At 43.9% G+C, this 72,089-nt stretch overlaps 5 protein-coding genes across 5 annotated transcripts in view; 3 read left to right on the top strand and 2 right to left on the bottom strand.

Moving 5' to 3' along the window:
• psmd14 (proteasome 26S subunit, non-ATPase 14) overlaps positions 1-10,692 on the top strand; it is a 10,950-nt gene extending 258 nt beyond the window's left edge. Inside the window, exons 2-11 of the mRNA XM_080526363.1 lie at positions 455-506; positions 5,467-5,538; positions 5,770-5,889; positions 6,024-6,094; positions 6,324-6,474; positions 9,133-9,240; positions 9,343-9,417; positions 9,676-9,801; positions 9,938-10,000; positions 10,179-10,692. Of these exons, the coding sequence (XP_080382489.1) occupies positions 459-506; positions 5,467-5,538; positions 5,770-5,889; positions 6,024-6,094; positions 6,324-6,474; positions 9,133-9,240; positions 9,343-9,417; positions 9,676-9,801; positions 9,938-10,000; positions 10,179-10,277 (933 nt within the window). The 5' untranslated portion in view covers positions 455-458 and the 3' untranslated portion in view covers positions 10,278-10,692. The remainder of the gene's footprint in view (positions 1-454; positions 507-5,466; positions 5,539-5,769; positions 5,890-6,023; positions 6,095-6,323; positions 6,475-9,132; positions 9,241-9,342; positions 9,418-9,675; positions 9,802-9,937; positions 10,001-10,178) is intronic.
• A 1,162-nt stretch (positions 10,693-11,854) lies between these two features.
• LOC308154163 (T-box brain protein 1-like) lies at positions 11,855-14,759 on the top strand (the record flags this gene model as incomplete). Its single annotated transcript, XM_080527338.1, has 6 exons — positions 11,855-12,354; positions 12,594-12,748; positions 12,844-12,965; positions 13,175-13,333; positions 13,427-13,488; positions 14,159-14,759. 6 exons carry the CDS (start codon positions 11,855-11,857, stop codon positions 14,757-14,759), a joined length of 1,599 nt encoding a protein of 532 aa, XP_080383464.1.
• A 1,837-nt stretch (positions 14,760-16,596) lies between these two features.
• slc4a10a (solute carrier family 4 member 10a) lies at positions 16,597-53,672 on the top strand (the record flags this gene model as incomplete). The annotated part of the gene is made up of 25 exons (XM_080526361.1): positions 16,597-16,644; positions 30,388-30,469; positions 33,791-33,934; positions 34,598-34,739; positions 35,017-35,177; positions 35,959-36,147; positions 38,187-38,269; positions 38,544-38,701; positions 41,563-41,650; positions 42,397-42,543; positions 43,245-43,345; positions 44,750-44,924; positions 45,066-45,199; positions 45,371-45,616; positions 46,119-46,224; positions 46,862-47,023; positions 47,967-48,080; positions 48,658-48,819; positions 49,713-49,964; positions 50,198-50,266; positions 50,924-51,097; positions 51,305-51,427; positions 51,957-52,024; positions 52,168-52,275; positions 53,603-53,672. 25 exons carry the CDS (start codon positions 16,597-16,599, stop codon positions 53,670-53,672), a joined length of 3,306 nt encoding a protein of 1,101 aa, XP_080382487.1.
• Positions 53,673-55,624: 1,952 nt separating this feature from the next.
• LOC308154162 (adenylate cyclase type 10-like) lies at positions 55,625-70,835 on the bottom strand (the record flags this gene model as incomplete). The annotated part of the gene is made up of 29 exons (XM_080527337.1): positions 55,625-55,846; positions 55,962-56,150; positions 57,726-57,921; positions 58,638-58,755; positions 58,862-58,977; positions 59,306-59,402; positions 59,734-59,938; positions 60,320-60,476; positions 61,229-61,395; positions 61,965-62,178; positions 62,400-62,442; positions 62,593-62,901; positions 63,212-63,499; positions 63,825-63,962; positions 64,360-64,565; positions 65,181-65,422; positions 66,237-66,429; positions 66,680-66,851; positions 67,109-67,164; positions 67,475-67,664; positions 67,877-67,953; positions 68,237-68,358; positions 68,673-68,864; positions 69,137-69,231; positions 69,338-69,428; positions 69,533-69,738; positions 69,829-69,972; positions 70,494-70,598; positions 70,688-70,835. The coding sequence occupies 29 exons, from the start codon at positions 70,833-70,835 to the stop codon at positions 55,625-55,627; spliced, it is 4,698 nt and encodes a 1,565-aa protein (XP_080383463.1).
• Positions 70,836-71,618: 783 nt separating this feature from the next.
• Positions 71,619-72,089, bottom strand: part of LOC308153278 (glucagon-1-like) — a gene marked incomplete at its 5' end in the record, with an annotated part of 2,155 nt that continues 1,684 nt past the window's right edge. The window contains 2 exons of the mRNA XM_080526365.1: positions 71,619-71,723; positions 71,881-72,027. Of these exons, the coding sequence (XP_080382491.1) occupies positions 71,699-71,723; positions 71,881-72,027 (172 nt within the window). The 3' untranslated portion in view covers positions 71,619-71,698. The remainder of the gene's footprint in view (positions 71,724-71,880; positions 72,028-72,089) is intronic.

The raw sequence follows: 72,089 nt of genomic DNA, 5'->3' as shown, positions 1-72,089 counted from the left end.
CACAGTACAGTTACGAGCTAGACACTTTCACCATGTTCACTAAACAGTTAAACAACGGAGAGGCTGAGCGGCTCAACGTCCTGTTTTCAGCCAGCTTGCTGTGTCGTTTTGTCAGGAATGACTGAGGTTGGCTGGACCAGCAAGCTACTAGCTATGGTTTCTGCTCGTAGGTTTTAGCTAGCTAGCTAATCTGCCTGACAATAATATAAACAATGTTATCTACTCTGTACTGATGACAATAAGCCTGTTATTTCGACTTGTGTTATCAGTCACTTGAACATACCAGTAGCTTTGTTCAAAAGTTTTTTGTTTTTTTTTTGGTCGTTATTTACTCGAGCTAGGTGGTGGTGGAAGGTGCCATGTCATTCCACTTCGGTGTGCGGTGGCTTTGAAAGGCACATTTTGTAGCTACCATAATTCTAGGTTTATTTTATGTTTTGTTATGTTTTCACAGAAACATGGACCGGCTGCTCAGGCTTGGAGGTGGGATGCCCGGACTTGGTCAGGTAGCTACGATTCTATACTGAATATACCTGCTTATGTTGCAAAGAATGACATTGCATGATTATGACTTGAGATCACTTTAACAAGTGACAGGGTACATTGATAATTATGTTTTGGGACTGTTTTAGGATCGTGATTCGTGATTGAAAATCGGGGTCTCCTGAGAAAATCAAACTAACCTGTAATTTGATGAATAAGAGACTTTTATTTTGCATGAGGACAAACAATGTATTGCATCTGTGGCCTATACTGCAGTGTTTTGCGTTTCAAATCCCACTTAGAGCATATTTTAGGCGATTTTAATACACTTGGACGTCATTATTATGTGTTGGCTTAGCCTCAATCAAGTTGTTGGGATATCTGGGCTATTGTGATTTTTTGGCGGCTCAATTGGCAACTCGTTGGCCTAGAGTAGGCCTATATGCAATTTTCTCAAGCTGCATCAGGGCTAGGGTCACAGGAAATTGTCAATGTCAATTTGGTGTCACAAAGGGGTTATGTAGATAAAACCTCTGTATGCTTTTGGTTATTTACCGTGACACACAATTTAGCAATCATTTTGGTTATTAAATATCATTGACAGTTGGAGGTGGAATTCTTTTGTAAACTATTATTAGGGATGCAAAGTTATGACAATTCTGGGGCAATACAGATATGACACAAACTGCCGATAGATACCAATATTTTGTTATTTATTTACCTTTTTGTACCCTAAAATACATCAATATTTAGCTTTTGATGGTGCTTTTGCAGTTAACACAAAATCATACAATTACAAAGTGATAGAACAACTTCTATTAGGTCTAATTATTCTATTAAAGACATTTGGGAAATTTGTCTGTGCCTTAACCTCTCTGACTCAGTGGAGGACTGAGTCAAAGTGTACAGCTCTCTCACTCAGAGCAGAGCGAGAGGAAAAACAAGACAAGTCACATGGTCACCCTCCCCTCCCTCACTGCAGCGCTACATAGAACTAATACATCTCATTCTCACTGGCATTTTTGGAGGAAGTAAAATCAAGGTAAAAATCAGACATCTCTTTGAAACCATCGTCTGATTACCGATTGTGTAATTTATTGCCGATAGCGATCGCTGCCCGATCGATCAGTGCATCCCTAACTATTCTAGCTATTCCTTATTTTAAAAAATATCTATCAGCCTATTTCAGAAAAAACAAGATTAGCCTACTTCAGAATGAAGGCGTCTTTTTAAAATGTTGATCATGTGTTTGTATTTAACATGTATTAGCATCCCAATGAAAAGGGGTTTGAGGTGTTTTCTATTGGTGAGAGAAATGCTTGTGAAAGCATAAGAGTATATTTTATAAGTGGCTATGGCTGCCCTGACGCAACCAATGAGATCTTGCACCTGACTTGTGTTGAATTAGCCAATTAACACCTCCAGTAACTGCCTTGACTACACACAGAGGTGTTAAAGACGGGGGGGGGGGGTTAGTCCCCTCTGCCGCTTCCCTTCTGACATCCTGGCTTCATATTCAGCATCAAAATGAGTTGCTAAATAAAGCATTGTGTATCTCGTCTATGTTATCCTGAAAGCATTACAATGAATGTCAATATTTGACAAAAAGAAAATATCTATCAGGTCATGATTGAGAGGGATTAGGGAGCAGTGGGAACTAGAACTATCTCTGGTAAACAATGTGAAGGAAAAAAGAATTTCTCTCATCAAGAAATAATTATTTCTAACAAAATCATGCGCCACAATTGCATTTAATACTTACACGTACAACCTCCCTTTGCCAATGAAACAGTCTTCTCCTGTAACATATAATAAGGTTGGAGAATACAGAGCAAGGAATCTGAGACCATTCCTCTTTACAGAATCTCTCCAGAGCATCCAGAGTCCTAGGTCCTCTTGTACTTTATGTGGTACACACATAAAGATAATCTGGCCGATTTTGGCCCGATTTCCCCCCTTTCGACCAAGGACGGCAAACGCCCGATTATCGGATGGCTCTAAAGATTATTCTACAAGATTATCCTGTGGTGAGAGGTGTGTTAAGAGTCAATTTCTCCCGACAATCTGCTCGGAAAATGGTCGGGGCCGAAGATCGTAAATATTAATATATATTAATGTTCAATATTTACAATCAATAGTCCTCTAGTGTGTGGGTGTAATTGACGACTCCCGAGTCCGATTGTGACGTCGAATGGAATGTAGCCAATCACGAAGCGAGCTGACTGACGGGTCTTCTTTTCGTTCTTCGGCACTTTATTTCCCCTGTCGCACATGGTTGCGTCGTACAGGTCAGTCTGGGTACTACTACCCTGATCACGCGAGATTTCTGGCTTGGGGGATGAGACTCTACACTGTCGTAGGACAGATCTTTATATATGTGGTGTGCTGTATTGGGAATATCGGAGCACACCACACACAATAGGATCAAAACTGTTCAATCCATGATTTTTTCAGCCAGATTCAGATTTCATGGAGTTCATGATGCCATGTACCCTAACAAGGTTCCCAGGGCCATTGGAGGAAAAACAGCCCACAGAACCGCCACCATACTTAACAGTGGGGATCAGGCTCTCTTTGGTATAGCCATCTTTCTTTTTACGACAAACCCACCGTGAGTGTTTGTTGCCAAAAAGCTACATTTTTGTTTCATCTGACCATAGAACACGGTTCCTGTCAAATTTCCAGTTTTGTTAGAAATAATTATTTCTTGAGACAGATTTCTTTTCTCAGAATAATTTTACTTCAATTAAAGGTTGGATGTTTCTCATTTTCTTCTGTGTGACATGAATCTACTCATCTTTACAAGGGGTGCCAATAATTATAGAGGGCACTGTATATATAGATTAGTTAGGCTATAGCATATAGATATATAGTTCACCAACACTTCACCCCCCATTTTAACAACATGATCCAGTCCCAGTGTGTCATCCCTAATCAGTTCCCAGGTTTTGCTATGAATGCAGTGTTGGGAAACCATCTGGTCTGGGGTGGAGAGGAGATGGGGACATGCTTTAGGACCTGCTCTCTCTCTCTCTCTCTGACTGACACCTTCACACTGAGGTCCTCGTTAGTGCTCCCTGTCATCCTACCAGTCTGCTTGTTGGCACTTGCCTTTGAATGGCAGATGGGGGGAGTATGTGTGATATTGCCTATATGTGGCTCTAAGTGTGATATATGGATTTGTCGCAAGGTTTTCATGGAAGGAATGGGTGATGTGGCTCTAAGGGAGTTTTGGATGGGCAATGTGTCAGAATCCTCGCTGGGCTTGACCACTTGCCTGCTGGCACTGTGAGGATTTACAAACCCTCCCTGTCTGTGAATACTCACAGCCAGTGGCCGGTGAAAAAAATAAAATAAATGTAAGAACAAATTATGAAAATACTATAATTCTTTGTCTAATAGCCCATATAAATTCTGAGACTCAGATACATACCCTAACCTGTTCGATCTCTGTCAAACCGTGGTTCCTAATTGTCACACCCTTCCACTGTTATCTCTCATCCTCACCTATGCTGCTGATTATTGAAAGTCAAATCAAGGCTGATTAGGCCACATATTATTTACCGTTGCTTACCATATCCCTGTTATAGTTATCCAATCATGCCCCAAAGATGTTTGCGTTCTGATAAGAGTTCCTGTTTCATTTAACCCGTTGTGAGTTCAGAGCATGTGGCTCTCCTTGGGTTCTGTATAGAGATGCTCCGATCAGGGTTTTTGGTGCCGATCACCGATCACTGGAATCAGTGATCTGCCGATCCGATATCACCGATCACCGATCACAGCGTCGAAAATGGCAATTGAAGCATTCTATTTATTGTGTAGCATTATTTATGTTTTTAATTATTCTTAACACCATTGACATTGTATATTAAGTATTTAAATGAAATTAGGAGATGAGAAAGTATCATGAATTGACGACCATCTGTTTTATGGAATTCACAACCACCTGTAGCTTACTTCAGGAAAAACAAATAAAATGTGAAAATAAAAATCATAATAAATAAAATGTACACTGCCACATCAAATGTGCAACATTCCACTCGAATGAGAGGAACTAGGGGCTCTTAGAGAACTTGGAGCTTATACTGTAACTGTAGCTTTCCTGAGGAACAATAAACATACCCAAACTAAACTGCAACATAAACAGGCTATAGCCAAATATAAAATACTGTTTCAAGTCAGTCAGTTTCAAGTCATATTTAGGAGGAGATAAGACAGCAAGTCAGCAATAATCAATAAAACAAAAAAACAAAACATTGCACCTAAGGAGATTTCAGACTCAAACCTTACTTCTGATTAAGCAGCATCACTGGCAGATTAGCCTTGAGAAATACAAGCATCTCAGCGTTTTTGGCACTCAGCCTGTTCCTCTTATCATCTAAAATATGTCCTGCTATGCTGAAAAGTCGCTCGCTATCTACACATGTGCAAGGTGCACAGAGGAAGACCTAAAACTCACGCGCTAATAGTTGTTGCTATGGGCCAAGTGACTTCCTGCTCGCGGGGTCACATGACGTCGCTGAACACTACCTACACTACGCTCGTGAAGTCGCGCTGGAACTCTGACCAGCACTCGTGGAACGCCTCTCGTCCAATCAAAGCACTCGGTCCCTTTATGACGTCGAGCCCAGTGTGCGCTTCGGCGCTCTCTGAGTGAATCGACGAACGCAGCAAATGCCATATGATATTCGTGGTATTGAAAGACCTTGCGTGCGTTCCTCCCCGAGATATTTCTTTTGAGCAGACATTACAAACGGCATATTTGTGTCTCTTTCCGACACTGTGTAATATTTCCAGACTGGCGACGCCATTTTGTCAACTGATCGGTCGTGTTTGATCGGCCGTTTTGAGAACTCCGATCAAAACCGATCAAGGCCATATCGGCCGATACCGATCGGCGCCGATCAGATCGGAGCATCACTAGTTCTGTATGAAACTCCTGAAATGGCCAACAACTGGAGCTTCTTTTTTTTTTTCCGCCAGGGTCCACCGACAGATGCCCCTGCTGTAGATACTGCTGAGCAGGTGTACATCTCCTCCCTGGCGCTGCTCAAGGTAAGAGCACCAAACTCCAGCCTGTGTCCTGCTTTTGGCCACACCTAGGCTTAGGCCACTCTCATTTGCCTTGGGTTGACTGCCGATCTCATCTTTGGTACTAGCTGAAACGAATTGAACAACTTGATGTGATTTGTGTAAATGAAATGGCGGTCCTCCCTTCCAGCTGTTGTCATGATGTCATTGCTGATGACACAACATTTCTCTCCATTGTACTTCACCTGGTTTTAGATGCTGAAGCACGGACGCGCCGGTGTGCCAATGGAAGTCATGGGTCTGATGCTGGGGGAATTTGTTGACGACTACACCGTGCGAGTGATCGATGTTTTCGCCATGCCCCAGTCGGGAACTGTACGTTTTCCTGCCGTTGACCCTTACTGTTGAGGCCTTGGTCTTGTACTTAGTTATTTTGTTATCCTCTTGTTCTGCATAGTTTTTGGTGATGTATTGTGTGTTTGGTTAATTTCTGTTATCTCTGTCCATAGGGTGTGAGTGTGGAGGCAGTGGACCCGGTCTTCCAAGCTAAAATGTTGGATATGCTAAAACAAACTGGCAGGTGAATATAGACATATCTGAATATAGACATATCTCTCTTAATTATTCAAAACACTTAAATCTTAAATTTGAGAGAATGCTAGAATGCTATTGAGTTTATTTTCTCCTTACGTATCGAAACCGTGACCCAAAAACCGAGGTTCATACTGAAATGGGCCAAGTGAACCGTTGCACTCCTAGAGTGTTTAGTGTCTTGGTGACATGTCCTGACCATCCCATGTGTGTGTCAGGCCTGAGATGGTGGTGGGCTGGTACCACAGTCACCCTGGCTTTGGCTGCTGGCTGTCGGGCGTGGACATCAACACCCAGCAGAGCTTCGAGGCTCTGTCAGAGAGAGCCGTGGCGGTGGTGGTGGACCCCATCCAGAGTGTCAAAGGAAAGGTAAGCTATGTGTATCCAACTGTGCTTGTAATTGTTCTTACACATGCCAGTTCTTCTTGAGGGAGTAGTCATATGGTTTTCTTTGTGTATAGCGGTAGTCTGTGTACTGCAAATACTGTGCCGGATTTGATGGTGAGGGGTTCTCTTCTCATGGGTGAGGGTTAGTCAACGTTGTTATGATGCCTCGGAATTTATTTTCGGAAGCAATGTTATAAATGGTGAAATGCCGAGTGGACGTTTCTACGGCATCTGTTTGGATTGAGATGTCTGTCTTTTGTCCAGAACTCTGGGCTGATCATCACCCTCGTCCTCCCTCCCTCCCTACTTCCCTCCCTCCCTCCTTCTCCCCGTTCTTTCTTTTCCTTGTTCCCGTCCTCCCGGGGCCCATATGGCACTTTCCCCATCTCCTCCCTGTGTGCAGCAGGGAGCGCCTCTCTATTAACACCTCTGTAGAGCTGTCTGTGAATGTGAGAGCCTGTTCCATCTCAATGTGTGATCCATGCCAAGAGAATAAGAGAGAGAGTGCACCGCAAGAAATTAAAGCTATCTAGCTTTCAGATGTTTGCTGTTAGAAATCGCTCCTAGGCACAACATGATCTATTTAAACCCCCATGAATTTCATTTTTATTAAATTGCCAAATTAAGATATGTTGTCCTGCTGTCCATGCTGTTTGACTATATGGGATATGTTTACAGATGATTATTTATAATACCTGCCAGACTCTAAATTATATTGTGCAAGCGATTTAAAAAAATATTTTCTGTTAAAGACGATAATTAAAACATCCAAGTGGCGGACCTGGCAAAACACATGCATTTTATTTGATGTACTCTACTTTTTTATTCCAATATCATAAGTTGTATTTACATCCTTTTAGTCTGTGTATGTACTTAGGATCTGGCATTTTTTACCTCCTCCGTTAGAGGTTGGGCAGTAAAACACTAATATGGTAACCCGTGGGATTTGAAAATGCCCACGGTGTGCTTTTCAATACCAACATTTCTGCTGTTATTTTTTCTTTTTATTCACAATATGTAACAGTGCCAATGCTAGCGCTCAGCATGGTTTTGTTTTTTCTCTAAGCCGAGAGAGTACGAGGGGGAAGGGGCTGGTGCCGTGTGCTCACTTTACACACACATACAATACTCATACGGTACTCAGGAAGAGATCTGTTTGTCTTTACCTGTTTCTTGGTAACGGCTGTTTATTTATTTTTTGCCAAGATGGCACCATTAAAAATTACTAGCTTTCCAGCTAACTTTGCTTTTTTCTAGCGTACATGGGCAGTGGGGAAAACTGTATAGCAGTCACCACATAAATAATTCCGCTTTTCAATGTATATTAAATATATGGAGCCAGCCCCCCTGCTACATTATGTATTATTTATAGCGCATATCCCAAGAACATTTTATATGAAAGGTGCGCTCACCGATAGTTTTACATTTCAGCCCAAACCCAACGGGACCCGATGGGCTTGGGCCGGCCGTCCCTGATTTAGACGGCCAGGCTCAGGTTTGTCGTGACAGAGCTGACATTTTTAATGACATTTTTAAGGTGCGATCTTGCATAGCTGTTTAATAACTCGCAGCCGCAGACTTTCAGCTCATTCTCCCTCTGCTCTAGTCTAGTATAGATGCGCAGCAGCATGTTACATAGTTGTGGGGTCACAACTCTGTTACAGAGGTTTGTTTTGCTCATATCCACTTTATTATTATTAAACTTGGTATTTATATCACAGTTTGTGTTTTTTTTATGTTCTATACATGATTCAACTGATTCCTATCAAATGAAAACAATTGATATTTTTGGTAATATTGAATCGCAATATACCGTAGTATGTAATCACAATGCTAAGAAAATGTCAATACATTGAGATATATAGAGATATGTATTGAATGCAGTCTAAGTATCAACATAATATCATCATGAGATCCCATGCAGTTCCCAGCCCTACTCTTTACTGTGTCTGCGTGCCACTGTGTTTCTCATTCTACGCGCCTTGTGCCCTGGTCCACTCAATGAGCACCTAATTTAACAGAACAGAACATAACAAAAAGTAGGTGGAAGAGAAACCTATGAAAGATGCAAAAATCGTCCGCTCACGCAGCCCGAATCGGTGGCTACAGGCAAATGCATTTTCACACTCATTTTCAGTCCTTTGTCATGAACAGATTTGATTTATGGATTCAGGTCCTGAGACGACAACTTGTAAACAACCCATGAATAAGTCAGAAGGCCACACTGTGGGGAAAAAGCACCATCCTTGTGAACATGTTTGCGTGGCTGCATTAGAAACCGCTCACCTGCCATGTCGGCTGTCTAGCCCGTACTCCTGCCTCGCTACGACAGAGCGATGTTTACTCACCCGACAGGGGAGGCTGAGATCTGGGTAATAGCATGTGACTGGGGTGCTGTAGTACACTCCGGTTGCGACGTGGTCTCGGTGTCATTCAGAGTGCCTCGGTCACATCGGTGTGACAGTAATGGCAGGTCAAAGCTGGAGATGCAGTGTTACAGTACCCTGAGCTGCTGACCTTCACTTTAACTCTCTCTCCCTCTCCCTCTCTCTCTTCCTCCTGAGACTACTAACCCGTCCTAAACGGCACTGTGCTTTTTTGAGACGGTTTTGACCCGGTGCGCCTCTTTTTCTTTTGCAGGTGGTTATTGATGCCTTCAGGCTGATCAATGCTAACATGATGGTTTTGGGACATGAACCTAGGCAAACAACCTCGAACCTGGGTCATCTCAACAAGCCCTCCATCCAGGTAAGACACTGGAGCCAGTGATGAAAAGAGACTCCTGAGCGTGCGTGTGTGTGTGTGTGTACAGCATCTGTTTCCTCATCTCTGGGTTGTTTTCATTTTCAGGCTCTGATTCACGGATTGAACAGGCATTACTACTCCATTACCATCAACTACAGGAAAAATGAACTAGAGCAAAAGGTTTGAACAATTTATAAAACCCCATAACACATTGATGCCTATTAGCCATTTTATTTGATTCTTCATAATTTTACTTCTTTAAAAGAAATAGATGAATATGCCCACAAAGCTATCATTTTGGGCCTGTATGTAGACAGGTACATTTAAAGGTTCCCTTTATGGCTCATGACTTAACATAATACACAGGGCATCCCTACCTTGTCTTGATGCCACTTGGCACATGTGACCCCTCTGCCCTGGCTGTGCCCATGCTCTCAGATGCTGTTGAACCTGCACAAGAAGAGCTGGATGGAGGGCCTGACCCTGCAGGACTACAGCGAGCACTGCAAGCTCAACGAGACCATCGTCAAGGAGATGCTGGAGCTGGCCAAGAACTATAACAAGGTATGTTGGAAGGAAGCCTTGAAGGATGGGCAGCTTCTCGGAAGTGGTCCAAAATGTCGATGTGTGGAGTTTGAAGTAGCTTTAATGTTGATCTGTGTGCAAGAGAGATTACAGTCTCCCTTTTTTTTCTCACCAGGCTGTAGAAGAGGAGGATAAGATGACCCCAGAGCAGCTGGCGATCAAAAATGTCGGAAAACAGGTAACTGAATTCACTGAATTGAAAACTGACACATAAAAAAATACATTTCGTGCCTAGTACTCGTGATCATTGGAGAGACCAGTAACGTGTAGCTTGAATATAACATTTGAGACTGGTTGCTCATGCCCGCCCCTCTGACCTCTGACCCTACCCGTCGTCTGTCTTTTGTCTCTGGCAGGATCCCAAGAGGCATCTGGAAGAACACGTAGACGTTCTGATGACGTCCAACATCGTTCAGTGCCTAGCTGCCATGCTGGATACAGTCGTCTTTCAGTGAAGACCCTCTGTTACATAACTGTTCATATTCCAACTCTTGTTTTCTTTTATAAAAAATAAATGTGTATGAAAGGTGAACCGTGGACTTTGTTATCCCTATTGTGTACATGTCATAACTAGGCAACACTACATATTGAGAACGTTTTGACTTGTCCATCTCACATTGCTGACTGAAGCAGAAGGAGAGCTTGCCTCCCATTGGAATGTTTGTATTTTATTTTTTGTTATTGTGAAAGGAAAGTGAGGAATAATAATTTTTAAAAAGCACATTTTTAAATCAACCTTTGATACAGCAATTTACCGTTGCTTTCTTGTTTTTCAATTTTACATTTTAATAGTGTGTGGACAATATCTTTATTAAACTAGTATTTGGTCATATTCGTGTTCTCATTACCTGTAGGATTAACATCTACATTTGAAAACTTAAACTGAAGTCAATAAAAAAAAAAAATATATATATATACATACCATGTTTTTGTTTGTAATGGGAGGTGAGGCATACAGGAAAGGTAAATCTGCAAGGTTCTTAAATCTGATATGCTAGGCTTGGTTATATGGTTTTGATTTGGTGAAAGGCAACATAAGCAGTATGCAAAGGCAAAACGTTCATTAAAATGCTCCTAGGTTATTAGCTTTACGAAGTGTTGATTGGTTTTGGCAGGAGAACTGGCTCGGGGAGGATCGTACTTTTGGGGCAGAAGGAGGTTAATCTAATGCTGTATATTGACATAAGGAGTGAAAGGTGGGTATCTTATCTAGTCAATGTTGGGTTGGGTAATGTATCTACTCAATAGCGATGTCTCACTATGGGCAGTCATATACAATGCTTCAAGGGGCAATTTGGGATTGGTACATTTTCATTGATTCTTGAAGAATATAAATGCCTTATGAGCTTAGTTCAATTGTTTTACCACTTCAGAACCTGAAATATAAACGTGTTTAACATTGTAGGTAATGTAATTGGAAAGGCCTATATCTTGAAAACTATCATTTTGATGACATGGATGGTTGCACCATAGTTCCTTTTATGAAATTCAGAGTAGTTACAAATCTGCAAACCTATGTTCACAAACAAGTGGCGGGGAGAAAGTTTGTTCGAATCCCAGATTTCCCTTTTAATGGGGTTCGCACACACATCAGTAGCCTATCAGTTTTTATCGTCCCCCTGCGACCGGGTTTGTTTGAATGCCCGGCCCCTCCTTATATGATTTATCTCCCGCTGTCTGAAAAGTGAAAATAATAGAATGCGAAAAGGAGGGTTGAACGCCAATGCCATTTAAAAACAACATTTAAAAAACTGGTGTCTCGCCTTAGAGGGTTTTTTGTAATTAGGGAAAGCAATTCAACACGCCTAGGCTAATTTACTCCGCGTACCAGGCGAGTATCTGAACGCTGCGCGGAGCGCGCCACTTCTAAAGCACCACAAGCTTCAGCAACATCGCGTCGCGCGTTTATCCAATGTTATGGCTTGGATTTTACTAGATCAGACAGGTGTGAACAGTTCACAGTGAACTTTATATAGGCTACAGCACCGCCGTTTCCTCTAGGACCCGAAACTCTTTTTGAATAAAAAGAGGGATGACCAATTCGATGGACGGAGACAATTTTACCGACTCCAAGGACTCATTTGGTGACTGCAAGAGAAGCAGGCACACTGCTCAGGAGACCGTCTCTGACATTCGTCACAACTTCGATGTATCTTCAGAGCGAATCTACCGCTCATCTCATCCCGTGTCTGTCTCGCCATCAGGAACTATGTTCCCACACCACACCCAGCATGGATCTACTCACCTGGCCCTTTCGCCAAACAACTCAAGTCGTCACTTGGCACACCACTCGGTGCAGGGCGCATATGACAGCCTCTTGACCACCACCTCACACCAAGGTTTCCCAACCCCTGCAGGTTACTTTTACGCACAGCCGTACGGGCATGCACACCAAGCGGCTGGTCTCCATCAGACCCCGGTCGCTCAGACACGGATGTTTTTTGGTAAACCCCAAGTTTATCTTTGCAACAGGGCACTGTGGCTTACGTTTCACAGGCATCAAACAGAAATGATTATCACTAAACAAGGACGGTGAGTATCATGCTCCCATTGAGGGGGTTACATAATTTCAATTTACATAAAATAGTTAATTATTAGTATAATAAGTATAATTAAGTAGTCATTATTTAGGTATAATAACCAAATAACGAACAGGGCGCTGTGGGTTCGTAAATATAATTTGGGCGTGATCTCATGATTGCGCTCTGTATTCTGTGGCACTTTGTCTAACTTGAAAATATATGTTGCCACATCATTGTTTCTTCTCTTAGACGAATGTTTCCGTTTTTAAGCTTTAATATATCGGGCCTTAATCCAGTGGCGCATTATAATATCTTCGTCGATGTCAGTCTTGCGGACCCCAACCACTGGCGCTTCCAAGGAGGGCAGTGGATACCAAGTGGCAAAGCAGACACAAATACGACAGGTATAGGCCTAAATCTTTCCCCCATCTCAATTCTGTTTTAACAGTGAGAACAATGATTTACAACTGCTTCTGTTGTTCAAATGTTGTCTCTATAGGGAACAAGGTGTACATGCATCCCGACTCTCCAAACACCGGCGCGCATTGGATGCGTCAGGAAATATCGTTTGGAAAACTTAAGTTAGCCAATAATAAAGGTGCCTTGGAAAATGCAGGTCAGGTAGGTTGTCTGTTCACATTTATTCTTCAAGCTACATAATCTCAAATGGAGAAATACGTTTTGAAAATATATCGCCTATATAACCCTAACCCTATCACTCGAAACGTAGGCCTTTAGCCTTATTATGCATTGCCTTTGTGTATGATGCGCACTGTGTGAACAAGTCTGCTTTGCTTCCTTGCATAAGAGCATTCATGTAATCTTTTCAGATGGTTGTTGTGCAGTCCCTCCATAAGTACCAACCGCGGCTGAATGTGATTGAGGTGAACGAAGATGGGAAGGAGGACACGCGACAATCCAGACACCTTCAAACCTTTACTTTCCCAGAGACGCAATTCACCGCTGTCACAGCTTACCAGAATACGGATGTAAGAGAACATCCCCGTTTCCATGAATTGCTACTCTGTTATATCGATATAATTCAATAGGCCTACTGTATTCCATGTTTCCTTTCTTAACAGATAACTCAGCTGAAAATCGACCACAATCCCTTTGCCAAAGGCTTTCGGGACAATTATGACAGGTAATAAAGACTTTACAGTAATTTAATAGTAATTTCCATCACAGGCCTGAAATGAAATAGTTCTTCTTGATGCACGTTATACGTTTTATTTCCATTAAACGAGATCAGACTATACCGTCTACTTTAGGTTATGAAGAAGGAAATCATATCAATCAAATCAAACAATCAAAAATAATGCATAGGCATAATGTACTGTACTGCGTACGGTAACTGTGATTATGTGATTCTACGTTTTTCCTGAAACACTGATCGATGTTTGTTTTATTTTGCGTTGTGTCATCCATGGAGGAAACATTATTATACCCATGTATTTTCCCATAACCTACTTTCCCATAACCTACTTATCACATAGGCCTATTAATATTCCTAAATTGTAGGGGAAATTGAATTAGGCCTATGGAAAACCTCTTATTACGCGCCAGCGATAAACATTCTGTGGACATGGGACACCCTCGGTTAGATATGCGCATTGATGACATATATTTACTGTGTCAAGGCGTTATTTTATTGGGCCTTTTCAGATTATGCATCAGTGCTATATAGGCCTGACGTGATCTTGAATTTGTGATTTTTCTAACCACATTTGCCTTCATTATCTTTTTTTAGGAACAAATAAAAAATATATTGTGCATTAATGATTCTTTTTTCTGGTTATTTGCTGTGTCCCTAGAATCTATACAGGTTGCGACACTGACCGGTTGACGTCATCGCCGAGTGAGTCGTCTTACTTCCAGTTTGTGCCTGGTGCCAGATATGCCATCGCCAACTCTTTCTTGCAACACCAATTCGCCAGCACTTATGCCAAGTCCTGTTTTCGCCCTAGCGCCGGTGGGGTCAGCTCTGGAGTAGACTATAACGTCCCCCTGACCAACAACATGCTTTCCCCACAAACCACTGAGGACAACACTCCGAGATGGTTTGTCTCCCCAGCAAACAACCGATTTGACTTTGCCACCCGCTCACGGGAAGCGACTTCCTCCACTGATTTTGCCGAAAACGCAGCCACCTTGCTGTCGTACGCCGCAGCTGGAAAGCCGCTTCCACTCGCCCCGATGGATTGCACAGGGACATTTGGCTATTACGCAGAACCATCGGGTTTTGCGCGTCCCTCATTCCAGTATTGCGGTGCGTCAAACTCAGACCTGTCTTGCTGGGCCAACGGACAAACTGCAGACACAGTTTCAACGGAGAGTTTGCAAACAGGTGTCAGTGATGACACCAAACAAAAAGACCAATCGGAGTGTAACTGGTCAGAAACGTCGCCACCATAATATTAATCCTTTGGAAAGACTCGGAGATATATTGACATGCCACAGGTGGAATATATTCATAGGCTAACAAAAACAGACATTTATCCCATCCAACTGAAATCTTTTACTGGCCAATTATATTAACTTATTGGATATAACCTGGATATGGCTGAAACAATAGATGGAACATGGCAACGACTAAATGTAGCCTAGCGCTATAGGCTATAGCTGGTATTATTAAATAACTTATAGGCTACATATTTACATATTAATTTGATATAATTAATGTGTCGTTAGATGTTTGAAATCAATAGGCCTAATACATTTTTGGAAATGTCTTATTATTATATTTTCCTCTCTCTTTATTGTGTACAGGCATTTGCCAAGATGTTAAACTGTTAAATTGTGAAGTGATAGGCTATATGTACCAATTGGAGGTAAATGTTCGCTGTTTGGAATATGCCAGTTTGAGCATATTGTTGAAATCATAGGATTTTGAATTTTGTGGGAAATAATTGCAAATTACACGCAATATGTGAATTAAATTGTAATATTACTGTAGAATGTGCACAATGTATTCGTATCAAATATACAACACAATCTAGGCTAATCAAATTAGCATTTTATTTAACTTTTTCACCCTGTTGTATTTGACAGTGAATAAGCACTGCTTTATTTATCGTGGAATAGGATATAGAAGTCTATTCACTGGGAGGGGAATTAAATCCTAACTTTGTGCTGTTTTTTTTGACAGGGCTGCATATTTTGGTGATGGCTAATATATTTGTATTTACTTTTTAAAATTGTTTTATTATCGTTGTAGCTTCCTTCACTTTTGAATCGGATAGGCTACTGGTCAGGGTCGTTTTTTAAATCATATCTTCAAGTAGACATGGAGCTTTTTATTATTATTATTTTTAAACAAACACGCTTGGGGAAATGGGTATATCGATTATACTGTAGAAGGCAGCTGCATATATTTATAATTAATTTCTGGGACTACTTTCTCTATTCAACACAAGGGAGCGCCAATGTTACAGTTTTCAGACGGCTCAATGAGCCGAGACAGGAGACTCAACCACCATGCCTGGTCTGCGTGGTGCACACGGCGTTATCTATGAGCGATGGTGGAATGGTTTCATCGAGCATATATTTTTGGTTATCTTACATGGATTGCCATAGACTAGATCGAAACGATGGCCCTATACATGTGACATTTATAAATATCGTCTTCTTATATACTGTATATATAAAAAAGAATCTAATTTAACTAGAATAGAATACATTATAAGAAAAACGTGTTATGACAAAATCTTGTTTTATTCTATAAACTATCTCTGCATAGTTTAGGCTTCTGTCTACCAAATTCACTTGTACAACATGAGTTGGTCTATTACAGCCTATATTACATCGATTCATCTATCAATATTTTATTATGCCTTTGTTGTATGCTACAAATTATGGTTCTAGTCGATAATAAGATTTACAGGATAGGATTTTATATGATAGAATCATTGTTCATATGGATAGTATCTGACGAGTGTCGACATCTGTGTAATCTTAAACAGAGTGTGCTGTGAAACCAGTCTGCTCTGAGGAGCTCTATAGTAGCCTGTCTCACGTGTGCGCCCCTCGTCAGGGGAACGAAACTGCAAGCTCCAAGCTTGAACGCGTGAATGGGAAATAGCTACCCCCATGAGTAAATTATGTAGGACAGAACGAGGATGCCTACCTTCATATGAGAAAACCAGACCAGTGAAACAAAAAAATCACCCCTTATAGCCAGGCTTTATTTGACAGGCGAAGACAACAGGCTATAGGAGCGCATTGAGATTAGAGGGATCGAGGAAAGGAAAAGATGGATATAACGGACCAAGGAGCCCAAATGGAGCCGCTATTGCCGACGGTAAGGATTCTCATACATGGGAAACCATTATGTTTTCTCCGAAAATGGATTTAGTAACTTTGATTACTCCAAATCGACAACATAATAATTCTGACCCCTTATAGGCAGGCAAAAAGGTTATTATAGTGTAGTATTGTTATTTTTTTCTTCCGAAGCACAAATAGCCTTTAGTAGTCAATAGGCCTATAGTCTATTAATGTAGGTTCAAAGATCGTACCATGATTGTGCCAATGATTTTATGACCATGAAATGTCTTTAATAGGCTATACTACATTTGTAGGATATAGGCCTATTTCCCTCACCATGTGCCTTATTTGTAGGTCTACATTAGTGGATATTACATTTACATTTACATGTGAGAGAGCCTACAGTATATTATGTAGTTATGGAAGTAATAGAATTTCAGGATTGCGCATCGCCAAATGGCCAAATAGGCTACCTATTGTGTAATGAACCCTCTGGTGTAATGAACCAGAAGGTTAAGGGTAGCCTACTTTAGACATGTAATGTATCTAGAGACAAATCTATGCAAAAGATAAGGCCCCCTTCAAACTCAAATGGTTATATGGTGATAAGCCTTGTTAATAGAAATCAATGAACGCGATTGTAAACCGTCGCTGTGGCGGTGAACCCACTGCACCAGCGACATGGGTAGCAGGACGTTCTGTAGCTGGTGAGAATTGTGTCACTCAGCTGGTGAGCGCTTGTCTTTACTCAGTCGCATCCTAACAACACACAAGGAGACGGGGGCATGCGTTAATTGGCTTCTGACACTTCTCTCCAATCACACTGATCTGGAGACTGACCTATTTAATCTGTCTGCCCATTAGAGGAACTGTAACTCTAAGCAAAGCCAAGAATCAAAATAAGCTTATTTAGACTAATGCCACAGAGTAGAGGCATAGACACAGTCTCTGTTTATGCTTTAGGAGGAGAACCTACCTATAGTATGGGTTCACCTGGATTCAAATCAGAGGACAGGCTCATTGTAATGCATGGAATGGAATGGAATGAGGAGGAATGGTATCAAGTATGATACCATTCCTTATTCCATTCCATGCATTTCAATGAACTCCTCCGATTTCTGCCTCCACCAGCCTCCCCGAGATCTGACAGGCAGAAGGGTCTGCACAACCTAGGGCACGGGCACCCGATCTCTGTGGACTATCCAGAGGCATATAGATTCAATGATTATGTCCATGATATGATCCGGAGAATAGTTTACTCTAGGGTTGTTGATAGACTAAAGATTATTCAACAGGGTGCAATGTAACACACTGTGACATATCCTTATTTTCAACCATGTCCATTTCTGAATCTAAATGATTCATCTTACTGATAACCTTGTGTACATAAGGTTCAGAGATAGGAAATGTTAGGATATGTATAGCATAGCATAGAGTACAGCACAGTGTTTTATTGTATAGTATAGTAGTATAGTATAGTAAATAGTGTATATAGCCTTTATTTATGTAAACCAGCTCTTTTCCCTTCTTGTTTTTAGTATTTTTCCCAAGCACCAGGGGAGCCCCCCCTCCTAAATTTCGTTGTATGGTACCTGTACTGTATTAATGACAATAAAGACCATTCATTCATTCATTCATTCATTCATTCATTCATTCATTCATTCATTCATTCATTCATAAGGCCCTGGGTCACAAAGGTGATGCTTACCAGAGTTACCTGACTTGACACAGCACTATCTGGTGAAACCGTGGGCTAAGAAAAACACAGAAAAACAATATAGAAATGAACAATGGAATACATTAATTCGAAATCCATTTAAATCTAATTTGACTCAGATTCACTCACGATACACTGAGGGATGAGGTTGGGTGGTCACAAGTGGTGACTAAAGGCTGTGCTTATTACAGCGGTCAACCCTTATTTAGAATTCACATGATGGTGTGTTTTAGCTGCAGGTCCTAAAGCTTCCGTCCAAGGCCAGGGAGGGAAGAAATATAGCTTTTGTTTTAACCCGTTGAAAGAAGATCAGTATTACATCATTCTGAAATGTTATAAAGTCAGTGTAAACGATAAAATAAAGCATTTCTCCGGGGGCTATATGCATTTACCACAGGTTGAGTGATAGACTAGGATGGGATGGGATGGCTCATCTCCTACTATGCAGTGGAGTGTCTTATTGTGTCATCGTAAGTCATTACTGCTTAGTTGTCACATGCCTTGTATTCTGAATCCCAGTGTGCTGTCATGGTTACGCAGGGTTAGTGTGTGGCTATTTAGTTACATGTGAGTTATCTCTGGGAAATCTTCAGAGTTGAAGGTTGTAACTCAATGGAACAAAACAGCACAGGCTCTATTCAATCAGGGGAGGTGAACCGTGGAGGTAGACTAGAACAACATTCTTAAAGTACTCAAAGATAGCATGCTGGGATTCTTGAGACAAAGGACTTGTATGCATGTTCATTCAACTACGCTCTCCATGGACATCCTGTGACCAGTTTGGATTGAATACAGTAGAGGCTGGTGAAGGCAGAAATTGGAGGATGGCTCATTGTAATACATGGAATGGAATAAGGAATGACACACATGTTTGATACCATTCCTCATTCCATTCCATGCATTATATGGATCTGATTCAATAGGACCTTGGGACTTATGAAGAGGCATAGCTTGACCTGGATTTACACTTACGATTTTATTTACACTTTAGCACATGCTATTAAACAATGTTCAGTGGATTGATTTTGCTGTTCTTTTACTATGTTTTTGCAGGAAAGTCCTCAAGGAGACAAGAGTGTGGTAAGTGCTTACCTTCAGACAAACACTTTCAAACATCCAAACAAAATAAATAATTCAACTTTTGCCTATACAATGATTTTTGACTTAATCCATACCTCTTATCCATTTTTAAACCATCCTGAAGGTCAGAAAGGTTACTAAAGATCCATTTGGCGGTTATCCAAGAGAGTCTGGGTGTGGGGTAGTTATGTGAGTCTTTTGGGTAATGTGAGTATATGGGGTAGGGATAGGAGTCCCTATGCTGGGCGGTAAGATGGGCTGGTGAGGGTCCAGAATGGACAGAAGGGGTAAGTCTGTGGAGCAGGCTTGTTCTTTTGGACGTAATGTTCTTGGATCAGTGTGAAATCTCTGTCCGACTTGGTGGTCCGACTGTACACAGCCTCCCTACTGTAGCTGTAAGAGATCGGCTGTGCTCTCTTGGATGTTTAATTATAGCAGAGAGAGAGAGAAAGTGTCGAGGGAGGATGAGTGAGAGAGAGAGAGAGAGAGAGAGAGAGCTAAGAGGAGAATGCTAAGAGGGATAGTGTTTTTTTTCTCCCAAATTTCTCATAGTTTCCCTAAAAAACAGTTATTAGTGATATAGATTATGAACTAGTAAGAATGTATCATGCTAACTAGCTTTAGTGTGTCAGTGGGAGCGTTCCATTTTTAGCGTATCCATTTCTAGCACAGCTTGCTTCTATCACAGTATTCTGCTGACGATGTGATGCAGCCAGAGAGAGCAGCTTCATTGCCCCAGGTAGGGGACACACAGAGGCTGACAGTGAAGCTAAAACCCTTATAGCGTGTCCCAGGCGAGGTGTATGATGGACGTTGCATGTGCACTGATGAGATGTGCCTGTGCCACTCTGGACTCCCCACAGAAGAAGGTGGGGAGAGGGTGGGGTGGGGGGGGTGGGGGGGGCTGTGTTTTTGCTCACCGTGACTTAGCGCAAGCCTCTCTTAGATAAGAGGGCCACAGAACAGAACAGCACAGCACAGCATCGATGATGTCAGCACGCTAATCTCACGGGGGATTGGTGGACGGCCCGCTTGTCAGAGACATCGGAGGCTGCCTGGATCAGAGCAGAGAGAGGCTGAGCGCTTGTTTGTGTTGTTGTGAGGCTGTCAGGAGGATGAGGCTTCCTGGCATAAGGAAGAGCGGATGAGAAGAGCGGGGCTCGACAGACTGCCAAACCTCCAGCCGGCAGACACACACAAGGGCAACCCTCTCCTCTGTTTTTGGGTTTGGGATCGGATCGTCCACCTCTCGTCGCTCAGCCGCCGCAAACGCAAGGGGAGACGGGGGGCATCCTGCCCCAGTGGGAAAAGCCATGTTGTCAGGGAGCTCGGACCCAAACAATGGATTTATCTGCCAGGTATGGGCCCTGTGTTCAGCCTGGGACATCCAGGGGATGCTGTTGCAGACCGTATGGGATACGCCGATGATATCGAGGAACTATCGCTTTTGGTTCTTGTGATAGATCATTGTTAGTGTTAATTGTGTGGTAGGTCGTTGGTAGTGTTTGTTGTGGGTGCAAGAGTAGTTCTTAATGACTTTCAGCTCATATGTGGGGGTGATGACAAGAACACACACTTTAAGAACCAATATTCACTTTTTCATATATTCATATTTTCTGATAGTCAGAGTGACGGTGGTCCGAAACAGTCGATAACAGCATTGACATTGATCATACATCAATGCATTGAACTCCTTTCCGAAAGTATTGACCAGGATTAATGTTGATGTCACTACAGGGCAGAGTTAGCAGCTGCCAGGTCTGTATAGGGTTAATGTATGCTTACTGGGATGCACGCTCACGCTGTGCCGCAGAGAGGACAGTTGTGCTGATCTGCCTCCTCCTCCCTGCATGCTAACGGTTCAGAGGAAGCTTCCTGACAGATGGGACTTTCATTCACCGAGTGGGGAAAAGAGAGCTTAAACCTGTTGTCATGAGCTCATTGATCTTTCATGGAGTGATGGAAGGAAGGGTAAACAAATGAGAGAGTGTTTGCGTGCATGTTTGTCTTGGTTGGTTTATGGTCCCTAAAGCAGCAATTCTGTTGGCTTTGCCTTATGTTATAGGCTGTGTGTTTCTGTATTTCTGGGAATGTCTCATAAGGTAAGAGAGAGCCTGTGGTATAGAGATATAGTATAAGGCTTTGAAAATCTCTCCTGTGATGCTGATGCTGATTCTGCTACCATCGCCACGGTAACCAAGGCCATAGGGATCAGATCCCCGACGTCTGCCTCTCCAACCAATCAGGTCGCTCTAGCAGCTCCTGCTAATCCGCCTCCTCCCGTAGCTAGCTGGAGCTTTCAAGTCACCCTGCACTTTGAGCACATGTACTCACTCTCCCAGGAAGACAGAGCTACAGTCAATAGACAGATCTCGACCTGATGGATCTACAGTTCATGTCACATCGAGAGTGCTTGAAAAGCCATACACTATGTATTAGTGTAGAGTGGGAGGTCACAGTACAGGGCACAATACAGACCTGTTCTCCATATCTTTAATGTATACCTCATGACCTAGATATCATATTAACATAAACATTTCTCATCCCTGTGGTTCAGTGCGTCACAGAACCTCCCAAGAGAGGCAAATGAGAAAATGTGGAAATTGGGTCACAAGGCATGTGTCCTGGAAAGCTGTATTCTAATGTCCGTTGTTTCCTGGGAACGGCTTGTGTGAACAGTAGGTCTGTGATTTTTACTGGTTAAGATAACGGAACATAACCCAGGCACACCTTGTATCAACATCAGAGACATTTTCTGTGTTTATTATTTCTTAATGCGTTCCTCCTAAAAGAAAATACCACCAGATATGCCCTACTAGTGTTGCAGTTATTGTTCTTTCCGCCACAAGTCCAAGTTCAAGGCCAAGTTAGTGTCTTTCAGAGATTATTAGGCTCTGGTTGAAAACAAAGATTCTATTTGTAAGATGATAGAGAATTAAGAAGGCCTTATTTCCGCTTGATTCAATTCATTTTATGTCATTATTTAATTAATGTTTAAGAGAATCATGGATTCAAGCATTATCAAACAAACAGAGAGTTAAAGCATTATCAAACAAATTCAGGTTAAAACTGAAACAATTATCCAAACCAAATGTTTACTTCCTCTGCTGAAAATCATAGGTAGGTTTAATTTTGGCACTTGAACGTGAGCATGTATAATTTGCAAATTAATAGTTCAAGGAAAGACATGTCTCGAGCAGGGTTTGTGTGTAAGCCTTTGTGTGTTTGTGTTTGTGTGTAAGCCTTTGTGTGTTTGTGTTTGTGTGTAAGCCTGAAAACGTTGAGAATTTCAAGGTGAAACATATCAAAGGATGGAGGTCATTGACCACATTATTTTTCAGTGCACGTCAGATGTAAGATGAGAGTCTCCTCTCCTAGCATTACATGAATCACTAACACCATTCAAATAAATTGAATGGTATACACAGCATACACAAGGTATACACAGCATAATATCCTGCTTGTTCAATGTAAAAATTGGCCCACATACATGCATTGCATGAATATGAACACAACAGGCCCAGAAGGTTTGCTTTAGCTTCCTCTGCAATGAATGGGGGAGGGGTGCCGATGGGAGAGGTGTGTGTGTGTGTGTGTGTGTGTGTGTGTGTGTGTGTGTGTGTGTGTGTGTGTGTGTGTGTGTGTGTGTTGTTCTGCAGGACCTGGTTTTCCAGCTCTAAGACCAAGACAGCTGTTGGTCTTGTCACCAGTAGCAGCCAGATGAACAGAGACCTCCTATTCTAGGGCAGGTGGTCTCCAGGAAATGCTGACTTTATTGGTTTTTTGAGTTCACTCACTCAATAATAGTCCAATAATGTCAGACATAGAACTCATTAGAAAGAGTGGCTGAGTTCATAGACTATAGACAGTTCAGTCAGGATCAGGGCTGGCCCAGAATTGCAAGCTGATTTGGGGCAGTGGTGGTGGTGTATGGATAAGGGATTGTAAGCGCCACCTGGAAACTGTAACTCTAGATTCTGGGCCACCTGCTCTGCTGCGTGCAAATTGTTTGTAATCCTTTGAGTGATTTTGGTCTTGGAGGCTTTGGCTGTGTTTCTTTTGCCATTCTGTCGTATCTTGATGCTGTCTTGTTCAGGGGGCGGGGGTTAGTGAAAGTTAGTGAACTGAGAACATGAGCTGAGAAAAAGTAGAAGGAGTAGAAAGAGTAGAATATAAAAAAAGAGTAAAAAAAGAAGAAGAAGGAATTACTGGACTATATGGTGCTAGATGCTTTTCAATCCAAAGTGCTAATCAGGTGGCCAGGGTTCGTCGAAAACACCAATGTTCCCTAGAGTGAGGAAGTATGCAGGGTTTTGCTCAGAATTTATGTCAGAGCAGTGCTTTATGTCAGAGCAGTGCTATTTGTCCTCTGATGTGGTCTCCCTATATTTTATGATAAGAACATGACTAAGCATGTGATAGATGGACGGATGGACGGACGGACAGACAGACAGACAGACAGACAGACAGACAGACAGACAGACAACCAGACAGACAGACAGACAGACAGACAGATAAATAAACAGTCAAATGGGACAATTTTCATTCATAATGGTTTGAATGATGCCCATTTCTTGCCCTGCATTCTATCTATATTGCAATACTGGGTAGTGCGGGAGAGAGTACAGAGAGACTCAATGTCAAGCACCAAGGTGAGCATGGTGCTCTGCCCAGTAGAGATCAATTTAATATGTTCCTGGCTGACATCCGATGGAGCATCCTCTTTTAGGATCTGGCCCAAGACTGACAGCCCTCCCCTCCCCCACTGTAGCCCCGAGGTTGTTCATTCATCCACCCACTCCCATCCAGCCAACTGCTGAAGTACATATGGATTTGCTAACACATGCATGGCGTGCGGTGTGTGTGTGTGTGTGTGTGTGTGTACTGTGTGTGTGCGTGCGCGCATGCATAATTGTGCATGCACGCGCGTGTATAGAGAGATAGAGAAAGAGAGCAGCCCCTCCTCCACCTCCTTCTCCATCCTACCTCCCCAGGGTCTTAGTCACATGATCCAGGCGCCGACTCTGATGACATCACCAGCAGTGCCCATGATGGGAGCTGATTTAATCAGTGCTATGTAACGGGGGCAGGTCCAGGTTGTCCCCGAACCTCTGGTCCAGGGTCCGATCCAGGGGTTTATCCAGCTGTAGTAAACGTTAGGATTAAGAGTAGATTAATCTGATCCGAGATCTGGAGCGTGTAATGAAGGCAGTGATGTGTGTGTGTGTGTGTGTGTGTGTGGGGGGGGGGGATGTTGCGGGCTCCCTGCTGATCTGAGGTCAGAGCTCAGATGCCCGCAGGAGATCCCCAGTTCTATTAATAAAAACAGGGACATGCAGGATGATTTTTTTCTCAAACTGAACAGAGGTCGGGAAACAGCACTGAGCAAACCCGCTCCTGTGTCTTGTACAGAGAAAGAGAGCATTGGTGTTTGGGAAGGATTTGTTCCCCCTTGGTTGGTTCAACAAGCTGTTATCTGTAGGAGGATTAAGGCTGCAGTCAGTTTAACCCAGAAAGTGAAACTAAATATGAATGAATATCACAGACGATACATGGGGCACTTTTTAAATATCCGGAATGAACTGAAATGTGACATGGTCTGGAGGAAAGGGCCGCATGTCAAACATTTTCTCAAGTCACGCAAATGAGCAAAAAGCTTCTTTAATTTAAAAAAAAAAAAGTTGAAAAGTTACACAAGTTGAAGAGCCCACTCGATATAACAAACAACAGTTTTAGGATCACGTGTGTTTTGATTCAGAGCGTGTTTCTCTAAGCTATTTGGTTTGAGGTGTACCAACATTCAAATAAGCATCTTCTTCTTACTACCCCACTTCACTTTTTAACCAGACCCTGTCACAAATGGATTGACCCTAACGTTGAAAAAGCATGAAAGGAATGTATAGGACCACAAGTAGCTCAACGTTGGTTCCCACAGGGCTGCACATGTTTAAAGTAGCCAGACACACCTGATCCAATAAATCAACCAATCATCAGGTCCTTTATGAGCTGAACTAGATGGGTTAGTACTGGCCTAGAATAAAACCATGCAGTTCCCTGAGGACCAGAGTTGAGAGACTCCATTGGAATGATGATCCCAGTGGTCTCCTGTGTGATGTCACTGAGTCTGAGAGGATTTCCCAGAGGGCCGTTCTCCTGGGCCACTGGTGGGGTCTGCCCCTGGAGTCACCCTTCACATTTCTCCCAGGGTTGTCACTCTTTCTCAGCTCTCTGGTAGGATTGCTTTGGTAGGATTGCTGAACATGTCTAGTCTCTCTCTTAACTATTAACCATCTGTCTAGGGTCTAATGTGCGTGATGAAATGTGCGTGTGTCTGTTCGTGAGTCTGTGTCTAAACCCCCCAACCCTCAACATCTGTCTGCAACACTCCCATGATCCTTTGGGCTATCTCACATGGGCATCCATGTGCGTGTGTGTGTGTGTGTGTGTCTTTGTGTGTCTTTGTGTGTCTGTGTCTGTGTGTCTCTATCTTAATCCACTTCACTAAGAAAAACTCTCATAGGATTGAAAATGTGCCAGTCAATAAGTCTTTGTAGTTGTGGTAGCAGACTTCAGCTGTGGTTGGGCCAGTGTAAACCAGAGAATACTGTACACATACTGTGGCGTAACACTTACTACCACTGAGCTTCACTTTGTATAATAGTGGCACCACATTTCTGCAATTTCTGCACTACAAATAGTTACATGTTCGTTCATTGTGTAATTTCCTTAATTTAACCCCACTGAATTCAAATATCTGTAGTCTTCATTTCTGTCTCTCCCTATAGGCCAACTGTCTAACCAGTCAGCTTTCGATTTACTGTTTACGTTTTCCAATCATGTTAAGTGCTGATTACATTAGATTTAGAGACAGATTAGATTTTCAAACGATGCGAAATCAAATCTAATTTAATCAAATCAAATCAAAGTTTATCTATCTACAGGATACAGATATAAACGGTATAATAAAATGCTTGAAATGAGTAACCTCTCAACAGTGCAGTGTAAATGTATAACGATAGCAATAAAGAGAATGATAACAAAACACAATAGACAATAAGGCACAGTAAAGTACTAATAAGGTAATAAAGTACTAAGTACAATCAATATAATACAAATTCAAATGGCCTGATTTATTCTGTAGCATGTAGCATTGTTGCCATTCAGCTGTTTGGAGATTATTGTTAATAAACATATGGCTGTGAGAGAACATCTGCAGTTGGTTTTGGTGACGACCAAAGACTCATTTCCAAGATGAGCGTTAGCTCCCATTAGGCAGGCATCTGTGTGTGTAGCTCAGACAATCATGTTTCACAGGTTTACCACAGGCATCCACCACCTCCTACTCAGTAAAATGCCACCTCTACTAAATTGATGAGGTTGGCAAAAAAAGAAGACGGTAGCCCCCTGACCTTGCCAACATCATTGTATACTGAGAGAACAAGAGTTGCTTCCTAGGACCCAGATTAAATTCAGACTAAATAGCATGTGACATGATGGTTATGTCTCAAGTTTCTTGTGTCTAATAACTAGTGTATTCCTTTTTAGTACCAGTAGCCTATAGCCCTACTTCCTCGTTCCTGTTCCTGTAGCCACATTACAATCCAGATTGTTGAGTTAACACACTTCAGAAGAAGTGTGAAATCTCAAATGTTAATCTGTCTGAGATTATGCACATGAGGAAGCTCTCCTGTTAAAACCATGACAAAAATAATGAAATCTGGCACTGGAAGGAGTGTGGCTCTTAATATAGCGATTGGCCACTGTAGCTATGGTGACTGTTGGGGAAGGTTAGCCTCATGAAGCTGTGTGTTTATTTTGGGATGTGGCCTCTGGCAGCCGGGAGCTCTTATATACAGTCATGTGAAAAAATTAGGACACGCCATGAAATATTCAGTTCCTTTTTAATATTATAATATTTGTGACGGGGCATGGTTAAAAAGTTCTCAACTAGGGCAAAATCTTTTTTCTGTTTTTTCCGGATTATGAAAGGGTAGATTGTAAGCTTTAAAATGATGTGTCATACATTGAAATCTGAAACAAGTTGAAGAAGTCATGGATAGTTTAATGGTGATACCCCCTGAACCACCGTACTGAGATATCTAGCCTCAAACTTCTTCAGAGACGTTTTTCACAGAGGTAATGGGTGGGAACAATAGCTGGTTAACTCCACCCTAATCACTCCCTCAAGACAACCACACCCTCAAGACAACCACTCCCCCATTACACTACCTGTCATTACCTACCTGTCATCTGTCCGTGGGGTTGTCAGCTAACCCTCAGGAAGCAAAATTGCAGGGCTGACATGTTTAAATAGCTAAATAATAATAATAATAATAATAATAATTCAAGATTCATGATTCATCATCATTTTATTGCCATGTGTGCCAAAAGTTTATTACGTCCCATTACAAGTACAAGAGAGTAAAATTCATGGCAATGGAAACAATTAGGCAAGATACAATTGAGCAATACAATAATAGAATGGTAAAAAATAATAATGTTGTCCGTGTGCATGCATTTATCATTATAGTCCATAAAGCATCTAGTGGTACTTCGGCGTAGTTCCTTCCCATCCCATCTGGGCATCAAAGCTGTAATAAAAAAAGAAGACAGTACATTTCAAATGATTGCCCACTGTTACCAATACCACTTTTACGAAATAGCCTACTACTATCTTCATAAAATAGAATTGCTTATACAAAGACAATGACAAATACCTGAAGTGCTGGTGACTCTCATCAAGGTGTCATCTCTCAGAACCTCTCACCTCCTCATTCTGTAACACACATTTCAGGTCAGAGGTGTGGACACTTCTCTAGTGTAGGTTTTCCATAGACTCAGTGTACTGTACTTGTACTGAAGTAGGCTAGTGAAATCATTTCAATTCACAGTATTATTCTACAGCAAATCTACATATCAATGAATTAATCATTATTTTTGGTTCCACATAACATTACCAGGGTTTTTCCTGGCTCAAAATGAGGCGGAGGTGGTACCAGTGTGTAGTAGATGAGTGTAATAGCAGACTAATCTACCTATTCTAGTCATGCGCACTGTATGTCCTTTACGGGATTCCGTACCTTGAAGTTTACGAGTAAAGTCACACTTACCTTGAGTCTGTGTCCGTGCATCCTTATTAAGAATATTACAGTGGCGACGAGTTGATGATATCGTAAAAACATTACAATTCTTGAAAAGAAAAAAACTTGAACTTGAAAACTGACCAAGTGAACTAGAAGAAATAAGGAACCTGCGCCGTTTTTGTCAAGAAGTGAGTGCGGCTAGCAACAAGTCAGCAAGCAACGTTGCCGCGGCATAGCGATGAAGTCATGGCTTTGATGGGCTCTGCTGCCCTCTGTTGGCGAAAGTGAACACTACTGAATATTCTGGTAAAATCGTTTCTAAGGCAATATATACATTTTTTTTTTTAAAGAAAAAAAATGACTACTATTGGAAAAGTACCTGACTTTGATTCAACAAAGGAGGATTTTGAGTCTTATCTGGAAACGTTTTGAGAGTTGGCTGTTTGACATCGGGGGGGACCCATGAAGCGGGGCTGTCTGGGGGTCCTTAAACGAGCATCAAACACTTCATTTCTTGCATTCTGGTGAATTGATATGCACCAATTTGTGACCTTTCTGCATCAACTTATGGTGGAAATGTCATTATTTATGTAAAGGAAAACACAATATTCAGGCACCAGATGACCAATCAAAATATAATGTAATATAATGCAATATAAGGCTCTCAGGCATTCTGTACTTTCAAATATGTATTCTCCTTGAGCAGTCAATATCAACTATCAGCTATTTCGCTAGCGAAAACGAAAGCTAACTTATTTGCGAAACAGTGCCTCCGCCACCACGTCGGCGCAGTGCCGCAATTGCAGTTAGAAATGACAAATCCACCGTAGAAAATACGACTGTCAGAGTTTTGTCGAGAGCTGCTAGAAATATGACGGAGGCGGCCGCCTCAAAATTCTCTATGCAGGAAAAACCCTGATTACCGTTCATTACAAAAGCATTTACTTTTTCTATAATCTATTACATCTCTAACAAAGCTACCTATCTAGCTAACAAGCTAACACTTGTTTGGCTAGCTGGTACACACACACACACACACACACACACACACACACACACACACACACACACACACACACACACACACACACACACACACACACACACACACACACACACACACACACACACACACACACACACACACACACACACACACACACACACACACAATGGTGCATGAAACATACTGTACAGTATGTTGCATGTTTAGTAGGTCTGCAACAAATGTATTTATTCATTATGTTTTATCTTTGACAACGTATTTCTTCCATACACATCTAGAACCTTCTTTCTGAAGGCCTCAGAGAGCTTTCTTGATCTCGCCATGGTGATACCACTCCTTTCAACAGCAAACCAAACTAATGTCTGAGGTTTAAATAAGACAGGCCAAAATCCCTAACAATGTACAAATCATTTGCACCTGATGTGGTGCACTCAATTCTAATTTTAGCCATTTTAAGTATAAATGTGGGGTTGTCCTAATGTTTTCCTCACAAGAAAATGGCATTTCTATTAATTACATTTTACAAATCATTTTAACAAGATTTCTTTTAAATTGTATTTGTTTAGTTATATTACCTCCATCTCTCAATAAAGATCAAATGTCCATATGTTTAAGACAATGGTTTTCATGGGGCCTATCTTTTTTCACATTACTGTAAGACTCATAGCAGTTCAATTAAATGTACCCAATGTTACAATATGAACAAATTAGTAGCTTCGGCATGTTGAGCGGTCGTTGGGCCAAATTCGTAACTCTGCAGATTAAACTCAGTATATTTTCTGTGAATCTCCATGTGTTGAGGACATTTGACGTGTGTGTTTGTGTGTGTTAGGGCTGAAACAATTCTTATAATAATTTGTCTGACCAGACGTGTGTGTTTGTGTCTCCTAGAGGACTGATGAGGAGGCGGTGCTGGACCGGGGGGGCACTCGCTCCATGCTCAATACCAACTTTGAGAAGGAGGAGCTGGAAGGTAAGAGAACCTCTCCGTCTCGACGGCCTTCGTCTTCAGACGACCACTGCTGCTTCTGATAATGTAACGTCTGCTGCCGTGGAAACGGTGACGCTGCATGGGCCCAGTATAGTAACAGAAAAGTCCCCCCAAAGACACATCCCCAGATGTGACCCCTATGGCTTTGTAAGAGAGAAAGCTGTAGGGAATCACTCACTCACACAAGCTTGAAGACACACACACACACACACACACACACACATTCATGCGTCACTGGATGCCACAGAGACAGCGGGCGAGTGATGGAGAGACAGAGAGAAGACGTTCCATGACATCAGCAAGTGCACAGTGCTGGGGAGATCAGATGGGCTATTTATATAAAGGCTCCCATCTCTGAAAGCCGAACGTACCTAAGGTCCTCGGGTTCCTCTCTTTTTCCAAACAGGCATGTCCTTGGTTGTCCTATTGTGTTTTTTTCCCTCTATTTTCTCTATGGTTACGGTTTTGGTGGCTGATGTGGTTAGTTGTGAAGCTCCATTGTTGCTGTTTGTGCTTTCCACGTAGGTGACCAATAAAGAATAACGTGTTGTAATGAACAGAACATGCTGGTTCTTATGTCAGAGTGGTGAACATGCTGGTTCTTATGTCAGAGTGGTGAACATGCTGGTTCTTATGTCAGAGTGGTGAACATGCTGGTTCTTATGTCAGAGTGGTGAACATGCTGGTTCTGATGTCAGAGTGGTGAACATGCTGGTTCTTATGTCAGAGTGGTGAACATGCTGGTTCTTATGTCAGAGTGGTGAACATGCTGGTTCTGATGTCAGAGTGGTGAACATGCTGGTTCTTATGTCAGAGTGGTGAACATGCTGGTTCTGATGTCAGAGTGGTGAACATGCTGGTTCTTATGTCAGAGTGGTGAACATGCTGGTTCTTATGTCAGAGTGGTGAACATGCTGGTTCTTATGTCAGAGTGGTGAACATGCTGGTTCTTATGTCAGAGTGGTGAACATGCTGGTTCTTATGTCAGAGTGGTGAACATGCTGGTTCTTATGTCAGAGTGGTGAACATGCTGGTTCTTATGTCAGAGTGGTGAACATGCTGGTTCTTATGTCAGAGTGGTGAACATGCTGGTTCTTATGTCAGAGTGGTGAATACGTTTGGAACATTCCACTCCCTCCTCCTTTTGTTCCTCACCACAGGCCTCAATTAACCTCTGTCCTTGTATCTAATCCAGTCTGTGATGATGTCAGCGTGTTTTCAGGTGACTCAGGACGGTAGTTGTGTTTTCGCCTCACGCCACGGCCACAGGTAATGGTGGTGTGATGATGTCACTGGTTGGTTACGTCCGGTTCGGGAGAGGGAAGACACGAGTACAATACCCTCTCTCTCTCTCTCTCTCTCTCTCTCTCTCTCTCTTTCTCCTTCTCCCTCCACGTCGATAGAGAACAGATGAGTTATTACTTAATGCTGAGTTTGCTTGGATAAATCAAGTGCTACGTATTTCTGCCTTGTTAGAATCCTGCCCAGCAATTAGTTTTTCTAGATTAAATTCAACGTTTTTGTCATTGCACAGAGTGTAATGAAATGTATTTTTCGTTCTAGACACAGGGTCAGCCATCGTCAGCACCCCTAGAGCATTTAGGGGTTAAGTGCCCTGCTCAAGGGCACAACGGCAGCCCAACGGTAGGCACCTTAGATATGATGCCAGCAACCCTCCAGTCACCAGCAGCTCCCTCGAATCAGCTACCTTCCTGCTAGCTGGCCTCTCTAACCTCTAGGCTACCGAGAGGTTAGAGAGGTAGTAACAGCCTTGTATTGTAGATAAAGATAGGCTGGTCATAGTGTTTCTCCAGCTGGTGCTGTCTGGAGAGCCTTGAGAGGTGTTTTGCATGCATAGCCCATTTCACCCCATAGCATCTCTGTTGTATTAAGATCCGGGCTTTGACTTGGCCATTCCAGAACCCTTTATTATCCTTGCCATTCCAAGGGATTTACTAGAATGTTTTGGGTCATTGTCATGTTGCATGGTCCACATCCGCTTCAGCTTGAATTTTTGGACAGATGATGTAATATTTTTCTCACGCACCCTCTGATACAATAAAGAATTCATAGTGGATTCTATGATGGTGAGGCTAGACCCTGTTGCAGCAAAGCAGCCCCTAACCATGACATTTCCACCCTCATGTCATTTACACCCTCAAGGTGTTTGTGTAGGTTTTCTCTGCCAGACTTTAGTCTTGCCCTGATGTTGTTGTTTTTTTACAGCAAGAGTTTCCTTCTAGCACACCTCCCATGAAAATCATGTCTCAATCGCAGTCTCTTTCTGATGGTAGTTGCATGTACTTTCACATCAACTGTGTCAAGAGCAGCAGCTACCTGTAGGTCCCATGATGTCATTTTAGGATTGTTGGAGACTTTTTTAAGCATCTTGTGGCCAGTTCTTGGGCTGAACTTTCTAGGACGGCCAAACCTGGCCATGTTGGCAATCGTTTTAAATGTTCTCCACTTTTCGGACAGTGGAATGGCTGATTTCTAATTGTTTGGAGATCTTTTTAAATCCCTCCCCAGACTCAAACACATCTACAACCTTCTTTCTGAAGGCCTCAGAGAGCTCTTTTACTCTTGCCATGGTGATACCACTCATTTCAACAATCAACAGCAAACCAAACTAAATGTCTGAGGTTTAAATAAGACAGGCTCTTCCAAAATCCCTAACAATGTTCAAATGGTATTGTAGATAAAGACGGGCTGGGCATGGTGTTCCTCCAGCTGGTGCTGTCTGGAGGGCCAGTCGTAGGGGTGGACAAGCTCTGGTCTTGTCGATGTCATGGTTGTCTCTCAGAGTCCATGTTAGGCCCACCGGGGCAGTGAGCGCTTGCCTTGGCAACGAGAGGAGAGAGTCGACACTGATTACACTCATACTGCCCCCGCAAGCCCACACCCACGCACACACACATGCACGCACGCACACACACACACACACACACACACACACACACACACACACACACACACACACACACACGCACACACACACACACACACACACACACACACACACACACACGCACACACACAGACACACACACACACACACACACACACACACACACACACACACACACACACACACACACACACACACTAAGGGGGACTCTCTGTCCTCAGTGAGTGTGATTATTATTGATTCATCTGTTTCAACGCCTCATCCCTTGGTCCTTGATGACACCAAGGGGTGACGTTGATGTATACTGACAGTGTGATTATGGTGTAGATGCGAGGATTCCTCAGCTGCTGGGGATTGTGGGTGTTGTAGTCCATCTCTGTGTGTTGTGTCCCCAGGTCACCGTACACTCTACATTGGGGTCCACGTCCCTCTTGGCAGGAAGTCCCACCGACGTCACCGTCACCATGGCCACAAACACAGGAAGAGGTCCAGGGAGCGAGACTCTGGGGTGGAGGATGGCAGAGAATCTCCCTCCCACAGTAAGCCTATGGGGGTAGTGTGCTGATGAGAACTGTTCCACATCCATGTTTCCCACAGGATTTTGGGAGACTGCGGTGGATGGACCACGCGTAAAAAAAACAACGAAAAAAACAAAGTCGAACACTTTGCGCAACAGAGTGAGCAGCACTGAAATATGTGCAACCCCCCCCCAAAAAAAGTTTTGGTTCGTTATGAGACTATGGCAGGACAAATTAGACTGGCTCCCCACCACAGTCTCATCTATGTATGGGAAACACTGCGGATATGCTGTGATTATGTTATGTATATGTATATGTATATGTTGGAGGAAGGCACTGAACTCAAGTCCATTGATGTTCATTCACATGGAAATGTTCAATGTTTTTGATGGTGTGTGTCTCTCTTTCCCTCTGTCTCTCTCTTCCCACCTCATGTTCTCTTCTTTCTCTATTTCTCCACCCCTCCCTTTCTTTTCCCCTCATTAATTTTTCTCACCCTCTGCCCATTTCTCTTTATTTCCCACACCACCCTCTCCCCTCTCCCCCACCGCCTCATTCTTTTTCATTCTCTCTCTCTCTCTCTCTCTCTCTCTCCCCCCCCCCCCCCCCTCTCTCTCTCTCTCTCCCCCTGTCTCTCTCTCTCTCTGTCTGTCTGTCTCTCTCTCTCTCTCTCTCTCTCTGCAGCAAATACACCGGCCCAGAGGGTGCAGTTCCTGCTAGGGACAGAGGATGGTGACGAGGAGCACATCCCCCACGCCCTCTTCACCGAGTTGGACGAGATCTGCCTGCGGGAGGGCGAGGACGCAGAGTGGAAAGAGACTGCCAGGTAACATTGAGACACGTCACGTGACCCCCATCTGACAGCCAACCAGATGGCTGCGCTCGCCTCGGTGCAGCCATGTCATCAGTTTCTTGCATGTATTGAATTTCTCCTCTGGGATTAATGAAGAGTTCACTGATCCATCCTATCGATCGGTCTACTTTGAGCACAGTCGATGATGTGCTCCGCTGGTCGTCTCTTATCCTCAGTCAACTGGAAGGTTCCAGGGTGTTTTGGATTGTGAGATGATAGTGATCTAAAGCATGTGTGTGTGTGTGTGTAGGTGGCTGAAGTTTGAGGAGGATGTGGAGGACGGAGGCGAGCGGTGGAGTAAGCCCTACGTGGCGACGCTGTCCTTACACAGCCTGTTCGAACTGCGTAGCTGCATCATCAACGGCACAGTGCTGCTGGACATGAGAGCCAACTCACTGGAGGAGGTCGCAGGTAGAGTGAAACTGCTCCCGGCAGGGCAGGGCAGGGAAAAGGGGAATGGACCTATCACTAAGCCACGCCCCGAAATAGAAATTGTCCAATGGTCACTACAGAAAGCTCTGACACCCTCTGGGGGGTAGTGGTGGTCTAGTGGATAGTGAGTTGGACTTGTGATCGGAAGGTTGTGAGTTCGAATCCCGCCTGAAACCACACCACTACTAGTGTGCCCTTGAGTAAGGCACTTAGCCCTCAGTTACTCCAGGGGGAATGTCCCTGTAATTCGTAATTGTAAGTCGCTTTGGATAAAGGCGTCTGCTAAATGGCAAAATTATTATTATTAATTTAAATTACAAACAACTCGCTAATATCTAATGGTGAAAAGCTTCTAGACTAAATGTTCTTGTCATCTTTAAAAAACATGTCTATTACTTGCTGTGGTAAATCAGAAATCTGAAATTTGCCAACTCCCGCCATTGTAAGTCATTGAATGTCATTCAGTCACGGTCGGTCAGTCAGTCACTGTCAGTGAAGCGTTGTTTGTTTGTCCAAGTGTTCAAAGGGGGCGTGGCTTAGCGATAGGTCCATTGCTGTATGTTCTGTATAGGAGAACCTTGCTGGGAGTTTTGGGTGGGGTTTGGTAGGGTTGGGTTGTGGGCTTTTTTAGAAAATCGAAATGGCTCATATCGATCCAAAACTGTAGTGTGGCCTTGTATGTAAAGCTTTGTGTGTGGTGTATGTGTGTGTGTGTGTGTGTGTGTGTGTGTGTGAACCTGTTTTTGCGTTGTGTTGTCAGACATGGTTCTGGACCAGCATGAGGCGTCGGGCCCCGTGGGGGAGGACGCCAGACGGAGGATCCGTGCGGCTCTCCTCAAGCAGCACCACCACCAGAACCACAAGAAGCTGGCCAACCGCATCCCCATCGTACGCTCCTTCGCCGACATCGGCAAGAAGCAGTCTGAGCCTCACTCCATGGACAAGAACGGTGAGCTACTGCAGCAGCACTGGGGTTGTTCAAGTGTGGTTGGGTTAGGTATTCTGTTTGGTTTGAAGCAGACCAGATTACACATTTCCATTCTTACCGATGGACACATTACTATTCTATTCTATTCTATTCCATCCCATCCCATCCCATCCCATCCCATCCCATTCCATTCCATCCCATTTCATTCCATTGTATTGTATTCTATTCCTTCTTTCAGCCCTATTCCATGATGTACAAACATCATATTTAAATGCATTGAGGCGTGGCCGTTTCGGTACATTGCAGAATATTGTGTCATTTTGGTGTGCTGTTTGTTATCTCACCTCTCTCCTCTGTTGTTTATGTTTGTTTGTGTGTCTGTGTATATGTGTGTGTTTGTGTGTCTGTGTATATGTGTGTGTTTGTGTCAATGTCTGGTTTGTGGTGTGTCCTTGTGGAGTTTGTTTTTTCGGTTTGTCCCTATTCTATATGTGTGTGTGTCTGTGTTTGTGTATCTGTGTGTGTGTATCTGTGTATGTGTCTTTGTGTGTGTATCTGTGTTCGGGTGTCTACACATCCAGTCAAGAGCCCTCTCCTCTCTTACACCTTTAAGTCTTCTTCCCGGGCCTCTAGGAAGGCTGACTCCAAGAGTGGCTCGCCCAAACAGGTCTCTCCCTGCGGGGCATGGCCTCGGTGTGTGTGTTGCCCTTCGTGTGTATCCACCCCCTCCTCCTCACCTGTGATTACTTCCAAGGCCTGTACCCACTTCCCCCCAGACACGCCACCCAACGGAACTAAAGCCAAGCGCTTTAGCTTCCACCAAGCTGTGGCACAGGGCTACTGCCCTCTCCCTTCACTGGACACAGAGGACGAGACCCACACAGGCAACTCTAGATGACCCCGTGATACTAGTGTCATTAGTGGAATTAGTGTCTTACTGGCATTAGTGTCTGTCTGATAGCACCATCACTGCTTAATGCTCTAGTCCCACCAGGCAGGCTTTGACTTGGTTTAGGAATCTATAATTCTTAACGATATTATCTGACATGCCACAGAAGAGTTGTGTTGCCAAGCATCACCCAGAAACCAATCATAACAACTGACTGTATATCGGCGGAGGCTGGTGGAGGCAGAGATCAGAGGACGGCCTCATTGTAATGAGGAAGCGTTCCATGCATTACCTCCTCCGATTCCTACCTCCACTAGCCTCCACTGCTGTATATCCACTTATAACCTCCATGCTGTTCCTTATGAGCTCTCCTAACCTCTGTGGTAGTATGAAACCCTCACTGAAAAGTGGTGGCCATTTTGAATACATCAGTTGTCATTGAATGTAGAATAGAGTATAGTACTGTCACAGTAGAGGCTGGTGGAGGGAGAAATCAGGGGATGGGTTCATTTTAATGCATGGAATGGGATGAGGAATGGTATCAAACATGTGTATTTGATGCCATTCCTTGTTCCATTCCATGATGACAATGAGCCCGTTCTCTAATTTCTACTTCCACCAGCCTCCCCTGTACTGCATGGAGTGAAATAGTACAGAACAGAACAGCATGGTGTAATCATATCATATTGTATCACTTAATTACTTAATAATCACTTAATAATCAGCGTTGTGATCTATTCAAAATGGCACATTGCTTTCACACTGGAAAGAGCCTTGAGATGGGCACTTAAAGATGCAATCTGTACCCAAATAACCAAAAAGCAGAGCAAACAAACTGTTACATTCGCCAAGACCCAACACTCTGTTTTCAAACCAGTGCAGAGATGCTTTTTAATTTTTTTTTTTTACCAGAAATGAAAGATTACAGATTGCACCTTTAATCCTATTCATGGTCTCGATCTTGATTATAATCCCTTAATAAATCATTTTAATCACAGGGGCCAGTGTCCCGGACCCAGATTAAGGCTAGTCCTGGTCTAAAGACTGCGCTCAATGTAGAAGTGCTTTCTAACCCAGGAGAAGTGTTAATCTGTGCCTGGGAAGCCGGTCCGTTGTGTGGAGCCTCAGGTTAGGGTGAGAGTGACAGATGGGGTCCCTCTGTTGATCACAGGTCAGACGGTGTCCCCCCAGTCTCAGCCTGCTACTACAGAAGGAAGCGTGAGCAGGGAGAACAGTGCTGTGGACTTCAGTAAGGTAAGGCCCACTCACTCAGCCAAGCTAGCTGGACACACTGTGGAGCCACAGAGTCCAGAGAAGTTCCCAGGTCAGCTCCATTATGAAATAATGCCAATCATTTTAGAAGAATCCATATTATTCTAGGTTTGTATAGGTGACATGAATTACGTTATTGCACTGACGTATGCCCCAATGCTAAATGCTAACCTGCCCAACCCCATCATAATAATTCAACTCTCACATGATATGTAGTGTCTTTGCCAGTGCTAATACCTGCTTTGTTGTACTGAAGATAGACCTCCACTTCATGAAGAAGATTCCTCCGGGTGCAGAGGCCTCCAACGTCCTGGTGGGGGAGCTAGAGTTCCTGGAGCGGCCTGTGGTGGCGTTCGTACGTCTGGCCCCCGCCGTGCTGCTCAACGGCCTGGCGGAGATCCCTATTACAACCAGGTCAGAGAGACCACATGAGATCCCTATTACAACCAGGTCAGAGAGACCATAAGAGATCCCTATTACAACCATGTCAGAGAGACCATAAGAGATCCCTATTACAACCATGTCAGAGAGACCACATGAGATCCCTATTACAACCATGTCAGAGAGACCATAAGAGATCCCTATTACAACCAGGTCAGAGAGACCATAAGAGATCCCTATTACAACCATGTCAGAGAGACCATAAGAGATCCCTATTACAACCATGTCAGAGAGACCATAAGAGATCCCTATTACAACCATGTCAGAGAGACCATAAGAGATCCCTATTACAACCATGTCAGAGAGACCATAAGAGATCCCTATTACCAGCAGGTCAGAGAGACCTCATGAGATCCCTATTACAACCATGTCAGAGAGACCATAAGAGATCCCTATTACAACCATGTCAGAGAGACCATAAGAGATCCCTATTACCAGCAGGTCAGAGAGACCTCATGAGATCCCTATTACAACCATGTCAGAGAGACCATAAGAGATCCCTATTACAACCATGTCAGAGAGAGACCACATGAGATCCCTATTACCACCATGTCAGAGACACCACATGAGATCCCTATTACCACCATGTCAGAGACACCACATGAGATCCCTATTACAACCATGTCAGAGAGAGACCACATGTGATCCCTATTACCAGCAGGTCAGAGAGACCTCATGAGATCCCTATTACAACCAGGTCAGAGAGAGACCTCATGTGATCCCTATTACCAGCAGGTCAGAGAGACCACATGGTGTTTTCTATTGGCTATCAATATGATGTTGTGTGTCCCTCCCTCACACCAGTTCACTGGCTCCATCAGCATTTACACAAACAGGTTCCATTCCACCACCAACACACTTGATTAAACTAAGCAAGAGCTTGGTTATTAGTTGACCAGCTTGGTTATTAGTTGCGCAGCTTGATTATTAGTTGACTAGCTTGGTTATTAGTTGAGCAGCTTGGTTATTAGTTGACCAGCTTGGTTATTAGTTGACTAGCGTGGTTATTAGTTGACTAGCTTGGTTATTAGTTGACCAGCTTGGTTATTAGTTGACCAGCTTGGTTGTTAGTTCACCAGCTTGGTTATTAGTTGAGCAGCTTGGTTATTAGTTGACTAGCTAGGTTATTAGTTGACTAGCTAGGTTATTAGTTGACTAGATTGGTTATTAGTTGACTAGATTGGTTATTAGTTGAGCAGCTTGGTTATTAGTTGACTAGCTTGGTTATTAGTTGACCAGCTTGGTTGTTAGTTGACCAGCTTGGTTGTTAGTTGAGCAGCTTGGTTATTAGTTGACTAGCTTGGTTATTAGTTGACCAGCTTGGTTATTAGTTGAGCAGCTTGGTTATTAGTTGACTAGCTTGGTTATTAGTTGACCAGCTTGGTTATTAGTTGAGCAGCTTGGTTATTAGTTCACCAGCTTGGTTATTAGTTGACCAGCTTGGTTATTAGTTGACTAGCTTGGTTATTAGTTGACCAGCTTGGTTATTAGTTGAGCAGCTTGGTTATTAGTTGACTAGCTTGGTTATTAGTTGACCAGCTTGGTTATTAGTTGAGCAGCTTGGTTGTTAGTTGAGCAGCTTGGTTATTAGTTGAGCAGCTTGGTTATTAGTTGACTAGCTTGGTTATTAGTTGACCAGCTTGGTTATTAGTTGACCAGCTTGGTTGTTAGTTGAGCAGCTTGGTTATTAGTTGACCAGCTTGGTTATTAGTTGACTAGCTTGGTTATTAGTTGACCAGCTTGGTTATTAGTTGACCAGCTTGGTTATTAGTTGACCAGCTTGGTTGTTAGTTGACCAGCTTGGTTATTAGTTGACCAGCTTGGTTATTAGTTGACCAGCTTGGTTGTTAGTTGACCAGCTTGGTTATTAGTTGAGCAGCTTGGTTGTTAGTTGACCAGCTTGGTTGTTAGTTGACTAGCTTGGTTGTTAGTTGACCAGCTTGGTTATTAGTTGACCAGCTTGGTTATTAGTTGACCAGCTTGGTTGTTAGTTGACCAGCTTGGTTATTAGTTGAGCAGCTTGGTTATTAATTGACCAGCTTGGTTGTTAGTTGACCAGCTTGGTTGTTAGTTGACCAGCTTGGTTGTTAGTTGACCAGCTTGGTTATTAGTTGAGCAGCTTGGTTATTAATTGACTAGCTTGGTTATTAGTTGAGCAGCTTGGTTGTTAGTTGAGCAGCTTGGTTATTAGTTGACTAGCTTGGTTGTTAGTTGAGCAGCTTGGTTATTAGTTGACTAGCTTGGTTATTAGTTGACTAGCTTGGTTGTTAGTTGAGCAGCTTGGTTGTTAGTTGACCAGCTTGGTTATTAGTTGACCAGCTTGGTTATTAGTTGACTAGCTTGGTTGTTAGTTGAGCAGCTTGGTTATTAGTTGACTAGCTTGGTTATTAGTTGAGCAGCTTGGTTATTAGTTGAGCAGCTTGGTTATTAGTTGACCAGCTTGGTTATTAGTTGACTAGCTTGGTTATTAGTTGACCAGCTTGGTTGTTAGTTGACCAGCTTGGTTGTTAGTTGACCAGCTTGGTTGTTAGTTGAGCAGCTTGGTTATTAGTTGAGCAGCTTGGTTATTAGTTGACCAGCTTGGTTATTAGTTGACCAGCTTGGTTATTAGTTGACCAGCTTGGTTATTAGTTGACCAGCTTGGTTATTAGTTGACCAGCTTGGTTATTAGTTGACCAGCTTGGTTATTAGTTGTTAAATCGAACACATAATATGTGGAATGGCTGGGGTCCCCAAGTAACGCGTTTAGAAACACTTGATTATATGGTGCTTACCTAAACTCTTTTAGGGTTTGACCACCTGTTCTCTTACCCTTGTTTTGTGTCCTTCTTCAGGTTCTTGTTTATCCTGCTAGGCCCTCTGGGAAAAGGGCCACAGTACCATGAGATTGGCCGATCCATCGCCACACTGATGACAGACGAGGTCAGTATTGAGAAACTAAACGTCAGTGGCTGATCGCTATTAGTCACATAACAGAGTCATATGATATCCTGCAGGGTCACATTCATAGTGACATTGCCTCGACCCACTGGAAAGCCGTGAATGGTATCTGTTGTGCCTCTGTCAAGTTATAGCATTGCATCGTGGGGTAGGCCTACTTGTTGATTGCAGGAGTTTTTCTCATTTATAGAGGGTCACAGAGCCTAGCTTTTGTAACACAGATTTAAAGTGCACCTTTGTTTCATTACTTTCTATACTGGATAGGTTTTCTTTTGAAGAGTACCATAAGAGTACCATAAGAAAAAAACTAAAACAAACAAAGAGTAATTTGTGATAGGTGTATATACTGTGCATCATTTTGTATATGTGTTACGGTACATGTGGGAATACGGTACATGTGGGTTAGGGTTAGGGTTAGGTGCTAGGGTGACTTGGTACATGCTGGCATGTCTAACCCTAAGCCTAACCTTAACCCTAACCCTAACCCTAACCCTACCCCTAACCCTAACCCTAACCTTAACCCTAGCACCTAACCCTAACCCTAGTTTTCCCACATGTACCGTATTCCCACATGTACCATAACATAGGTACTCTTTGAATAAAAACGTTGTTTTAGTACCATCATATCGCCACGGTAATATTTCCCTCATGCTCTTAAGGTAAGGTTCACTACATGTCCTCACAGCCTGCGGGGTAGGGAGGATAACCCTGCGTCCTCTCTCTCCCAGGTGTTCCATGATGTGGCTTACAAAGCCAAGGACAGGAATGACCTGGTGGCTGGCATCGACGAGTTCCTGGACCAGGTGACGGTCCTGCCTCCGGGGGAGTGGGACCCGTCCATCAGGATAGAGCCGCCCAAAAATGTGCCCTCTCAGGTGAGCCTCTCGGATGACATCATCCAGGTGACGTCATCCAGGTGATGAGTCGGGTGATGAAAACCCACCCTGCAACGTTGTCATTCAATGCATGTCCTGTCCTACCATCTGTGAGCTAACCCTGTCTGAACTGTGCTGGATGGACTTTGCTGGTGTTCCCCAGGGATCCGTTCTAAATTCTTTAAAAATCAATTTGTATTTTTTCCATCATCAGTTATTTTTGGCTATGAGGACTTTTCATCAGCCCATGTTGTTTGTGGAAGAAACAAATTCAGCCATCCAACATACTTTTGACAAAACCCAACAAATAATGATACATTAAAGGGATTGTTCCCTCAAAAACAAAACAACATTTTCAAGACATTTTCAACTGGAACTGTGTTCATATTCAGAGCCATCTGTTCCCACTAAGGGCCTACATGATAAATCTGCAGACTACAATCTTAAATGAATGTGAAAGTCTGGCACCAATTAGATTGGATTTTATGATGCCAAGCTTTCCTATTTGAGATTGAGGTGCCATAATGCATAGGTCTCTAGAGAACAGATGGTGAGGACTATAGATTCAACTTGGAGCACATTTGAGGTGCGAAAACATTAGACATAATTAAGTTTTTGAGTGAATCATATATGTTTTGACCCATTTCCATGAAAGCAGAGCTGATGTTGACAGTTGACTGACAGTGTTATTACCCAATCAGGAAAAGCGCAAGGTCGCTCCTCTACCCAATGGTGTGACAGATCTGGGAGAAGCAGAGGATCATGAGGGCCATGGAGGGCCAGAGCTACAGCGCACAGGGAGGTAGGTTTATGAGTGTGTATGTGTGTGTGTGTGTGTGTGTGTATGTGTGCGTGTGAATGAGAGAGAAAGAGAGAGAGTGTGTGTGTGTATTCGTGTTGAGAGTAGGCCCCCCAAGCATTTCAAGTGTGACACGCTGTCTGAGAGATCCTTTGTCTTTGGCTCTTAGTTGCCCGTTTGTATCCCTTCTCTGTCCCCTGCAGTAAATCGAGTCCTCTTTTAAAACAAGTCATCCCTGTGGGTCACATTGACCCTGTGACTCTCTCACATTCCTCATGCTCGGGGTTCACAAAACAAGCTGAAATTTAGAGTGATGTGCGTTTGGAGTCATCAGAGCGTTCTGTCCGAAATAAGATAACATATAATGTTACGAAATAAGTATTTTTTTATGGGTTGGAATGTTACAATTTCTTTAGCTGTGTAGTTTTATTGAATTAATATCAATGTCTGGTATACATTTCATGTGAATAGCTGCAATGGAAATATGTCTTTTTTTTAATGTGCTGAATACTTATTTCCCCCATTGTATACATCACTAATTAAAAGCCATGGTCGCCTTAGCCAACCATTCGCTGCTAACAAGCACTTGGTATGTGCCTCTCATAGACACCTAATATGACCTGTTTCTGCCATCTGTTTTGGGTATTTAGTCTGAGAGAAAAGGCTACAGTGTAGTGTAGCTTAGAAGGTGAAGCTCCCTGGTATGTAGCTACAGCTCTCATCCCCACAAAGATTGGCCTCAGGCCCACTTCTGCTATGATCTCCCAGACTGCACGGCTTTGCCGCTCAGCTGAAATACGAGTCAAAATCACGCCCACTGTTACCCTGGCAACCGCCTCCGGCTAAGTGGCCATGCCGCATCTTAGAGTGGCCTGAGAATCTGCTGGCTGACTGTGTCTCCATCACCACAGGGGAGGCTGTGAGCGCCTATGTGTGCTCTTATAGAATGCTATAGAGAAACACAGACAAATCCAAATCATGCAAACATGACAAACACACAACATATGGTGCACGCAATGATGGTTCCTGTTTTTTTAAATGCTTATTGAAACTGAAAAATGTATGGGTACATGTATGCGGGAGTGTGTGTGTGAGTAAGTGTGTGTGTGTGTGTGTGTGTGTGTGTGTGTGTGTACGCTTGTGTGTGTGGTGAAGCTTACTCTGTGTGTCTAAAATACAGGGGAAAAACCACACACTTGGAAAGCACATGTAAAGCTTAGGTTTTCCTCCTCCATAATGCAGGGTGTACAAATGTGTGATAAATATGAAATCTTAAAAACTAAGATGACCGTCTAAGGTCAGTCACAGTTCTGTCCAAATGGACATCCTCTTCCCACTGGCTTACCCATTTGTGTATGTGTGTGTGTGTGTGTGTGTCTCTGTGTATTTGTGGGTGTCATTTTCCAGGTTCTGTGGGGGCTTATTTTTAGACATCAAGCGCAAAGCGCCCCACTACCTGTCGGACTACACTGATGCGGTCAGCCTGCAGTGCTTAGCCTCCTTCCTCTTCCTGTACTGCGCATGCATGTCCCCCGTCATCACCTTTGGGGGGCTGCTGGGAGAGGCCACCGAGGGACGCATAGTAAGACCAGATAGAATCACCTTTATTGTTCCCACGGTGATGATGATGATGATGTTCATGATTTTGTGTGTGATTTCGTTTGTGATTTTTGCTTTGTAAAGTCATTTGGTCCATGACTGTCTTTGTCTCTCTTTTGTTCAGAGTGCAATTGAGTCCCTGTTTGGAGCCTCCATGACCGGCATAGCCTACTCCCTGTTTGCTGGGCAGCCCCTCACTATACTGGGCAGTACTGGGCCTGTATTAGTCTTTGAGAAGATTCTGTTCAAGTTCTGCAAGTAAGTGCCTGTGTGTGGCTGTGTGTGTGTGCCTGTGTGTGTGTGTGCCTGTGTGTGGGTGCGCCTGTGTGTGTGCGCCTGTGTGTGCATGTCCAAGCATTAATCCAGGATGGTGTGTGTGTGTGTGTGTGTGTGTCTGTCTGTCTGTCCTCCCCCCCCCCCCACGTACAGGGAGTACGGGCTCTCCTACCTATCCCTGCGGGCCTGCATCGGCTTGTGGACGGCCTTCCTATGTCTGGTCCTGGTTGCCACGGACGCCAGCTCCCTGGTGTGCTACATCACGCGGTTCACGGAGGAGGCCTTCGCATCGCTAATCTGCATCATCTTCATCTACGAGGCCCTGGAGAAGCTCATCCATCTGGGGGAACACTACCCCATCAACATGAACAACGACCTGCAGAAACTCACACAGTACTCGTAAGTGCAACTGGTAACTCGTATGTTGGACTAGTCCTCATACTAGGTGGAGCCGGTCCTCAGAAATTGTCTTTTGTCTTATCATCAGAGGGCAGATGGGCAGTGTGGGAAGTTTATCCAGCTTTCCAGTAATGCTACAAGATTATTGTTTTACTGTATATTGAGTAATCCCACATGTTAGGGTCAGGGACATACATCATGTCATCATCCCAGATCAATGTACAGCGCAGTTAAGTGTCCCTTTCATGTTTGTGAGGCTGGATTATTATTATTATATGGATTAACTCTAATTATGTATTTTTATTGGGATGTTATATCCCTAATATCACATTCGAGATAGGATACTATGTGCGTGTGAGTGTGTGTGTATGTGTATGTGTGTGTGCGCACGTGCGTGTGTGTGTGCGCGTGTGCGGGGATGGGTGGTTGGGTAGGTGGCTGGGTGTGTGTGTGTGTGTGTGCGCACACACTCATACATGTATGTGTGTGTGTGTCCCTACAGGTGTGCATGTGTGGAGCCCAGAGATCCCAGCAATAGCACCCTGAAGTACTGGGATGCCAGGAACATCACGCCATCAGAGGTCAACTGGACAGCCCTGGAGGTCAAGGTAAAGAGGGGGACATCCTGCTCCTGTGTTCAGGGAGGGTTCAACCACCCTTCATTCAGGGAGGGTTCAGACATTGGCAATCTGTAGTCCTCACCTCAGTCTGTAGACTCCTCACCTATTTTTTCTTCATGTCGAAGTATTTATTTCCTGGAAGTGGGGTTAGATGAGGGATATTGGATGTGCAGTGTCTCTCTCCTTGTGTTGTCTCTTGGTAAGTGTTTTTTCCCCCCAGAAGGAACTAAAAGGATTAAGAACATGTGGGCAGGATTTCACAGGATGTTAGCTGTGCAGAAGAGACACATTGTATGAGACACATTCTTTTTAGCGTCCTCCATAGATCCGTCATACCTCCGGAGGCTTATTATGCCACTTAGCGCCGCAACGGGGGTCTCACTTGCCAGACCACCCCACACATGTTGAGCTCGTGTGAGACTTGGAAGTCTGGCTGGTGAGAGGACTGTCCCAGTGTGTGTGTGTGCGTGCGTGCCTATGTGTGTGTGTGTGTCTGGGCGCACACTCATACATACTCTATCTGTGTGACCCATATACGGGTGTACTAATCCTCCTGAACACCCAACGGTTCCCGTCCCAGTAGGTCAAGTCTTTTTCCCCCCCTGTGCTCTCCTCCGGTCCCCAGGAGTGTGTGGCGTTCCGGGGTCTGTTTGAGGGCAGCGCCTGCGGCCCCCACGGCCCCTACATCCCCGACGTCTGCTTCTGGTCCGTGGTCCTCTTCTTCTCCACCGTCTTCATGTCGGCTTTCCTCAAGGAGTTCAAGACCAGCCGCTACTTCCCCACCAAGGCAAGGACGACCTCTGTCCTCCGACCAACACACGGCACACTGCACTATTACACACTATGTACTTCACACTTCACTATTACACACTATGTACTTCACACTTCACTTGCGACCAACTTCACAACTTCTGAGTGCATCTCACACATGGCTGAATTTCCACATTGACCCCTGCTGTGGCCTCGCCCTCTACCTTCCTGGCTAGAGGGTGTAGGCAACACCTAGGATTCATCATATAAGATGATGCACTTCGAGTATGTGCTGTCCATGTACTGTATGTGAGGCGTGTAAATAACTTTTTGGCAAAACATTTGTGGAAATGTCAGGTATTTTGTGCTGGCTCTGACAAGAAAATGAATATTATGCATATAACTGCTATCCTGCGTGTGTGTGCTTCCCCTGTGGATATTTATTATTAGGAGGGTCAGAGCTGACGTTCAAATGTACTATGTACTGATGCCTCCTTGTGGCCTTCAAGGGATCCTACATTTACAGGCATATGTGACACATTCTAATGCTTTGGTCCTCATGTCGGGATCCGATCAGACTTTTCTTTTGAAAAATTTGAATACGTTTCCGCGTTGTTGAAAATCAATGACACATTGCTAGTCAACTAACACAGCTTAGCTTGTTTTGTGAGCCTGCTAACAATGTAAAGTAGTCTTGTAGTTAACTAGGTAGCAGTGGGGATTACTCACCGAATCCATTGCATTGCAGCATTTTGGCTTGACTAGAGAGTTTGTGTTGTGATTCTCAACAACGTTGGAACGTAGTTCTGTGTTTCAAAAGAAAAGTCTGAACATTTTGATCGGTTGTCGACATGATTTGAGGACCAAATGATTCGACTGCGTCACATATTTATACTACATCACTTCAGTTCCCAATTTGAGTGTTCTCCTCTCTCTCTCTCTCTCTCTCTCTCTCTCTCTCTCTCTCTGCTCCTCCTCAGGTGAGGGCCATCATCAGTGACTTTGCCGTGTTCATCACCATCCTTACCATGGTCCTGGTGGACTATGCGCTGGGCGTACCCTCGCCTAAACTGCAGGTCCCCAGCAAGTTCAAAGTAAGTCGTAACACACACACACAGGCATGTACACACACTCGCACGCGCACACACACGCATGTACACATGCTTGTACACATGCTTGCACGCACGCACGCACGCATGCACGCATGCACACACGCACGCATGCACGCACGCACGCACACACACACACACACACACACTGCTACAACAAATGTATTACAATCCCAATGGTCTCTCATCTACAGAATGTTGCTAGACACACATGGCTGATCCAATTATCTCTATCGACCAGTGGTCTGAACCCTATATTGTGATCCATGTGTTTAACTGAAAGGTTCATCCCTGTCTTCTGTTGACGTCAATGCGTTATGGGTTTCTAATACATTTTCAATCGGTCTCCAATCTCATATAGAATCTGCTGTATTATTCAGTTATTTACTGGTGTCCATAGCTAAATAACAGAGGATCTTCTTCCATTAGCTAATGATGAGTGATGTAAAAGTATGTTAGTAGTACTGCTACAGTATGTGACCACAGGCTATAGTACAAATACCCCGAAATACCTTAGTGGAGACTAACCAACCTCATCCCCACATTCCCTGACCGCACACAGCCGACCAGAGACGACCGTGGTTGGTGGGTGAACCCGGTGGGGCCCAACCCGTGGTGGACCACCATCATCACTGTCATCCCCGCTCTGCTCTGCACCATCCTCATCTTCATGGACCAACAGATCACCGCTGTCATCATCAACAGGAAGGAGCACAAGCTGAAGGTAGAGAACAGGGTTAGGGTTGACTAGAATTGTAATCCTGTCAATGCAAGAAGTGAATCGTACGACAGAATATTGACTGAGAAAACTAGAAGAATTACAATGTATACTATGTTATCAACTCAAAATTAAACAAATATGTGTGTATGTGTGTACGTTATGCATTGTTAAGCCATGGTATTTGTATATACAAATGTTCATATTGGTTGTTACAGTATACACCGATGAGCCAAAACATTATGACCACTGACAGGTGAAGTGAATAACATTGATTATCTTGTTCTAATGGCACCTGTCAAGGGGTGGGATATATGTGACGGCAGCTGGTGAAAGGGGGAACAAGTCGGCAACCAACCAAATATTCTGACTTATATTCCGAAAAATCACATCGTCACATATTAGGCAGCAAGTGAACAGTCAGTTGACTTGAAGTTGATGTGTTGGATGCAGGAAAAATGGGCAGGAGTAAAGACCTGAGCACCTTTGACAAGGGCCAAATTGTTATGGCCAGACGACTGGGTCAGAGCATCTCTGAAACAGGCAAGGCTTGTGGGGAGCTCCTGGTCAGCAGTGGGAGTGAGTACCTACCGACAGTGGTCCGAGGAGGGACAAACCAAAAACCTGCGACAGGGTTTTGGCCGCCCAAGGCCCATCGATGCGCGAGCATATTAGGCATAATACCAACAACATATTAGGCAGGTGGCCATAATGTTTTGCCTCATCAGTGTATAATGATAATGATAATTAGCAAATATTGTGGTTATATTTTGGTTACCTAGACAACAGTATCTACAGTATCTAAATAGCATATCTGCCCACAGACAACAGTATCTACACAGTGATATCTGCCCGGTACAGATGCTATAACAACTTGTGGTACCGTGTGCGTCCTACAGAAGGGCTGTGGGTACCACCTGGACCTGTTTGTGGTGGGGGTGATGCTGGGGGTGTGCTCCCTCATGGGCCTGCCCTGGTTCGTGGCCGCCACGGTCCTCTCCATCTCCCACGTCAACAGTCTGAAGCTGGAGTCGGAGTGCTCGGCCCCCGGGGAGCAGCCAAAGTTCCTGGGGATCAGGGAGCAACGCTTCACCGGCCTCATGATCTTCATCCTCATGGGCTGCTCTGTCTTCATGACCTCTGTACTCAAGGTGAGTTTCTGGCCTGTCTTCATGACCTCTGTACTCAAGGTGAGGTTCCAGAGGCTTAGGGTGTCATTTGCACTTCTACTGTATGCATGAGCTCAGTCACACACACACACACACACGTGTGCACGCACACACACATTCACACACAAACATGCACGCACACACACACACACACACACAGTGTTCAGACTATGAAATGAGGTTAAAATGACTTGTGTCTCTGCCTGTGTTTCCAGTTCATCCCCATGCCTGTGCTGTATGGCGTGTTCCTCTACATGGGAGCCTCCTCACTGAGGGGCATACAGGTGAGCAGACTCCACCACCTCAATGTCCCTGTGGTCAGTACTCAAGTTCTAAAAGAAAATCAGGGGGGATGGTGGATTTTATCATATGGGGACAATTTTAGCATCCCGCAGCGTCAGTGACTTCAGTGTCAGTGACTTGGTAAAAATGTCGTTGCATGTGTACGTGCCCCCTCACCCACAGTATTTTACTCAATATGCGGAAAACTAAATGTTGAAATAGCAGTAATACCACGTTCATTGATAAAATGACATAAGGGATGGAAAGAGGGGATGGCAGTTTTAGAAGGGGGATGATTTTGACAGTTTTTATTTCAGGGGGGATGCCATCCCCCCTCATCTCGAGTGCTGCCTGTGGTATGTTCTCAACAATCATGCGAGTCAGTCTAACTGCATTTTGCTTTGGTGTTCCATGTTGCAGGCCTTACCATCAGGGCCAGAACCTTAAAGCTGTAGATAGAGAATTTGGCCAATTCGGTTTCAACCCCAAAAGCCTGGGAAACAGGGACCAATTCCAGTCCATAGAATCTGTGAATGTCAGTTAGTAGCAACAACAGGACCTCCTAGAATTGACCAAACCTTTCTCTCTATGTGACTTTGTGTAATCCTGTGTTGATTATTATTGTTGTTGTTGTTGTTGTTGTTGTTGTGGTTGTGCAGTTCTTTGACCGTATAAAGCTGTTTGGGATGCCGGCCAAGCACCAGCCAGACTTCATCTACCTGCGCCACGTCCCTCTAAGGAAGGTGCATTTGTTCACCATCATCCAGCTCACCTGTCTGGCCCTGCTCTGGATCATCAAGACCTCCAAGGCTGCCATCGTCTTCCCCATGATGGTAGTATAGCCCTATACTCACATGTGGTGTGGGTGGGTGGGTGTGTGTGTGGGTGTGGGTGTGTGTGTGTGTGTGTGTGTGTGTGTGTGTGTGTGTGTGTGTGTGTGTGTTTGTGTGTGTGTGTGCCATCCTTTTTCCCGTAATGGTAACCAAATGAATGGATGTTGTTTGACAGAAGTATAATGGGTGGTGCTGCTGTTCCTCTAGGTGTTGGCTCTGGTGTTCATTCGTAAGCTGCTGGACTTCATCTTCTCCAGGAAGGAGCTGAGCTGGCTGGACGACCTGATGCCTGAGTGGAAGAAGAAGAAACTAGAAGACGCAGAGGAAGAGGTGTGTTTGAGTGCTCTTAACACTAGAACAGCCATGGGTGGGGTTATTTCACCAAGTGAGTAAAACATTTTTTTATACCTTTGCACTTGATCAAATTTCAGGACCCTCCTTTCATGACTTTTCCTAGATATGTGCGTTCTACCACCCAGTATCCTTACATTTTCAAAATCACATCAGGATAAGCTCGTATAAAGCTATTTTGCAGTTTTTTTTGTGTAGGAGGAAGGCTAATTCACAAGACGCGCTAACTAGTGGTCTTTGTGTGTAAGTAGCAGCTTCCAATTCTAATGACTATGGTCATTTGACCCCCGAGGCGGCTCTTATAGTAGGTAAAATAGGCACGGCTGTTCTTTAACCAGACAGCTACCAGTCAGGAGTGCTGTTGGGGGTGACATCAACAGAGTTGGCTAAAGCACAAAGAAGAAACTAGACCGGGGTCAAATACATGAGTCAAATACTTTCAAATACCTGAGATGCACTTGCTTAATTTTTGTTTAGTTAACAGTGTCCCTTCCTTTCTCTTCCCAAGGAGGAGCATAGTATCATTGCAGAGGAGGAGGGGATAGTTCAAGTGCCACTAGAAGGAACCTTACTCAAGTAAGTCCAGAAAATCTAATCTAACAATCCTTCCATGAACATTTGAAAATACTTTTTTCCGCACAGGAAATGTGGATGTCATGGAATATGTATCAAAGCACATTGAAGAATGACAGACTATCCTACCTTGTGTTTTGAAGGAGTGATCCCGCGACCGTCAACATTACTGACGAAATGTCCAAAGGCTCTTTCGGGAACGTGTGGAAGAGTATTAACCCCGAAAACACCAAGAAGGAACCAAGTGCGAAAAGGTTGCCAGTCTAACTGACAATTCTCACTGATAATTCTCATCTAATCTCATCTATTCATTTAGGACCTTGTTTAGTCAAATAGAGGTTACTACTCACACAAGCTCAAGGCATACTTTCTCATTCTCTGGTGTAAATGTGAATAGTAGGTTTGAATGGGAGAATAACTCCCCCTGTTTCCTTAATACGGATGCATAGGATTAACGTTTCTCTTGACTGCCTTTCTCATTCCATTCCCATCATAAGCTCCCCCTCCTAACCTCTCAGAAGTTGACATCCCAAAGGTAAGTGATTCCCAATCCCCGTTCACAGCATGGCGTGATCATGTCTTGTGGCCCATCACAATTTCTCTTCCACCAAGCGCAGTTTGTCATTGCATGTTGTAGAGATTAAAATATGAATGTGTTGGTCCATGTAATGCATGTAGTTTGAGGCTGTAGCCCAGATTTGAAACCATCAGTTGAATTATTATACAAAAGATAATTACTTAATAACTGCAATTATTGAGTCATTATTTTTTGTTTGAGTTTGTTGCCTGCTCACTGGCTGGGGAAATGTGAACACATGCACACGCACACTCGCACACACACACACACACACACACACACACACATACACACACACACACACACACACACACACACACACACACGGCATGCATAGGCACTGGCTGGGTTTCCCTCTGTGTTGGTTCAGAAGGCACTGCACTGCATGTGCAGTCTGGTTATGCATGATGGTGACTTTGCCCCCAAGGCCAGGGAGTGCATGACACTGCTGCCCCCTACAGGACCCCTGCACTATCCCTCTACCGCTTAGCAGTGGCACTGAGGGAACGTCCAGCCTAAACCTCCACAGTCAGGATGAATACATGATATATCTCTCAGCTGGCTGGCCTGAAAGTGGTCAGACTGCTGTAGCATGTGTCTCTTTATAAGTGTCTTTGATAATCAAACCAGATTGTGATATCCTTGACAGAGCAGGCTTCTGGTGCTGGCCGGTTGTGTGGTATAGGAGGTAGAGCCGCCGTCTAATGATCGCAAGGTTGGCAGATCGGCGGTTCGAGCCCCGGCTGACCACATGTCGAAGTGTCCTTGGGAACCCCAAATTGCTCCCAGTGAGCGGGCCGGCGCCTTGCATGGTAGCTTGCCACCATTGGTGTGTGAATGTGTGTGTGAATGGGTGAATTAGAGGCCGTTGTAAAGCGCTTTGGATAAAGGCGCTATATAAGTGCAGTCCATTTGGTATACGTACACTGCAGTGTGTGTGTGTCTCCTCTGGCGGTATGTCTGTGACTCACGGTCTCTCACCTCCTCTCCTGCAGCGTTTCCAGTGGTGGCGAGAGACGGCCCAAGCGGAGGAGGAAGGAGTCCAAGGACTTGGACAGGGAGACGAGTTTGTGATATGTAACTGCCTCCGTCACTGTGCTGTCAAACAAAACAAAAAAAATACAAAAACTTTTGTGCCACTCTCGACCACCTCTGTACTGTGCTGCGCCGTGCATTCTCGTCATGTAAGTCTGTGTGTGAAACTTGTGTTCATCTGTTAGAAACAGTGTTAACCTATGGAGGAACCAAGAAACATTCAATGTTCTTTTTGTATGTATATCAATATATGGTGATACAGTACCAGCAACAGAAGAGGCAAATGGAACAAGCTTACAGCACATGATACTCAGTCATGGTGTCGACTGTATACGGGCCAATCAAGCAAAACTGTTTTTAACGCTACTTTACCTTTTAATGGTATAGTTTGTATTTTGTATGTTTTTCTATTTTTTCAACAATAACTGATAGTGATCCTTTTGAGAACCAATCACAAAACAAACCTCCAGTTCATGGAAACGGCTGTAATGTAATCAAGTGTTGATAGGATATCACGAAGAAAAGCATAGGGTAGATCATTTGTCAATTATATGAACCCTCTTTGGAAATGTCTAATACAGTAGGCTAGTCTATATCAAATTGCAAACATATTTTGAAAGTGTTAAATGTACACATTTTATATTATACAGTATATAAATGTTTTGAAGTGGTCAATGCACCCTCCTATCCTGTCTTCATCATTACTATTATACAAATGATATGTTGATAGCGTTATCCAATGTGTGGAAGGCAGTATTTTCTTATGGGCTACCGATTGGGTATGCTCACATAAGCTAACATTGCAGTATATCCCTGAAGTTTTATTATGGGAACCTCTAGTGTTTTCTCAACTAAGTGGAACAGACGTTATGTCGTGTCGTAGTAAAACAGCGGTTGTAGAATGACTAGTGCTCCTCCAGCTCCTTGGAGGTGATCTAGGACACCTTGGGTTTTAACAATCAAAAGTTTGTGTTGAGTATTAGGGGTGACTATGTAGACATAGGTGTGTGTATCACCTGCATACCGTTAACTTCACCCTATCAGTTAGTCTCCGCATTGACATGTGCTGTTTCCTCGACATAGTGTTCACTGTGTTTGAACTCTAGAGGTGATGTTCCCTTCTGAACTTAACTGTATTAAAACACCTACAAAAAGGTGGATCAAACTTGACCGTGTCTCACACAGGATTGTGGTTTCACATGCAATAATACCTTTTACAAAAAGGGCAACATGTAATAAATGGTGAAGACTGAACGATGTACAGAACATAGTATATTTTATTCATAATGTCTCTAACATGTTTCTAACTTTAAATCGGTGTACAAGAAAAAAAGAAACTTTTTGTTGTTGTTGACGTCTATCCCATTGTACTGTTTTATTGATGGATATTAGTTGAGTAGAGTTTAAAAAACTAATAATGGGCCAATATCAAAATCTAATTTTGGCCACTTATGTGTGGAATTCTGCCTTAAAATGTAGTATTGATAGCTGAATACTTAGGTTAAAGAGTCAAATATGAAATAATTTGTGTAAAATATAAATTCAGATTTGTTGTTGTAAATGTGATTTGTTACTTAAAAGATAGATGGGGGAAAGCTGTGAGAACCAATAAAGTGATTCAAACACTGATCCTTCATTTAATTATAATGTTCTTATCTTTTTCATCCACTACTGATTGAGATTGTGATGCCATCATACGCCTCAATCCTGTCACATCTCTCTCTACCTTCCATAGACCTTGTGTGCTGGGGTGTTCAATAAATGCCCTCAAATACAGTTGTATACAATTTAATAGATATATTTGAACTGATCTGATGGTCTTTGAGGAAATTGAACACAAATGTACACATCACATCCCTGTTCAAATCGAGTTATCAGTGGTATTGTTTTTTTTCTTCTTCTGTGTAGTAACTCTGTATGAGTGTGTGTGTGTGTGAGTGAGGGAGTTTGTGCATGTGAGTTCGCCTCTGTAGCGTGTGTGAGGCCGAGTCTTATTCCTGGGCCTTGATGATGTCGGGGTCCTCCAACCGAGGGACGATGAAGAGGCTGGAGTCTACTGTGGCGGCGGTGCCCAGGTCCAGCACCATACCCATCAGGGTGTAGCGGGTACTGGCCAGCTCCTTCGGCTCCATCCCTCTAGCCTTCTCCCAGGAGGGCATGTGGACCGTGCAGGCGTACCAGTCACGGGTGCTCTGTCCCCCGAACCACGAGCTCTGAAGGGTGAAGGGAAGAAAAAAAACATAATTTGTGTCAGACAATTAGAACAGCTAGAATTTTGACTCATAAAAGAACACCGTCTAATGTAATGGGAGGAGGGGTGTCCAGGACCTCATTCTGCCTGATCCAACTCTCCTCCAGCTTGTTGCCGTGCTGCTCACACAGATCCAGGGCCTTCTTCAGGATGGCTTTGGCCAGAACCTCATTGCCAACCAGGAAGTACAAATAGGCTGTCAGGTGGAACACTCTGGGCTGGGACATCTTGTTGGTGGAGTACTTCAGCCTGAACTCATTGAAGAACTACAATATAAATACAGACAGAAATAAACACATGGTCGTGAAGTCATGCAATGAATGGTAACCAAACTACTGTATGTGAGGAAGATTAGCTTCAACCTAAATGCGAGAGCAGCAGAACAGGACACATGCTATTCTGGTTGATGTCGATGGTTAGGGCAGTGCTTCAGTCAGATACTATTGTTGACTATTGTTGTAGTAACTCAGTGTAGATGATGAGCTTTTGGAAAGTCCCCCCCAAAATATTTCAGAATAAAAGCCCCCCCCCAAAATATTTCTGAATAAAAGTCCCCAAAATATTTCTGAATAAAAGTCCCCAAAAAATATTTCTGAATAAAAGTCCCCCCCAAAATATTTCTGAATAAAAGTCTGAAAATGTTTTATTTCAGAATAAAAGCCCCCCCCAAAAAAATTCAGAATAAAAGTCCCCCCCCAAAAAAATTCTGAATAAAAGTCCCCAAAAGAAAACATATTTTAATAAGTAAAATGGATAGTTTAATATTATCAGTATGTATAGCATAATGATACTGCTGGCTGCTCTGTAGCCTCTTTTCTAAATAGGACATGGACATCAGTCTTCACATAGATACAATAGATATCTATAGTCCTTCCTTAAACATTTTAACTCCAGCTTTCTGGGCAGTTCGGGCTTTTTGCACTTTATTTTGTATGATGGCAGTCACACATGGACAAGTGGCAGTCAGTGTTTGTGTATGTTAGAGACGAGTAAGAAAGATGTAGGCTAGGCCTAATTTATTGTTTGTTTCATTGTTCACAACCAGCAACAAAAAAGTGAATGAATAAAAAACATAATTCCTGCTTTTTGCCTTTATAATGGTATTTTTTCTTCAGTTAACACAGATATTGTGATGTGTCGTTGATGCCTTGTCTTACAATGTATCGAATATCGCATCGCTATATCGTGATACCATCGGTATCGGGGCGCAAAATATCATACGGTTATTGTATCGTGAGTTACCCACCCCTAATGTGAACTGTGACCCGGCATTAAACATGTGGCTCACCTGTACAGAGAGGGCACGGAGGGTGTAATTGGCCCTGTCTGAATACTCTGAAATAGCACTTATCATTTCACTGATCTGAAATGACTACTGATTGACAGGTTACATTTCTGCCACATTGCTTTTACCCGTCCATGCTACAAATAAGTTAATAGTTGGAACCAATTCTCATCTACTATTAAATATAATGATTGATGTAATATCGCTAATGAACAGTTTTTTAAGAAACGTGTGTTCTGTAGCGATTTACACACAATCAACAGGCAACAGATCTTAGTTAGAACTTAGAAGTATGTTGTGAGAGAAATCTATGCGCCGCACAGCCGGCAACGGTAGGCAGGGCAAGTAAAAATGTAGATGGGGAAAGTAGATTTGAGAAGTAGGAAAAAACCTTAACTTCGAACCCTGGATATGTTTAGTAGGTGGTCAGGCTGTGCTTGTGTAAGATGTCTGTCTTGTCTGTGTGTGTGTGTGTGTGTGTGTGTGTGTGTGTGTGTGTGTGTGTGTGTGTGTGTGTGTGTGTGTGTGTGTGTGAGAGAGAGAGAGAGAAACAGACCTTGTGCGTGTTCTGGTAGATAGTCACAACGTGTTTGTTCTGCTCGACTAGGGCTTTCTTGAAGAGCAGGACTTTACACTCCAGAAACATGAGAATGCCGTTGATGGAGTGGATGGACAAGGGCCCCTGGTTGGTCACATTATACGCCTTCGTGTAGAAGAAACACACCTTCTCCCACTCACACAGTCGCGCATACCTGCACACACGTGTTATCAAACTCATATAACTGTGCATATAGTCTACTAGCTATCTAGTTTATGAGCAGCTTCACAAAATAAAGGACTCTATTTTCAGCTGGCGCAAAACAGACAGGTGAAATGACCACAGCGCTGTATTGCCTTGATTATAGCACTGTTTTCCCCCCCGACTGCTTTTTAAGCCATTCAAACAAGCCCAAAGTGTTAGCCAGGGTTCCCACACCTTCTGAAACATCAAATTCAAGCACCTTTCAAGGACTTTCAAGACCCAATTCCCTCAAATTCAAGGACCCAACATGGCATAGTTTGAGACAGACCTAGATGAGAATGTATATAATAGGAACTATCCGCTCACAGACAACAATTAAAAAGAGAGGCTTGAATGTGTGAACACTAGATGGTCTCTTGCCTTCTCTATCACAGCAAAACAATATATTGTGAAATATGTGTAAAGTTAAGCAATACAGAGACTTATTTACTAGTTGACGAGCTAAGTAAAAAAATATGAATATATAATATATACGGTATAGATTTTTTTTTAGAGAGAGAGAGAGGGGAATTCAAGCACTTTCAATGACCCATGTCTATTTTCAAAAACTTTTAAGACCTTTTTTTCTCAAATTCAAACTTTCAAGGATTTCAAGGACTCGTGGGAGCCCTGGTTAGCGGTTATGCTATGGTTAGCTCTCGTAGAGAGGTCACCCAGACCACTGACCAGACAGCCAGGGCCGAGTAGAGGTTCACCATCAGACTCTTGTCTGCCACCAGGTTGGGGTCTGACTGGGACTCTTCTACGAAAGTGTAGCACTCCTCAAACGGCCTGAAGGCAAACCCTGAAACACACGCCATGTACAGTATGTACGTTCACAGTGTAGCAGCTGTTGAAAAAGCTCTGATCTATTCTATCGCATTCTATTCTGTTCTACTCTACTTGCCTACCTGCATACAGCAGAAGGTCCAAACAGGCAGCATAGAACCAGCCTTTAGCAGTGCTGATGCACATCCTGTTGCCCAGGTTCTCCAGACTCAGCATGAGCTCTACACACTCCCTATACCTGGTTATATTAAGAGAACAGATGGGTCACTTTACAGTCATACAGTAGATAACTGTATCAGGGGAGGTAGAACTCAGAGGACGGGCTCATTGTAATGAAAGGAAAGAAACTAGGAATGTGTGTTTGATTCCATTTTCAGTTTTCTGTTCCATGCATTACAATGAGGCCGTCCTCTGATTACTACCTCCAGCAGCCCCCCCCATAGCTGTATAGAACATACATAGAGTACCTTTATCACATCCTCAATTTATGAAAAGTAATCTAGTGTGAATGTGATGGTGTAGACCAGAGGTGTGGTCATGGTCAGTGGAGCGGAGGGGAAACACACCTTTGCATGAGCAGCAGGGGAGTGTGGAGGACAGCGACCACCGACATGTCCAGTCCAGGACGGTTGGTCAGCATTCTGATTTTCTGGGCCCGGAAACCTTAGAAACCAAATGTGCCATCAGCACTGAGATATATCTACCCCTTTCTCTCTCTCTCTCTCTGTCTGTCTCTCTCTCTCTCGCTCTCTCTCACACACACGCACACGCACATGCACACACACACACACACACACAAAGTCACACTCTGTTTCTCACACATACACTTGTCAAAATATATACAGAAATACCACAGACATGGCTCATTAATTGAGAAAACTCACACGAAAACACACTCACTCGCTCGCACACACACACACACACACACACACACACACACACACACACACACACACACACACACACACACACACACACTCCTTCGTCCTCTCACCGAACTGGATGGACTGGAGCAGGTCTCCGGAGCAGAGTTTGACGATAGAGAGGGTTCGTACGAAGTGACACACCAGGGTCAGGCCCTCAGTGCTGTCACACAGCTCAGCACACGCGTCACACAGCATACGCTCGTAGCGCTGACACTGGCCCTCCAGACCCTGGATCTGACAGAAGTGAAAGTAGTCGATGGAGGAGAAGATGACCTGGAAATCACAAAGAAGACGAAGGAAGGAGAAGTCGGTGAGATGTGCCATCTCAGAGCGGTGTGGTGTGATTAGGCATGTGTGTATGGGTGTCGGTCGCTATTTTATCCCTCTTTTACCCTCTCTGTTTCTACACCTGGTTGAATGGAATGCCCTGTATTACACTGTTGGCCTCCCTCTGTCTTCCTTTCCCACCTTTCTCCTTTTCTTTTCCCCTCCATCCAGCCATCTCTCCTTCTGCTTCACCCACTCTCTCTCTCTCTCTCTCTCTCTCTCTCTCTCTCTCTCTCTCTCTCTCTCTCTCTCTCTCTCAACAGTGTTTGTATTGAGATGTTCATGTACAGTCAAACCTCTGGAGAGCCCTATTCTCTGGTCAAGCACCTTGTAGTTGTCTGTGCTGCACATGGCAGTGTTCATCTCCATGGTGAGGGCCAGGGATGCGTTGAGCATGTTCTTGGGTGCCCTCCTCATGCAGCCGATCTGCCACATGTGGGACAGGCAGCAGATCTGCTCCTGCAGGAAAGCCTGCTTCTTCTCCCTTGGGGTTGAACAAACGGATAGCAATACAAGAGGTGCTACAGCTGGAGGGTCTACACTCTACTGGGCAGACCCCAACTGTACTGGGCTGTTTTGGGGTATATTTGAATTAGTTATTTTTTTCCCTCTGCATCACGGTTAGTCTGAACCAGGCCAGCTCATTTCCGCTCGGTTCAGAGAATGACGGGTATTGCTGTCTTAACAGTGTTTCGTCATTCCTCAACAATCAAATGTGACACGTTCTAATGCTTTGGTCGTCATGTCGGGATCCGATGTAATGATCTGACTTTTTTCAAAAAGATTTAATACATATCCGCATTGTTGAAAATCAACGACACATCGCTAGTAAACTAACAAAGCTTGTTTTGTAAGCCTGCTAACAATGTAAAGTAGTGTTATAGTTAACTAGGTAGCAGTGGGGATTACTCACCGAATCCATTTCGTTGCAGTATTTTGGCTTGACTAGCGAGTTTGTGTTGTGATTCTCAACAACGTTGAAACATAGTTCCGTGTTTCAAAAGAAAAGTCCGGACATTTTCATTGGTTGCCGACATGCGGACCAAATGATCAGACTGTGTCACAAATGATCACAGGTACATTTATTCATAATAAAGTATCATAATTGAATACTGATAATAATGATCCATGTTTAGTTTGAACGTGATGACCACAGCATAGCATTACACACATTCATCAGCTACTCTTCTGCAAGAAAAGAGAAGTTAACAGTTTTACATCAGTGTTGCAACATACCCAGGGTTACCACAGGTCTTAGACCTGTAGCGGAGACTCTTTATCTTCTCACAGACGTACTTCAGGGACGTGGCCACGCGGTTCTTGGGGAGGCGCCTGTTCAGACGCTTCAGGGCACTCAGGAACATGGTCTCTGCCTCCTGGATCTGGCCAGTGTTGTACAACAGCTATGGACAACAAACTGATGTCAGGAGGAGTAGGGTTGTCCTGCAAAAACATGTTTTTCCGACTCAAATCTATTAGGCAGAAAAGGAGGGTTGTTTTGAGTGACAGCAGAATGTTTAGGAGGGCGGAGACTTGCTGCCAACTTCCTTCCCCACTTTTGACTTCCTAACCCTAACTCTAACCCTTCTTTCACCTAGGGAGCATTTTTAAGCCATGCGTCATCCATGTGCTATACGTCTTTCTAGGTGGTGGATGGAAATTATTTCAACTTAATGATCATTAAACTACAGGAAAACCAGGTTTGACTGAGAAATTCTTCCTAGATTACCTCTCCTGTGAGGCGAAAAAAACAGGCTCTCTCAAATTTGTTGATTTTCACTTTGACGTCTGCAGTCTCAAAGGCTGGCTTGCCTGCTTTCAGATTGTCCAGTATGATTTTGGCCTCGTTTAAATAGGATAGGGCCTGCAAAAGACAAAAATAGTGGATTAAACAACACACACACACACACACACACACACACACACACACACACACACACACACACACACACACACACACACACACACAGACCTTGAGATGGTTTGAAAGGTAGGCTGAGGCTGCTGCTGTTTCCAGCAGGTAGTAGAAGGTTCTGGGCACGTCTCCCACTCCCATGAAGTGGCGCACCATGGGGGACAGAACACAGTCCACCAGCGGGGCACAGCGGCATGTCGTACTCCTGAACACCGAGGCCTTGTACTCATCCACCATGGTGTCCAGCTTCTCCAGGAAGCCGTTCTCCTCACTGACACACACAGACACAGACACAGACGCACGCACGGACGCACACACCCACACCCACACCCACACCCACACCCACACCCACACCCACACACACACACACACACACACACACACACACACACACACACACACACACACACCTAATGTTATGGATCCAGTCCACTTCTTCTACTGGCCAGCTGAACAGTGAACAGGAGTGTAGCTACTAGTTTAAAATCTTACCTGTTAGAGGGCAGGGGGTGCACCCGGTTCACTGGCATGTTTACTGGAAGAAAAAAGAGGCGCCCATATAGCCCATTAGTCAGTGTGTGTGTGTGTGTGTGTGTGCATGTGGCGCGCACTTGCATGTGTGCATTTGGTGTGTATGATCCAGAGAGAATAAAAAAAAAAAAAACTAAGCAGACTGCTGACTCACACTTTTGGATCCCCACGGCAGTATGACCCAAGAACAGCGCCTCTCCAGACTCCTGCGTGTTGAGGTTGCTGGGGTGCAGGGTGACGTCGTTGTTGCCTATGGCCGCTTTGTGGCCGAAGATGAACTCGCTGATGCCGCAGTCCCTGCAGCGGTGGGCCTGCCTCAGGAGGTAGTCGGCACACTTCTGGTGGATCTCCCTCTTCTGCTCCTTCAGCCACAGGTCGTAGGCCGTCTCCTTGACGAGGGCTGTGCAGAAACGCATCACTTTACAGCGCCACACGCCCTCTGCCGAGGCCAGGCGAGCCACCTCTGAGGGAAAAAGAGGGGGAGAGGTAGAGAGAGAGAACGAGATGAGGGGAGGAGGACAGGTTGTAGCAGTTTCACGAACTGTGGGGAAAATAAATCAAAAAAATCTAATGAAATCAAATCAAATTATATATATTTGATAGAAATATCAAAGGGAGGCATTATAGAACGTGCTGCATTCTAGAATGTGAGGAGTGACGTTTGGTAGAGAGAGGGAGTGAAAAACATCAAATAACATTGCGTTGCGTCGGGGACCAAAACAAAAACAGTCAAGACCCTTGCTGGTCTGTTCCCGAGCCGACCTCCCCCTGACCTTTACGGACGTCGTCTTGGCTGTCCTGGTCGGCGCAGAAGCAGCCGAGGGCGCCGCAGCGCTCCGAGTCCTTGGGGGACTGCTTGTCGAACCTGTTGGGCTTGGAGCCGCACTCCAGGGTGCCGGACTTGAAGAGCGAGACCAGGGACAGGTTGAGCTTCTGCCCCGTGGCCTCCGGCAGGATGTTGGTCAGCATCTGAGTGGTGAAGGTGTGGCCGATGATAGCAGCGCACTTCACCAACATCTGCTCAGCTGGCTGCAGGTGGTCCAGGTAGGCCAGAGCCATGCCTGAACAGAAATATCAATGTTAATCTTAATGCAATCATGAATACAATGATACACTTAGTTTAAATGATCAACTTCATTTTTATAACACTTCATGATATGAATACCGCCCAAACTTAATACACTACTGTATACTCTACTGTGTGTTAAATATACAGTATATATGTGAAAAATATACAGAGACTGTATATCAGCAAGTTAATGTAGCTGCTTGACAACAGTGCTATGTACCGTGTTGCACATGTACGTGATGAGCCGTTGCTATGGATTAGGGGTGATATGTTAAGGTGTGATTATGTGTTTGTAGGCGGGAATGTGGGACGTTTACCTTTCAATGTCAGAGGGATGGGGATTTCATGGAACTTGGCAGCTTCCCCCACGATGCAGACGAAAAGGCGGTCGAGACAACGGGATTTGTCCAGGGACGTGACCTTGCGGGATTTCACCATGGATGTCTTGGGTGGCCCTGCAGTTACATAAGATTAAAGAATGTTCTTCTAATGATTACTTATACGGTACCTCAGATGAGAGAGAGAAGGAAGGGGGGGGGGGTGAGAGGTAGAGAGAGAGAGAGAGAGAGAGAGTGAGAGTGGGAGGAGAGAGAAGGGGGAGAGAGTGTGTTAGGCTGAGAGTGTTAGTGAGAAAGAGAGTGTTAGAGAGAGAGAAAGACAGACAGAGAGTGTGTGAGTGAGAGGGAGAGAGAGAAAGAAAAAGAGAGAGAGCGAGAGAGAGGGGGAGTGTTAGAGTGTCTCTCTCTCTTTCTCTTTCGCTCTCTCTCTCTCTCTCTCATCAAACCAACTGTGCTTCCCACATTTCATCTCAGAGTTGCCAGGTGTAGATCAGCCATTAGATCTAGGTCATACCCAGTGCAGTCCTGATGTCCTCCTCTTGCCACACTTGGCTAGGTTTGGAGCGGTGGACCACCAGGGTAGGCTCAGGGAACAGGATATCAATGTCTTTACACTCCTCCTCCTCCAGCTCCTCAATCTCTATCAGTTTGCCCAGGTACAGGCTCTTGAGGAGCTCCTCACAGTAGTATGGGACCCCATGGCTTCTCTCCACCAGGAACCTACAACCACATACAGTACTTTCAGGTTCACCATGGACATATACTGTATCTCTACTGTTCACAAGCACTGATTTCAGCCACAGTCTGTCAACAATGTAAAATGTAAAAAAATAAAATAAAAAAAAGGTGTGTGACTGTGGGTGTGATTATATACTAGTGTATGTGTGGTGTGTGTGTTTACATATGCGTGTGTGTGAGTGTAGCGCCCATAGACATGATCATAGAGTCTAGGTAGGTCCCTGGTTGTGCCTATCATATCCACTAAGAACCATCATATCCTACAGTAACACCTTTCATAGTTTGGACAGGAAGTCTACTGCCAGCCCAAGAAGTCCTTATTTGGGCATGTCATAAAAAAAGCCTCGATATGTTATCAGAACATGGCCTTCCCATGAGCTATCCTGAAAGTACAGACTGAAAGCATGTATTGGACCGGTGTGTGTGTGTGTGTGTGTGTGTGTGTGTGTGTGTGTGTGTGTGTGTGTGTGTGTGTGTGTGTGTGTGTGTGTGTGAGTGAGTGTGTGTGTGTGTGTGTGTGTGTGTGTGTGTGTGTGAGTGTGTGTGTGTGTGTGTGTGTGTGTGTGTGTGTGTGAGTGTGTGTGTGTGTGTACATACAACTCCACCTGGCTGGGTATGCGCACCACCCCCAGGATCTGGCAGGCCAGCTGGGCGATGACGGAGGGCTCCAGGCAGGGCAGTTTGAAGTAGATAGTCTGGGGGTCGTCGATGATCCGGCTGAGCTCTGGGAAGGGTCCACTCTTGTTGGAATGGGGGAGTAGGGCCATAAACACCAGCAGTTGGACCCTCTCACACACCTCCAGCAGGAAGCACCATGAGGCCTGGTCGACGTAGTGGGCCTGATCCAACACGTACACACACGGTTCCTCCTCTGCAAACTGGCACACACACACACGCATACGCGCGCACACGTACACGCACGCACACACGCACACACACACACACACACACACACACACACACACACACACGTACACGCACGCACACGCACACACACACACACACACGCACACGCACACGCACACGCACACGCACACGCACACGCACACGCACACGCACGCGCACGCACACGCACACGCACACGCACACGCACACACACACACACACACACACACACACACACACAGACATAATTGTGAGATATTGAAATGACCATCCACAGAGACAAAATAAAGGTATCCTTGTAGGCATTTCAAAATAGCAAAAACAAAATGTATGCAAGCATTACCTGAAGCATTTATATGAAAGTCCCATTATTTTTATCCTATTGCTCTGATGAAATTGTATTTTGTCTATTTTTGTTGTTGATCTGGTGTTGTTTTATTGTGTAATTGTGCTGTTTGTTTTAACTGTTGAAACTTTATGTTTTTAAGCTGCTGTCTTGGTCAGGCTTCCTTTGAAAAAGAGATCATTGTATCTCAATGGGACCGACCCTGGTTAAATAAAGGCTAAAAAAACAAAAAACAAAACAAAACAAAAAACACACCGTACCTTGCAAAACAACTGCAAACAGAAGTTTCTTGTCTCCACGCTTTTCGTTTGACTGTCCATGAGTGACACACTTTCAGAAAGTTGAAACTAAAAAAGAAAAGAGACATTCATTGTCGATTACACATAAATACTTTACCTCCTGTATATGGCGACCCTACCTACCTTGACCAATAGGATATCGTTGAGAAGGCAGAGGTTCTGCCTCATGTCGGGGTCTTCAATCTTGGAGAGGATTGCTTTCTCTCTCTCAGCATAGCTCTTACAGTCCTGCACTGACAGTAAGATAGCCAGCAGAGTCTGGAGAGCATAGTGGGACTGCTTGATGTCAGTCTTGGCAAGTTCAAATGAGATCACTCTGAAAAGAAAATATAACATAGAAGTACTGCTTTTGCTAAATTTCAGGAATACCTGAATTGAATTTGTGAATCCAAATGGATAAGCAATTCAAAATCTTATTGAATCTTAATTCAAAAAGTTCAATGTATATCTTGCATTGACTGGGGTCGCAATTTAGCAGCTACTGCCCAGGAACGACCAAATTCATATGGATACTATATCATATAAATCCCAGAGTACTGGTACTTAGTGCATTAACTAATACTGACCTCATACCATCCTTTGCTGATCGGTAAACAACCTCGGCTAACACGCGGCTTTTGCCGTAGCCAATGGGTCCCTCGTAAATCACAAAATTGTTGTAATCCCTGTGCCCAGCAGCCCTAGCCTCCAGAAACCCATTCAATGCCTCGGAGTAAACTTCCATCTCTTTCTCTCGACCTGACAGAGTGAGCATTCCACCACAATGTCATCATGTATGCTAATGTGATCTTGTAACATAAAGGTCATTCTTTAGCTTATCGAGTGCTGATGCACTCTCTACCAAACTTGATAGGCAGGAATGGGATTGTCATGCGAATTTTTTTTTTTTGGGTGAAATCATCAGAAATTCCTGATCGAAGGATTAACAGAAAAAAGTACATCTCTGATCGGAATCTGATCATGATTTTGAGGTTCGAATATATGGAAAAACTCACCTAAAAGTGGATACCCCTCCTCTCGCACCACGGACATAGGTGCTTTACCCACATTTCTGGAGAGGACATGTCAATAAAAGGAGGGAAAAGTTTTGAGGGAGTGTGCAATTGGCATGCTGACTGCAGGAATGTCCACCAGAGCTGTTGTAGGTGAATTGAATGTTAATTTCTCATGTCTCTCCAAAGGCGTTTCCAATTCCAATTCCAATTCTCGGAAACGCCTTTGGAGACAGCTTATGGTAGAGAAATTAACATTCAATTCACGGGCAACAGCTCTGGTGGACATTCCTGCCAATTGCAATTTTTCATGGAGTGATTTTCAATTCACTGAATTGACTGATTTGAGCCCAACCCTGCTCCAATTACATCTTATGTTTGCGGGCCATGAACCGGTACACGGGTCCAGGGCTCTGGACGCCCTTCATGGCTTTCTTGGGCAGCTCGTCGAAGTAGAAGGAAGGCAGCTTGGAGTAGTAGCAGGTCTCGTTGTCGCACGACACCACCCCTGGGTAGTGCATCATCAGACGAGCTGCCAGGTTCACCTTCCTGCCAATCACTGGAAGGACACACACACGCACACGCACACGCACACACACACGCACACACACACGCACACACACACGCACACACACACACACACACACACACACACACACACACACACACACACACACACACTCCTGTGTCTGTAGGACGATCAGTGAGTGAACTGTTCTGGAGATGGTTGTGGATGGGGGAAGTGTGTGTGGTGGGGGGAGGGGGCTGTACCTGTGTACTCATGCCTTACAGGATGTCCTACCACACCACAGAACACTGGACCTGTGGTCACTCCAACAGACACCGTCCTGTTGCATAACAGGACAAAGTGGAATCACCATCCCCATCAACGATTTCAAGTGACCCTTCGCTTATGATTCATTCTGTTCAAACAAGCTTTGTTGTTGGTGTTCTATCCTCCATCGCAAAAGAACAACAACAAAACTGGTGCATTGTTAGTATAATGGTCCTTAGTATGCGTGAAGCATCCTCGGTAAATGTGTTAGTGGCTGCAGCATTTTTACTTCATCTGATTACTAAACAGTCTCACAAGCCTCTCCTGGCAGACTATGAAGACCAAAGCATCCTTACTTCAGGCTGCGTATTTCTTCCAGGCAGAACTCATATATTTCGTAGGCTGCTTGTAAGGCGTGGTAACTCTCATCCACCCGCTTGTCCCCAGGGAGCCCAAACAGACAGAGGAAAGTGCAGCCCTGCAACAAGCAACACAGAATAGGAGTGTTTCAAATCGGCCAGGTTAAAAAGGTGAAAACGTTTTCACTTTTGATTCTCCTGCTGAATGAGTGCACCCACTCACCAAAATAAACAGTGCCCACTCATTTGTGCAAAAACAAAGCTGTATTTTTCTTTTGTTTGCTTGTTTCTGGTTGATTGAATTCGTAGTTTGTGTCATTACCACTTTCTGGATTGCACCTTTAATGAACTCACCGAAAAATAAGAATAAAAATGAAATCTTTATGAGATGTCCCAGGACTGCTCGGAATCGTGTCAGAATGAGAGTGCTCACCTTGTCAAACATGAAGACTTTGTTGACCCTCCCATGGTGCCTGAGCACTTGGCGTCCGATGCCGATGGCTGCCCTGTGGATGGCAGTGCACTGGTCCTGGTCGCTCTCCCCTCCCTTGAACTGGAGGTTGACAAACACAATGGTGGCCGGCCTCATCTCTGACAGGTACTCCAGAGGCTGGTCGTCATCGATCTGTCAAGAACACATGTCACTCAGAAAACTACGGAACATTTCACTCAGAAAACGACTGAATGGTCTATTCCCCATATAGTGCACTACTTTCGAGACTCACTTTGTGTCTCTGGTCTAAACGAGTGCCAAGAAAGTGCACTCAATAATCTAGTGCACTCAAAGGAGGGAAAATAGGAGATGGCGAAATAGGTGTACTCATTTTTGAACATGACACGATAGTACGGTAACAACTCTGCTATTGTAAAAACACTGATTTCAAGTAAGGCCCTTACCTTTTGCAGAACAGTATTCATGATGTATTTCCGAAGACATTTCTCCAGCTCATCGTTTGGCATTAGTCGAGATGCTTTTCTCACACAATCTGAATCTGTAGACCAAAGGGACTGGTTAGGATGGTCTAGCATCAATAGCCATAGGTGGATCATGCCAACTCTCTTTACAGCTCTGTACTGTACTCTGTACTGTAGGCCTACCTGTTGTCATGCGTTCATGCTCCACATTCTCTCCCACTGAATCGATGTACTTCTCAACAGAAAAACTTGGCTCCCGCTTGATGTATCGCACCTGCATTGAATCACATCCATTCACAAACAGTCAACACTTTGCAACAAGACAGTGTCCTTGAAACTGTAACTATATTACTGTATCAAACTCTGGAATGGACACACCTTCACAGCCCTCTCATTCTCTATAGGGTCAATGACGATATTGTCCCTGTCACACAGTTCCCAGGCATTAGGTGACAAGATTATGGCACTGGCGACAGCCAATCCCTCTGCCAGTCGCACCTCATCAACCGCTCGGCCAATCACAACATAGTACTGGCTGACCTCATCTCCTACAATCACTTTGGACAGCTTTCCTGCAGATATACCTAAACAAGACATTGGAAGAAATTGGATAAAAAACGTGGTCGCCAGAATTGGAAAAACATGGGCCCTATGTGTGAAACTCAAACAAGCACCAATTTTGACTCTTAGCTGACAGCCCACTTCAGTCTCTCGGATGCCACACTGGTCTTGGATGTTGAGACTGCATTTGACAACCAGGGAGATGACATCACTGAGCTGCATTCGCTCAACCGTCCAAAGAGCCAAAATGGCATCTCCTGTAATAAAAAACGATTGCAGATAAGCAGGCCTACTCTAATGAATGTAGATGTGGTGCAAAGAAAAGGGAAATTGTACCTGCATAATTCAGAATGTCCCCTCCAGCAGCAAGGATGTCTGTAATACAGATGCCGAATTACGTTCTAATATTAGAATATGACTGAGAATGTTTTATAAATGCCTCATGTATATAATAGAACTGTTTTAACTTGTCATATCCCAAAATGTATGTGTAAACAAACAATGTAGGCTATAACTTTGATATAAATTATAATTTCAATATCATTCATGGACTGTTAGGCCTAGTCCTCAAGCTCTGTAGGCTATGAATCTGAGAGTAGTAAACGTCCCCCAGACCCATCTCTCTCAACTTCAGGCCAAAGCAAGTAACATAGTACGGGCAGCTGAAAAACGGGTGCACTGGGTGGAACAAAAGACTGATCGATTTGACAGTGTTGCTTGTCCCGTATGAACTTCGTTTGATTCAATGCGGTCTAGAAGTCAAGAGAAAGGAACTTACGACTAACTATTTCCCCAATGTATGTGTTTAGTGTGCGTGTCAACTCGTCGGCTCCATAACCCTTCTTGCTACTGAGACTGAATTTCTCCGTCAGATTGGTGAAGCCTAAAAACAGAAGAAATATATCAGCTAAACTTCAGAACATGTATAATGGAATGGCTTGCTAGCTAGCTATTGTTGTTAGCTCAACTTGCCTGAAACGTCGGCGAAGAGAAGCACACCATGGAAGCGCTCTTCGTACGGTATGTCTCGGAGGGTACTGTACACCACAAGATCAGGGACATGGGCAGCTATACTACCTATCTTATACGAGCCCCTTAACTGTCCTTTTTTTCTACCCATTTTAGCTGTGTTTTCGGAGCACCGTGTTTTATTCGGCTGGATGGATTTGCGGTTGGAAATGCCGTTTTTTCTTGCATGAACATTCTAATCTACAGAATGTGGATATGTCCGGTAAACAGGGTTGCCAGATGGGGCGGGTTACCGCCGAATGGGCTACTGGATTTAGCGGTTATGGACTGACTGGTTAGGCTGAACATTGTCAATCCCATCTGGCAACCCTGCCGGTAAAGCGACTGCAGGTGCTGCTTGCTTGCAAAACGATATGAGAAGATTTCTATTCAGAACCATGGAGAGGGCAAAGAAACGTCAATGTTCTTGACCTGGAGCATGTTAGGATATAAAGGGCCTGTTATTGGATTGCCTGGCGCATGGTCAATAAGGGACATTTTCCAAAACAAAACATATACAATTAGATTTGATAATGCACACCACAAATACATTGAAAGACTTTATTTTTTGCAGAGCAGATCACCAGTATGGCATTTTGGGTTAACATTTACACAACAGCTACCAGAGTCAGACTTTGGCGCTTTACCTGAGTTTTACTTCACACCTGTGTTCATGTTCTTATTTTTCAACATTACAAATATAGAAAATAATGTGAATTCATAGAAAAATATTTTTCTTAATTTGAAGACTGATTGGGCACACATTTAGGGTACCCCAGAACTTTGGAAGAATATATTATATGTTTCTTTTTATCACACAGTGTAGAGTAAACATCTAAAAAAAAGAAAATCCAACATTGTATCAACATTACAATATGCTAAGCAGTAGGCCTATGGCTTTTAGATTCTATGATGGCTTCTTATTTGTAGCAACGTCCCAGAGATTCTCTTCAACAAGGAAGTGTTTGTCTTCTTTCAATGATCTTCTTGGCGTTTGTTACTGAAAAATACAAAGTTGGAACAAAAGGTGTAGTTAAATAGCTTGCAAGGCAGTATGCACTTATTTTATCGTATGATTGATCAAATATCTCTGTAGGTATGCACGCAGAAAGCTTCACTTCAACATTGTGTGACTTGGATTTAGTTCTGGTCATTACCTTGCCCCTGAGTGTTTAGAGGTCATGACCCAAAGTAAATACTCTTTGGCAGCCATGCTGTCTAAAACCTTGTTCACGTCACTGGTGAAGCTTCCATCTACGTGCCTTTTGTTGATTGCGTCACCCCCTCTTCTCTCCACTGCAGATCTGGGTATGCACAAGATAAACATGCGTCAGAAAGTGTCAACACTTCTTTCACATAAAATAAC

This window comes from Nansenia antarctica (assembly GCF_963989245.1).
Source record: "Nansenia antarctica genome assembly, chromosome: 3".
Taxonomy (NCBI): Eukaryota; Metazoa; Chordata; class Actinopteri; order Argentiniformes; family Microstomatidae; genus Nansenia; species Nansenia antarctica.
Note: the sequence above shows the minus strand (reverse complement) of the source record. Positions and strands in the feature narration are given on the sequence as shown.